We start from the raw sequence: 64,219 nt of genomic DNA, 5'->3' as shown, positions 1-64,219 counted from the left end.
ATAGAGAGTTGAATAAAAATACTATCAGAAATAAGTATCCTCTACCTCGGATCGATGATTTGTTTGATCAGCTGCAAGGTGCATAAGTCTTTTCTAAAATTGATCTTCGTTCAGAATATCATCAGTTAAAAAATCAAAATAGAGGACATACCAAAGACTGCATTTAGAACTCATTATGGATATTATGAATTTTTAGTGATGCCATTTGGGTTAACCAATGCTCCAGCAGCCTTTATGGATTTAATGAATAGAATATTCAGATCCTATCTTGATAAGTTTGTTATCATATTTATTGACGATATCTTGATATATTCAAGAAGCAAATTAGAGCATGAAGAACATTTATGGTGTGTACTACAAATATTGAGGAAAGAAAAGCTTTATGCCAAATTTAAGAAGTATAAATTTTGGTTGGACAAAATAGTCTTTTTAGGACACATCGTATCTAAAGATGAAATTTCTGTGGATCCAGCAAAAGTGGAAGCTGTGATGTAGTGGAACAGACCTACAAATATTTTTGAGATTCGAAATTTTCTAGGAATGGCAGGATATTACAGACGATTTGTAGAAGAATTCTCCCGCATAGCTGCACCATTGACTCATCTTACTCAAAAAAGGATTAAATTTGAGTGGACTGAAGATTGTGAACAGAGTTTTCAAGAGTTAAAACAACGATTAGTTTCAGTCCCTATTCTTACTATACCAACAGGAGATGAAGGATTCACAATATATAGTGATGCATCTAAAAAGAGACTCGGCTGTGTATTGATGCAACATGGTAAGATAGTGGCCTACGCCTCAAGATAATTGAAACCATATGAACAGAATTATCCGACACATGATTTAGAATTAGCTGTAGTGATTTTTGCCCTAAAAATTTAGAGACATCACTTATACGGTGCGCAGTGTGAAGTGTTTACTGATCATAAGAGTTTGAAGTATATTTTTATGCAAAAAAAATTAAATATGAGGTAGAGAAGGTGGTTAGAACTGTTGAAAGATTATGATTTAACAATCCATTATCATCCCGAAAAAGCTAATGTTGTTGCTGATGCCCTTAGTAGAAAATCTGTGAAAAATTTGACGATTTTAATCACACATCAAAGTCAATTATTGAAGGATATAAGAAAACTAAAATTAGACATCCGAATATATGACTCAACAGTACGATTAGCCAACATGAGGGTTCAGCCAACACTCATTGAAAGAATTACAGTTGCCCAGAATGATGATCCACAACTAATGAAAATAAGAAATTCAGTGGAAGCTGGTGTTCAATCTGAATTCAAGATACATGAAAATGGTTCGTTGAGGTTTGAAAATAGGATTTGCGTACCCAATGATTCAGTACTCAAGCATAAAATACTTCAGGAGGCACATTAGATCGGTTATACAGTTCATCCGAGAGGTACTAAGATGTATAGAGACTTAAAAGAAATGTACTGGTGGAATAATATGAAGAGAGAGATTGCTCAATTCATGGCTCAATGTTTGATGTGTCAACAAGTTAAAGCTGAACATCAGAGACCTGCGGGACTACTTCAACCTCTTAATATTCCAGTATGGAAGTGGGAATATATCACTATGGATTTTGTAACTGGACTATCGAAGACTCTCAGTAAAAATGATGCAGCCTGGGTGATTGTGGATCGATTAACAAAGTCTGCACACTTTCTACCAATTAGAGTTGGATTTACTTTGGAAAGACTAGCAAAGTTGTATATGAAAGAAATTGTAAGGCTACATAGAATTTCAGTGACCATCGTATCGGATCGAGACACCAGATTTGTATCACAGTTTTGGAAGAGCTTACACAAGGCATTAGGAACAAAATTAAACTTCAGTACAGCTTTTCATCCACAGACTGATGGTCAGTCAGAGAGAACTATTCAGATCTTAGAAGATATGTTGAGAACCTATATTTTAGATATGAAAAGTTCATGGGATGAGCATCTACCTTTGATTGAGTTCGCTTATAATAATAGTTAACAGGCTAGCATTGGTATGGCACCTTATGAAGCTTTATATGGTAGAAGATGTCGATCACCGATTCACTGGGATGATGTTGGTGAGCGGAGAATATTGGGTCCCGAACTTGTTCAACAAGCAGTCGAGAATATTCAATTAATTAAAGAATGACTTCGGGCAGCACAAAGCAGATAGAAAAGTTATGCAGATAACAGGAGACGAAAATTAGAATTTCAAGTCGGCGACCATGTATTTCTCAAAGTATCTCCTTCAAAAGGAATCTCAAGATTTGGCATTCGTGGAAAATTGAATCCTAGATATGTGGGTCCGTTTGAAATTTTGAAAAGAATTGGTGAGGTAGCTTATAGACTTGCCTTACCACCTTCACTTGCAGGAGTACATAATATTTTTCATGTTTCTATGTTAAAGAAATATTTACTAGACCCAAGTCACATCATGGAACTTGAACCAGTGCAAGCCAGAAAAGATCTATCATATGAAGAATATCCGATATGGATCATGGACCGTAAAGAACAGGTGCTGAGACGTCGCAATATTCCTTATGTCAAGGTACAGTGGAGTCGACATTTGAAAAGAGAAGCTACTTGGGAACTAGAGGAAGAAATGAAGCAAACATATCCCCAGCTCTTCGAGACTACAGGTATGAAAAATTTTGAGGACGAAATTTCTTTTAGGGGTGAAGAATGTTATAGCCCAAGCCCATCTAGCAAGACCCAAGCCCAGGAAAAAAAAATGAAAACAGGAAAAAAATCAGGAAGAAGACTCCCGATGGGAGTCTTCTTCTCCGACGAGACCGGGGTGAATCGGGAGTCCTAGGATCTCTCGGAGACCTAGGGCTCTCTATAAAAAGACCCTCCCCCTCCTTAGAAACCGATCACCGGACCGCTACCCCTCTCTTTTTCCCTGATTTCCCGATTGGAGTTGCGGACACTCATCTTGTTCTCGCCGTGATTGCTCGCCGGTAGGGTCACCGGAGGCCGAAGTGAGTTCCCCTTCTCTTTCTCTCTTCTTTCCCTTTCTTCTCATGCCTTTGTGCATGACTGCCGGCGACAGGTGTCGTCGATTCTTGGTCGGAAAAGAGACCCCTATTTTGGCCTCTTTTCTTTGGATTTTTCGATGCCGGCGATCGCAATCGACCACCGGCCATGCCTCTCCGTAATCGGGGGAGTGGCCCCTCTCTGCCGCCGACCTCCGCCGTGGCGGCCACGGCCTGAATGGCCCGGCAAAGGAGGGGACCCGCTGGTCCCCTGTTCCAGCCTGGAAGGAGCTCAAGAAGAAAAAAAATAGAAGAAAAAAGAAGAAAAAGAAGAAAAAGAAGAAAAAAAGAAAAGAAAAGAAAAGAAAAAGAAGGAAAAAAAAGAGAGAGAGAAAAAGAAAAGGGAGAGAGAAACTTTCTCTCTCTTAAATTTTTTAGGATTTATGGAATTAAAAAAAATAAAAAAAATAAAAAAAAATAATAATAATATAATAATAATAATTAAAAGAAATATAAGGAGGGTTTCCATGGATTAGTCTGAAAATTCTGGATGCTGTCGTCAAGTTGATCCATGTTGGGACATTAGATTTTAATAAATTTTAATTATTTTTAATTTGATGAAATTTTGATTAAGAATATGATATTTGATGTATCAGGTTCAGAGAAAGATTTTCGAGATTTTTAGAATTCCTAGTTTGGATTTTTTTTTGAGGTAAGTAGTGTTTACTTTTATTGAATTTATCTGATAAATTATAAATTCTGAATTAAATAAATTTATGCATGCTTGTGATTGAAATTATTTATTGAAATAATTATTGAAATTATTTATGATTAAAGTTAATTGTAAAAATTATTTATGATTGAAGTTATTTGTTGAACAATTATTATGATGATGTATGATCACAAAGAATGATATGATTGATTTGACTCGAATATCATTTATTTATATTATTTTTGAAAATAATATATGAATTGGAAGACAATATGAAATTGATAACCTGACTGTGTTAAGGACCCCGCCAATGGGGGCATATACGTTGGCAATTGACTGTCCTAAGGGTTTATGTCGCCAGCGAGACCAGCGACATGTCGCCAGAGAGACCAGCGACAAACCGCCAGCGAGACTAGCAGTTCCAAAAGACTTGGCTGCCAGATGATTCGCAGCCCACCGCAAGCAGATACGCGGTATTATGATCCTACCACAGGGATAATGTGGTCATAGTCATGGTTGGTAAGAAGAACTTAAGAAATTGATGAATTTAAGATGATAAGCATAATTTAAAATTATGATGAATTAAATTTTATATATGATTGATAGTATGATTATGATTTTATGAAATTACATATTGATTTTGTTATTATCAATAAATCGATATGTATAGTATTATTTGCCTGATTTATTCAGTTAAAGGTATACACTGCTTACTGGGCTATTTAGCTTATGATGAGTTTTATATTTTTCTTACAGATCCAGAAAATTAGCATGATGCGGGATTTCAGTTGGGAGAGCGATTAGAGATGGAGTTAGCTCATTTGATTTAGGATTTTTCTTAGAATTGATTCAAGACTTTTATTTTTTTTAGTGTTGACTTTGTCAGACAATTATTTTTCTTTTGGACACTGAGTTTTGATTTGTTATTTTGAACTAAGGTTTGATTGTTAAAAATTAAAAAATTATTTAACTTTATGTGTAAGATATCATGATGAGATGCCTTGCATGCTTATGGAAAAAATATTCTATGAGTATGCGGCGGTTGCCATGACCCTCGATTCAAATCTCGGGTCGGGGACGTGACATTAATGAAGTAAAAAGAAAAGTCTTTTAGATGAAATTCCTAGAAAATATTCTCTGATACAGCAATAGAACAGAAAAGTAGTAACAGAACATAAGCTACTTACATCCATAATGGGAGACTGTCCCTTTAGCCCAACATTTTCTTTTGACCTTTCTGAGAAGATAAACAAGAAGGTGTTTTGTTTTTCGCTCTACTAGGACAGGCTGTGTGGTTTACTTGGGTTAAAATATGGGTTGAGCCATTGCAGGAAAGCCCTCGACATTCTTTCAATTACATAAATGTCTTTTTTTAATGGATTTGATGTGTTTATGCTGAAGATTGGATTTTATCTTTTTCTTGAAATGAGCAAATAGACATGGAATGTAACCGGATAAGTTTATAAATTCAAAATATAAATATCAAGAGAATATAATAAAATTTCAAATTGAATGTTAAATGTATTTTGTGCGAGTTGTGGCAGTGTGAGTTGGTCCCTTGAGGTTTTAAGAGCATAATCTAATCTATCCTTTCCGAGCCCTTATGGACGCCCACCTCCTCCCTGCTCTCCTAGCTGCCACCTCCAGCCATCTCCACTGTCACCTTTCTCCCCATCATCACTAGCATCGAACTTTTCCCTCCAATCTACCTCAGGTTAGATCTTCACAAGATAAATAAAATCAAATATAGTTTTAAAAAAATTTCATCCCATGCATCATATGGGGTTATAAACTAGCATAGAATAATAAGCTAGAAAATTCAGTAAGCAATGTATAATTTAACTAGATTAATTAAGTAATAATAATATACTATAAATAAGCATACAAAGTGCATTTATTCAAAATATACAATACTAATCAAAATAAGTTCCATACAAATTCATTTTCATTCATAAAATGATTTCTTTCAAAACATTACATTTATCTCGATAGTTATGAACTCAATTAAAATGTCACTGTATAACTCCCAATGGTAGGATATCAAAATACTAATGCATAACCCCCACTGTCGGGATATTAAAATACCAGCGGACAATGCTCAGTAACAAGGTATCAAAATACTAGCATACAATCCCCACTAGTAGAGATTTAATATACCAACATAAAATCCCCAATGGTAGGGTATTAAAATACTAATGTTTAACTTCCACTGGTAAGTATTGAAATACTAGTATTTAACTCTCATCGATAGGATTCGATACATAGTCAGACTATGAGTCAAAATCTATTTCAAATCAAAATACTTTTTAATATTTCAATTTGAAAAGTTCATAAACCATGTAATATCAAAATCAATTAGACAATCCATATCAAATTCAATACATTTGATAAAAAATCATTTAGCATTTTGGAAAAAGGCATACTCGGCAATTCAACCTGCCATATATCAAATTTATAAATTATGAATAATTTAATATATAAAATATTTTATAATTTATTGATAAATTTAAAAAAAATGAAGCATCACTCTCACACATACTCCAATCAATCCAAATAATATCAGAAATTTCATTTCAAATCTTCAATCAATAAATCATTCACAATATCCCACTTTGGACATCTTCTTATCAGGATGACTACACCTAATATAAAAAAGATTAGTGGGTAGTCATATTAATGAGCTAGATCGATCCAAATATGATAACTTTATTTGATCAAGAGCAAATTAATATAAAATTAACTTCATAGAGATCAAAGACAATCAAATCTAATGGTATTTGACATGGGTCAAGTAATAGAGATTGATGTCCTGATCAGTTTGATCAAGGTAAATTCATCAAATCATGATTTAAATTAGTATATAGATGGTTCAATAAAAATCATGGATGATTGAATCTAGCAGTACATGGTCTAGCAAGGGTGCGTGCCGGCATGTTGCTTGGTGACCACGAATTAGGACTCCTTTACTAGGGTTATTCTAACTCATTGACAATCTTCTCAAAGATCCAAATAATCCTAGAAGAGAGACACAACCTAGAGAAAGCCACTTTTAGAGAGAGAAACTTATAGGGAGAGAAAGTAAATTTTTTTAGAGAGAGTAGAAAGAGAAATTAGAGAGAGAAAGTGGAAAAGAGAGGAAGGTGAGAGAAAGAGGAAAAAGAGAGAAACTCTCTCTCTCTCTTTTTTTATTTTTTTTTATTTTTATTTTTCATTTTTTTCCTTCTTTCTTCTTCCTTCTTCCCTTGGCAAAACAAGGGATGCTTGCTCTCCTTCTACTCCCAGAACAAAGGGGCTCAAAGCTAGCAGTAGTTATCATTGAGGATGTAGGCTGTGGTGATGCAGTCAGGAGATCATAGACTAACGATCTTGCTGCGGTCGATGGAAAAATCAAGAAAGATGAGCAAAAAATAAAAAAAAATAGGAGAATTAATTAAGCCTTCTTTTTCACAAAATTTGGTGATTCACTTGTCAGAAACTATGGTTTAAGGTTTAAGGGCTAAGGAAGAGAGAGAGTAGGATCAATCAAGGTTTTCTGACCTCTTACGTGGCTTTTCTGGCAATATTTAGGCTAAAATTTGGTAGTCATAGTGATGGCTTTCGAGAAGAAAAACTCCAATGATTTCTCCTTTGATTAGGCTTTGATCTTTGGTGGAAATGATGGGAAGACTTCTTCACTTTAAATAGAGCTGGGGGAAGGGATTTTACTTCCTTCAGGTGTTGATCTTTAACTCTGATCGGATATCCAACAGGATAGAAGACTTCGATTAGGAGTCTCCTTTATCTCTTTTTTTCTTTACCACTCTAAGATTCGTGTGGTCTATTTGGGCTGGCTTGACGAGCTGGGTATTACATTTTCTCTCCTTAAAAGAAAATTTCATCCTCAAATTTTTCTTACTTAAGTCCCTAAAGATTTAGAGTTATTTTTTCCTCAAGTCATTCTCTAATCCTAAAAACAAGGCTTTCTTCATAACAACGTTTAAATTAAATTATTATCTTGATCAACTAAAAATAATTTAGACCACCATACTTCGACTCTGCAGTCTAATTCAAATCTACTAATATACTTGTGTCAAATCTAGATTTCTAAGTTATGTTATAATCAATATGAATTATAATCCCAAATGTCTCTAGTGTCTACTCCCAATTATATACATCTTAGGTCTAATTCTATCTATTATAATTTATCCACTTATACTTTGATACCATATAAATTGTCATGCCTATGACCCAAGATTGTAAGTCGAGTGTTATGGCAACCACTGCATATTATAAAGCAATAGCAAAAAAATAATTCATAAATTAACATCAAACTAAATTTAAATAACTAAATCAAATATCTTAAAAAAAATATTCCATAATTTTATGTCAACTTCAATAAATTTTAATTTAAAATAAAAATATTAAATTTTACTTCTAATTCACTCTCCTATATTAAATTTACAAGTCAAATTAGTTCTCTAAATCTATAAAAGCAGTAAAATATAGAGTAATAATTTAGATAGTCTAATAAGCAATGTACACTTTAGTTAGATAAAACAAACAATAATAATATACTAAAAATAAGCATGCAAATTGTATCAATTCAACATATATAATACTAATGAAAGTAAGCTCCTTGCGAATTCATTATTGTTCATAAGTCGATTTCTTTCAAAACATCACATTCATCTTAACAATTATAAACTCAATCGAAGTGCCATTGCATAACCTCCAATGGCAGGATATCAAAATATCAGCATAAAACCTGACTAGCAGGATATCATAAGGCTAGCACACAATCTCACTGGCAGGATATCGAAGTACCAACACACAACTTTTGCTAGTAGGTTATCAAAATACTAAGGTACAAACTCTACTGACATGATACTGAAATATTAGTACACAATCTCCACTAGTAGAGTATTAAAATACTAGCGCCAATCTTTATTGACAGGATTCGAAACATAGTCAGACTGTGAGTCAAAATTCATTCCGAATCAAAATATTTTTTCATATTCCAATTCCAAAAGTTTATAAACCATGGGATATTAAAATCAATCAAATAATCCATATCAAGTTTAATACGTTTAATAATAATTCATTTAACATTTCAAAGAAAGATATATTCATCAATTCAAAATACCATGCATCAAATTCATAAATCATGAATAATTCATGCTCAGGAGAGGAGGCCACCTATTCACCCAAACTCGGCTCCAAATCGAATATTCTCCAGTGGGGGTTAGGGCCCTATGGTCACACCTAGGGGAGGTAGATGCACCAGGTCGCCCCCCTCCAATTCTCTTTTTTTTTAGCAAAAAAATTATAAATCATGAATAATTTAATATAAAAAATATTTTATAATTTATTGATAAATTTAAAAAAAGTGAAATATTACTTATCTCACACGTACTCCAATCTATCTAAATAATTTTAGAAATTTCATTTCAAATCTTCAATTAATAGATCATTCGCAATATTCTACTTTGGACATCTTCTTGTTGAGATGACTACACCCCTATATAGAATTAAATACAATAATCAGAAAGGATACAAATTATTATTGAAAGGATTAGTGGGTAGTTACATCTAATGATCTAGATTGATTTGATCATAATAATTTTATTTGATCAAGATCAAGTTAGGATACAACCGACTTCATAGAGATCAAAGATGATCAAATCCAGTGGTATCTGACAAGGGCCAAGTAGTAGCAACTGATATCCTAGTTAGTCTGATCAAGGTTAAGTTCATCAAAGCATGATTTAAACTAGTAAAGAGATGGTTTAATAAAAATCACAAGTAATCGAATCTAGTGGTCATGGTCTAAATAGGGTGGGTGTCGACATGTAGCCTAGCGATCATGGATTTAGATCTCTTCACTATGGTCATTCTAGCTCATTGACAGTCTTCTCAAAGAAAACGTTGGGAGAAAGACATAACCCGGAGAGAGCTACTTTTAGAGAAAGAAGATAAAATTTTTTAGAGAGAAAATAGAGAAAAAAATTAGAAAGAAAGTGGAGTGAGAAAATGGAAAGAGAGGAGAAGGTGAGAGGAAGAGGGAAGGCTCACTCTTTTTTTTTTTTTCTTTCTCTTTCTTTTCCTTTCTTTTCTTTTCTCCTTGTTCTTTTTCTTTTCCATTTTTTTTTCCATCTTTCTTCTTGCTTCTTTCCTTGGCAAAACAGTGGATGCTTTCTCCCATTCTATTCCCAGAATGGAGGGGCTCAAAGATGGTGATAGCTATCATTAGGCATGTGGAATGCAGTGATGCAGTTGAGGGATCATATACGAGCGGTCGGTGGTGATGACCGCCATTGAAAAAATCAAGAAAGACGGATGGAAAAACAAAGAAAAATAGGGGAATCAATCGAGCCCTCTTTTTGACAAAATCTGGTGACTCGCCGGTCGGAAACTATGGTATAAGGGCTAAGGAAGAGGGAGGGGAGGATCAATCGAGGTTTGCCGGCCTCTTACCTAGCTTTCCCAGTGATGTTTAGACTGAAATCTGGCAGGCACAGTGATAGCTTTCGAGAAGAAAGACTCCGACAATTTCTCCTCTGATTGGGCTCTGACCTTTGGTGGAAAGGATGGGAAGACTTCTTCCCTTTAAAATAGAGTTTGTGAGAAACGATTTGACTTCTTCCTAGCATCGATCTTCAACTCCGATCGGGAGTCCAATAGGAAAGAAGACTCCGATCGGGAGTCTTTCTTCTCTCTTTTTTTCCTGCCACTTTAAGATTTGGCAGCCTATGTAGGCTGGGTTGACGAGCAGGGTATTACAATAATTATTGGAGAAGATAAAGGAAAATGTGATGATACTTGATTGGGTATTCAATGATTGTTTTATTTTGTCCTTTGTTCAAGTACATGGAGATTTCTCAAAGAAGGGATCGTTGCATCTACCTATTTCTTTTGGTCAGTAACATTTTTCTTGTTCAGTGAATGGAGTCAACGAGATGATTGACTATGGCTTAGGACAGAACACAAGAAGAATGAACAGATGATTGAGAATTTTCCAAGTTCCACATGGTGTAATTTTAGTTCACTATGTCCTCTGGATTATCTAAAAAGCACTATCAAACAAATCTTATCCACAGAAAAGTGGTTTAACTTTGATGCAAGGGGTGTATTATGTCTCTCTTTCATCTCTTTCTTCTAGTATCTTACCCTGGAAACGTCAAGTTTTGCTGAACCCTTTTCTTGTTTTTTTTTTTCTGTTTTTCTTTGGAAAGGCAAAAAAAAGAGGGAGAAGCTGACAATAATTCTTATGACTATGAAAAGAAATATAAATGCGGGAGAAGTATAAGAAACAAAAATCTTAGTCCTGCTAGAATTTACTTAATGTTAATGAAGTAAACATCGATCTTTCTATATATTTCGGTTAACTTTATCTTGCTATTCTCTTGTCTTCCAACCTAAAGAAATGTCACTTAATGTTTTATTATGAATAAATTGTATGACCAGATACAATTTGATGAGTGTAGATGATGAGACTACATTAGAACAGTACTCTGCAGCAGGACATGTCTTATTAGCAGCCTCACTTAGTCCTTTGCAGGCTTAATTTTCACAAGGGAAAATGAGAATTTCCCAAAAAATAGAAAGATGGGGAGTTTTACAACAAAAATGATGTATTACAGTAGCATTGTTCTTACCGTACAGTCGTTAACCTCATGATGGTTTTGAGTTAAATGATGGCTCTCATTTTAAACATGCACAGTTTCCTCCAATCTTCAGGGAGACAAGTTTATTTAATTGTAAAATTTTTCCCTGACAATAAAGCCAGGCTGCTAGTTCATTTGTACTGGTTACTGGGGAAAAATCAGTAACCAGAATAATAACCACCGAGTTTAACATTGCTAATGTAGACTTGCTAAGGCAATGGTTCAGTTTTATCCCATCCCATTTTTGTGGCAGCAATCACTCTCCCAGTCCACATGCTTGCCACGATTCTAGACAAATGACTGGAGAGGGCCCTGCTTTTGTGTCCCATTCTAGGCCTCACATACTTGATTGGCAGGACAATTCCCCATCTAAACAGCAGGTCTCAAGTTACTGCTATTTGATCAATGTCCCAAGCCAATCTTGCCTTCTTGTGTATGGCTACAATTCCTTCTGAAATCAAGAACTCCTGTTTTACCGACCATTCCAGACAAACATCTTCATGGTCTGTGAAATATATTAGCCAGACCCCGCCCACTCCACTGTTCCAGTTCTGCGTGCAACCTACCTAACTTGCAGTCTCCATCAGGGCATTCATAGTCATAGTGTTAGAGGAGAAGAGATCATGGAGCTCTTATCTATGCCAACTGCTCGGTTGCCTACTGGGAGGCGGCATGTTGGTGGTGGCAATTGTTCGATTATTTGTGCAGGGATAGCAGAGCCATCAGGAGTTCCAGCACCAAAGGGACGAAAGACAGAATACAGGGACGGACTGTTTGAGAAGGCCTTCATGTCGTTGTTTGCTCGTAAGATGGAGAAGTTTGCAGAGGGTGGCGGCGAGGGGGAGAGCAAGAGGAGCATGTGGGGGTGGGACTATGAGAGCTTTGTGGATGTTTCTAAGAGGGTGATGATAGGGAGGTCGAGGAAGCAGCAGCAGCAGGTGGTTAGGGAGGTGCTCCTCTCCATGCTTCCCCCTGGTGCTCCAGCTCAGGTCTGAACTCAATCATATATTCATTGCAGAACAAAGTTAAATTCTTGGAACCACTGAACATTGGTTGAAATTATTTACTGTATGCATGGCTAAGTAAACAGAAAAGAATAAAGTGCGAGGCACTTGGATAAAACATAGACATTCCTATAAACTCTGCAATCATTATTTGTTCTTTTGTTTGTGCTGATGCAGTTTCGGAAATTGTTTCCACCAACCAAATGGGCAGCTGAGTTTAATGCTGCGTTAACAGTACCTTTCTTCCACTGGTTAGTTGGACCATCTGAGGTACTTGCTGATTTACTTGTCTAATGTTTCCCGGGCAATTACTTATTTGTTTCTTAAGAGATTTAACTTGAGTATTTTATTAGAGGCTCTGGCACCCTTATATGAAATAAGCTTGCAGATAAATATTGTTTCAGAACTATACCATTTCCAGGCCAGAACTATTAGTTCCCAATTTTGGATACTGTAGTCTAATAAATGTTTAATGTGTTCGCCCATACTTTAAGCCCTGTAACAAATAGTAGGATTGCTGCCTATCAGTGAATGCTGCTACTAGGAATCTATGCTTTACCCTTTGTGGATGGTATTGATATTAGGAACTTATGCTCCATTCTAAGGGATTTTGGCTGCTTGAGATTTCTTAAGATATTCTCCTTTTCATAAAACTAACATTTTCTCATCTTATGCTTATAATTTGGTTCAAATTTATAAAGATTTATGTAAATTGATTTCTTGTGCATGATTCCTCCTTGGAAAGGTTTGCGCCTGTATCTTATAATTTCCATTTTTTTTTCAGAAAATTCATCTTAAATAACAATGATTAACTACAAGCATGGTGGTGATCTGATCCTTGCTAAATTCTTGAAGAAAGTTAAGTGATTGTTAACAGACTATTTTTTTTGCTTAAGTCAACTTTTACTCTGTCACTCCCCGAATCCAACATCTGGGTTGGGCACGTGATAGCCGCATACTTCTTAAAAGAATATATAAGACCTATAAAATTCATTACAATTCTCAAGATCTGGTAAACACTATTAATCTCAATTAATAATAAATATTTCATATTAACAAATATCAAACTTGTATAATTTATAAATCTCGATCATCCAATTATTATTGATGGTGCGCTATCTAATTAATTCTTTTAAATTATGATCTGAACCTTATCCAAGTATGACTTATAACTTTAGAAAAAAAAGAAATAGAGAAGGATGAGCTTTACAGTCCAGTAAAAATTTTCACACATCAACATTAATATAATAATAATAAATAAAAAAATAATAATGATTGTTACTTATATCAATCACATGCCAAAAGATACCGCATTTTATAAAACATGCATAGCAAATCTATTTTCTTGTGCAATGAGTCATGTTGGGTATAAAATAACCTCAGCCGAAGTTCGTAAAAGGCCGACCCTTCCAGGGCTCTTTTGGCTTCCGACCTTGTGTGGCATCTTTCTGAACTCCCTCGACCATCCGAGCTTCCATAATACCGTCTGGACTTCTCCGATAATGAGCTCCTCCATTCATCTACCAGGCTGCTCCAAATACTTTCTGAGCTTCACTATCAGCCGATTTTCTACAGTGATCGACTATTCTCCAAACCTCTTCCAGACTTCTTCCTGCCACGAGCGACTTTACTCCAAACTTCTTTCGGACTTCGTCAATGTCCGAGCTTCTCTAGCGGCAGGATTTCTATAGTGATCAGACTCCATCCAAATTTCTACGACGGTCGACCGCCTTCCAGATTTCACCCGAGCTCCTACAAGAGCCGGATCCCAGCCGAACTTCTACAGTGGATGGATCGCAGACGAACTTCTACATCGGACAGGCTCCACCAGCCAGGTCTCTACTCCGAGCTTCTATAATAAGAAATCTCCATCCGAGCTTCCACGGCAATCGATCTTCGTCCGAGCTTCTGCAATAAGCGACCTCCTTTCAGACTCCTACAAGAGTCGGACTCTGTCCGAACTTCTACAACATAATTGAATCCCAGACTCCTCCAACGTTTGACCTTCCCCAGTGTCCTCGAGACTCCTCCAGCGGATGAACCTTCATAGCACCATCCAAACTCCACTGTCGGTTGACCCTCTGCCGGATTCCTCATGAAATCGGACCTCTCAGACGGACAATAATCGGACGAGCTTCTACATCAGGCAAATTCCAGACGGACTCCTCTAGCAATCAGACTCTTACCGGACTTCTCCAACAAAAAGTCTCCGTCCGAGCTTCTACAGCAGATGACTTCAGTCTGCAGCATCAGCGCCCAAGGCTCTCGACAACAGTGGACTCGTCAGCAATCTCAGAAACATTCGAGCTTCTCTTAGATTGCAGAGACAGAGCCATTCCGCTTCATCAGACATCCCAGCCGAGCTTCAACCATTAAGCCTGAACTCTCTGGCAAGTTACGACAATGGCCACTACCCCACTCCACTCTTTGTAACAGATTCTACGTGACCCCACCACTCTCTGGCAAGTCACGATAACGGACACCACTCCACTCTCCGTAACAAACTCCACGTGGCTCTGAACGACCCACTGATGCCACTACTCTCTGTAACAAACTTCGTGTGGCCTCGTACGGCCCACACCAGGCAGTTACAGACGTCGCTGTCAATCAGTTACGCTCTCCATCTATAAAAAGGGACCTCCAGATACGTTCTTTTCTAAGCTCTAAACTTTATCTCGAAACTCTGCTAAAATCTCATTCGAGTGCTCCATTTTTGTTGAGGTAGAGTACTGACTTGAGCGTTGGAGGATCTTTCCAGAGCACCCCCAACTCTGATTTAGACTTTCCTTGCAGGTCCCAACGGCGGATGCGATCTCCTCGACTCCAGCTTCTGCGACGTCGGTGGAATTCTGCACCAATAGAATTGGCACTAGAGGAAGGGTCTATGTCTTCGCAGTACCCTTGTTCTTAAAGGAGTACTCAACGGGATTGTCTTTGGTCATCTTCTTCGACATTTTCTCCTTCTTCTCCTGTCAGATCTCCACCTGATGCCTCCCCGAAAGGCATCCACCAGGCGATCCGCGGCCTCCGTGGCCAGATCTCAACGAGACCCGCAAGCTCCAGCCTCATTTCCAGTTTTCCAAGCTCCTTCTCTTCCGACAACGACAGTCGACATGGAGTAGTTTGACTTGCTGGTTCAGTAGGTCAGGGACCTCACTGAAGTAGTGCAGGCCATGCAGCAGCAGCCGCAGTAGTCGCAGGCATCTGTGCGGCTGAAAAGAGCATCGTCGGAGTTTCAGAATCTGACGACCAGGTGGGCCACTTGGGCTAGTCGCCCTGTCTTCCCCGGAAAAGGGAAGCAAAAGGCGAAGAGCCCTCCATCCGATCACGATTCCACCCCCGGAGGGTCCCTACCTCCATTCTACTAGAAGATCCTCGAGACTCGCAATCGAGAGGACCTCCTAGATCAAAGATTCCAGAAGATGAACCGGTGGATCGAAGAGCTCCGTCATGCTCCTACTGCTTACGGTAAGGACATCTGTACTGATCCTCCTTTCTCTCAAATGATTATGCAGGAACCAATCCCACCAAACTTCAAGCTCCCTCAATTCGAAAGCTACGACGGGACCTCAAATCCGGTTGACCATCTGGAGGCCTTTCGGACAATGATGCTGCTCCATGGCATGCCAGACGCCATCCTGTGCCGAGCTTTCCCATCCACCTTGAAGGGAGCAGCAAGAAATTGGTACTCGATGCCGAAGTCGGGTACTATCTTCTCCTTTGATAAGATGAGCCATCAGTTTGTTGCTCATTTCGTCAGCAGCCGATGTCCTTGGAGAGGTTCGGAGTCCCTCATCAACATCAAGCAAAAGGAGGGAGAATCTATCCGAACTTACATCGCCGTTTTAACGCCGCCGCGTTGGAGGTCCGAAATCTAGACCAATCAGTTGCAATGGCCACCCTGAAGAACAGTCTTTAAAAGAACGATCTTCTGTTCTCCCTGAAAAAGAAGTATTCCAGGGACTTCACTGATTTACTGGCTCGGGTTGAAGGATATGCCCGAGCAGAGGAAGCCTTCAAGATGAAAGACGAGGAGGCCGCAAAGGAGCGGCAGGCGGGTGACTCCAGCAAGTCCACAATTGAAAAAGGACCGAGTGAAGCTCGGCCATGTTCTCGAACTCTCTCCGGACACAAGCGTGTCCGAACTCCCCTCTGAGCTCGTAGGCAGAGGAGCCCAGACCGCAGGGTTCGATGGAGCTCTCCCCCAGGAAGATTCCACAGCTATGCCCCCCTCAATGCTCTAAAAGCTCAAGTGCTGATGGAGGTCAGGGAGCAGCTGCCAAGGTCGGAAAGGATGCGCACACACCCCGAAAAGCATAACCCTAACAAGTTCTGCCTCTATCATCGTAACCACGGCCACGACACGAAGGAGTGTATTTAGCTCCGAGATGAGATCGAGAAGCTCATCAGACAAAGTCGGCTCGACAGATTCATTCGATGCTGGCCTGAAGGTAGGGAAGATCGGTCGAGGGCCCTGCCACAATCGGAGCCGTCAAGGAGGGAGGAACAGCCTGAAGATCGGCCTCCAATCGGGATCATCAACACCATTTCTGGAGGATCCCGACGGGGAGCAGACCTTCCGCGACTATGGGATTCAAAAAATCTATGAATGTATTACCAATAACTTTGTCTTAAATAAAAGTTTCTTTCATATTCGCATATCTTTTCTTTTGGTATGAGCTTATAACGACAGGGGATAGCTCCTTCAGACCATCAAAATTAAGCGTGTCAAAAACAAGAGAAAAATCTCATCCTGACATGAACGAAGGTCCGATTATTTAGAGACCGGATGGGGGGAGAGGCCCTTGCAACGGCCCTTATGCTTCCCCACAGTCATGTTAGGAACAGGAGGAGAACCTCGTCCTAACATGAGCAAAGTCGAAGGTCCGATTATTTAGAGACCAGATGGGAGGAGAGGCCCTTGTAACGGTCCTTATGCACCCCCACAGCCATGTTAGGAACAGGAGGAGAATCTCGTCCTAACATGAGCAAAGTCGAAGATCCGATTATTTAGAGATCGGATGGAGGGAGAGGCCCTTGCAACGGCCCTTATGCACCCTCACAGCCATGTTAGGAACAGAAGGAGAATCTTGTCCTAACATGAGCAAAGTCAAAGGCCCAATTATTTAGAGACCGGATGGGAGGAGAGGCCCTTGCAATGGTCCTTATGCGCCTCCACAGCCATGTTAGAAATAGGAGGAGAACCTCATCCTAATATGAGCAAAGTCAAAGGCCCAGTTATTTAGAGACCGGATGGGGGGAGAGGCCCTTGCAACGGCCCTTATGCACCCCCACAGCCATGTTAGGAATGGAAGGAGAACCTCGTCCTAACATGAGTAAAATTGAAGGCTCGATTATTTAGAGACCGGATGGGGGGAGAGACCCTTGCAACGGCCCTTACGTGCCCCCACAGTCCTGTTAGGAATAGGAGAAAAACCTCATCCTAACATGAGCTAAAATTGACTGTGTCAGGAATAGGAGGAGAACCTCGTCCTGACACAAACGAAGACCTGGTCGTTCAAGATCAGATGAGGGGGAAAGTCTCCTCAATGGCTCCTCTACACCCCTACAACTCCGTTAAGAGTAGAGAGAAAATCCTCATTCGAACATAAAAAAAAAGAGAGAAGAGAAAAAGGGGAAGCGACGAGCTACGCCAGTGATAAAGGAAAAACAAACTACATCAAAGACACAAGGAACCTCGTCTCAATGAGGAAGGAGACTCTTGTCAAAAACCCTCAGTCTCTAAGAGGGAACCCAACACTGGCAGGAGAAAATCGACTTCTTCAAGGTAACGAGAAGTTCGGACCCTCAAGCTCGAGCATCGGGAGGAAGCATCAAACTCGAGTGGCCTCGAAAATACCTTCGGTCATGAACAAAAAGGACAAATCAACACGGTGACGATCAGAAACCTTCAAACAACATCGACATCGAACAAGATAAAAGATGAAAGAAGCTCGGTAAACAACAACTCAAAGCAAGAATAGACAAGATAATGAGAAGATTCTTTTTCATTTCATTAGTAAAGTATGCATTACAAAATCTTTGAAGGCCAAAAAAGAAAAACGATAAGAAAAGAAAAGAATACATGGAAGAATAAAAGATAAAAGAAGCTCTAAGAAAGCTCGACTTCTTCCGACTTCGAACTCTCGGTTCCAGTCATTGTCAGGGATTGCTTTAAGTTTTTGACTTCTTCTTCCAGTTCCTTCTTTCTTAAAAGCATCTCCCAGTATATTTGGTGGAACCACAGGCTTTCGCCCTCCGACTCCCGAAGCCTCTTCCTCAGAACCTCAAACTCTGCCTCGACATCCTTGACCGCCTGCTGCTCGTAGGCCAGCTGAATCTTCAGCCACTGCAGTTCAGCCTTCTCCTGTTCAAGGGCCACGGACAGTTCTTCCATGGTCCCCTCAAGGAGCGGAGCTCATCAGAGCCTTGTGTAGAGATGGCCTAGACTCTCTCAAACAACTACCTCTGAAGGTGGGCAACCTCGTCGGTCACCGTCTTGAGCTTCCTTCGGTAGTCGTCTACTTGCCCGCACCAGCCGACTCGGTAGGCGTTGTAGTTCACCTCGGCATCCTGCAGCTGCTTCTGAAGGTCGAAGAATTTCTTCGATCAGTCTCGGTCATGGTCAGTCTGAGTTGCGAGCCAGGATGAGCTCCCTTCCAACTGACCGATCTTCTCTCGTGCAGCCGTCAGCTCGACTTCAAGGGAGCTGATCTTGGAAGCCTGAGTCCAAGATCGATCGCTGGCACGTTTTCGAAGTTCCTCAAGCTCCATCATGAAGTCATCCTTCCTCCGGGTGTAGTCCATGAAACCTTTTTTGTGGAGGTCCCGAAAGCGAGTAGCCTCCGCAGTGACTTTCGAATGGCTCTTCCTCAATCGGTGAAGTTCGTCATCCAGCTTCTTTGATTTCTTCTTCAAGTGATGAACTTTCCTTCTGAGATTCCGGATCATCAACTTCAGGGGAATCCCCTGTGGTAGGGAAAGAGCTTCGACAGGGCACTGTCGTTGGAAGACAAGAGTGCCACAACACAAATCAGTGCCAGAAAATAAAAGAGAAGAAAAAGAATGCAGAGTAAAAAAGAGGAGCTCTCTGTAAAGAAGAATCTGATTTCATTGATTAAATAGTTCTTATGTATAAGAGAACAAGAAAAAATTATAGCAAAAAAATATAAAATTAGAGGTTTTGGATCTCTGGGACAGAAGTGGGGGAGCTCGGCACCCCCGAAAGGTCGGCCGCGGCAGCCGCGACGTCGAGGAAGTCTCAGTTGGAGGAAGATTGGCAGCAGCTTCAGATGGCTCGGCTTCGTCATCAGATGCCTCATCCAGGAAGTTGAGGTCTAGCTCGAAAAACTTTCTGACCACCTTCTCTTGGCAGAGCTCAAAGCCCTTGATGAAGGCGGCCTGATCGAACTCGACCTTCAGATCCCTCATCTCGGAGGAGGTTTTGAACTCCTCTACTGCCCAGACCATTGCCTCCGAGACTAGGGTCGGGATCTGTGCCTTCAACTCAGAGACCTCGGCCTTTGCTTTCTTTCTCTCCTCCTCCAAGGTGGGCCTCAAGTCTGCCGAGGTCTGCCCCTTCTTCTGCAGCACCTCTTGGAGACTCATGATTTCGGCGATCTTCTCCTTGAGGCGGACAACCTCGGCCAGGCGACCTTCCTCTGCCTGGGCGGCCTTCTTCCTAGCATTGTTCATTGCCTCGATATTGGCGATGAGCTGGTGTCCAATCTGCAAGAGTGGCTAGGGAGTCAATATAAAAGCTGAGGAATAAGCAAAGTAAAGAGACGAGAAGAAGAAAGGAGTAAATTGACCTACCTCGAGAAAGGACCTCAGAGAGTCCCAGACCCGCTGCTCAGGATCGATGTGAACGATCCTGTGGACGACCTCGGGCAGGATGCACCCGTCGACCAATCTCTTTATTAGATCCCTATTGTTGAAGGGATTTTCCCTCGGATCTTCTTCGGAGCCATCGGCCCCCTCGATGGCAGCCCTGCTGCTGCGGCTCTTGCGGGCCAATATCTTCTTTCTCCTTCTCTGTTCGGCCTCCGATGCCTCCTCGGGCCGGGCCTCTGGAGTGGGAACCTCAGCCGGAGGGCTCCTTGAAGAGGCTCGGGAGACTGCGAGCTCAACATCGGAGAGAGAGTCGACGGCAATGGCCACCTGGGCAGGCACGGTCGAGCTGGTCTCTTCTGTCCTTGCCCTCTTCGCTGCCCCTGAGGATGCTGCGTCTTTGCTTTTGTGGGTCTTGAGACCCTGAGCTAGCATTCGAGCTGCGTCGGCATCCATATCTGCAGTGAATGAGGATCGACACAGCTTAACAAAAGAACAAGAAGAAAGGAAAAGCAGCGAATGACAATATATATATATATATATATATATATATATATATATATATATATATATATATATATATATATAACAATATCGACAGGGTTGAGAGGGCTTAGGCCGATGTTAAACAAGAGTTGTTCCTTCAGGAGGTTGGAGAGAAGAGGAGATGGATAAGCCTCGAGTTTATTGGAGGCTTCAAGGTCATCCTGTCCCAGGCTAAAAGCCCGACAGACGGAATCTCTCAGGAAGCCCCAGGGGGGCAACCCCAGCTCCGAGGTCGGACATCGGACGTAGAAGTACCTCTCCTTTCAATTGTGGATAGAAGAGGGGGCACCTTTCAGCAACCCCTTTCTACCGAACTGTGGGGAGAAGTACCACCAGTCCTTTGCCGAGGGATGACGCTTGAAGGTATAGAAATTCTTAAATAAAGAAAGAATTGGCCAAACTTCAGCTAAACTACAGAGAGAAAAAAATCCTATCAGAAATCTAAAGGAGTTCGGTGCTACAGAAACTAAAGAAATATTTAAGAAGCGAAAAAGAGCAATAACAAAAGGTGGAAGCGAAAGTCGAAATCCGATGCGGAAAGCTTCTTGGTATAAACAGAAGCAGCCGGAGGGAGGAGCGCTAGTCCGGTCAGTCAGCCCGGGAAGCTCCAGCTCGTACTCTGGAGGAACCCCGTATGAATCCTAATCAGTGAGAGATCCTCCAGAGTCAGAGAGCTAGAGATGGTGTCTAGTACAAAGATTGGATGAGGTTCATCTACAGAATTGAGATTTTGGGAGGCTGGAATGGACGAACTCCTAGAACTGCTAGAGGAGGAAGTGTTGGAGGATATTTTAAATCAAGTGAAAACCTTAAAAATCTTGAAAAAATTGAGAAAAATAAGAAACGGGATGCTCATGAAAAACTGAACAGATGGAATGTAAAGGAGGAAAAACAGAAGAAGAACAGCAAGAAAAAAAAAAAAGGGAGTTCTGGAACTAACCTAGGTTGGTCCGAAGGATGCAGAGATGCAGAGATGGGGATGACTCGAAGAACGCCTAAGGCCGAGAAGGATGCTGGGGAAGAACGGAACTCTCAGGAAGAAGGAGGGACCAACGAAACTTTCAGGCAAAGTGAGACCCCTGAAGGAGGGAGGCGGGTTTAAATAGGCAACGAGATTCGGCGAAATAATGATCGCAGATCTCCTCTGGCCGATCTACAACCGCCACGTGTCCCACTCATCATGGCAGGCGGCTGAAAGTGGCCGACAACTGACAGAACTATTATTGCACCATACCTAGAGCAACACTCCAGCGAGAATCTTGAAAAAATCTTTTCAGATCACCTCGATTTGAAAAGGCTCCAGCGCCAGCGTGCCAAACGCCAAAATATCTAGAAATAATCGAGTATGAAAATTGAGGGAGGCAACTTTGACTGTGAAAATTTTTCTGTACTTCCTTCATTCGGAACCCGAATTCGAAAGTAGGGAGACTGGTGTTGGGTATAAAATAACCCCAACCGAAGTTCGTAAAAGGCCGACCCTTCCAGGGCTCTTCGGCTTCCAACCTTGTGTGGCGTCTTTCTGAACTCCCCCGACCATCCGAGCTTCCATAATGCCGTCTGGACTTCTTTGATAATGAGCTCCTCCATTCATCTACCAGGCTGCTCCAAACACTTTTTGAGCTTCACTATCAGCCGATTTTCTACAGTGATCGACTATTCTCCGAACCTCTTCCAGACTTCTTCCTGCCACGAGTGACTTTACTCCGAATTTCTTTCGAACTTCATCAATGTTCGAGCTTCTCCAACAATAGGACTTCTACAGTGATCAGACTCCATTCAAGTTTCTACGACGGTCAACTGCCTTCTGAATTTTATTCGAGCTCCTACAAGAGCCGGATCCCAGCCGAACTTCTACAGTGGATGGATCGCAGACGAACTTCTACATCGGACAGGCTCCACCAGTCGGGTCTCTACTCCGAGCTTCTATAATAAGAAATCTCCATCCAAGCTTCCACGGCAACCGATCTTTGTCCGAGCTTCTGCAATAAGCGGCCTCTTTTCAGACTCCTACAAGAGTCGGACTCCGTTCGAACTTCTACAACAGAATTGAATCTCGGACTCCTCCAACGTTTGACCTTCCCCAGTGTCCTCGAGATTCCTCCAACGGATGAACCTCCACAGCGCCATCCGAACTCCACTATCGATTGACCCTCTGTCGGATTCCTCATGAAACCGGACCTCTCCGACGGACAGTCCTCAGACGAGCTTCTACATCAGGCAAATTCTAGATGGACTCCTCTAGCAATCAGACTCTTACCAAACTTCTCCAACAGAAAGTCTTCATCCGAGCTTCTATAGCAGATGACTTTCGCCTGCAGCATCAGCGCCCAAGGCTCCCGACAACAGTGGACTGGTCAGCAACCTCGAAAACATCCGAGCTTCTCTTAGATTGCAGAGACAGAGAGCCATTCTGCTCCATCAGACGTCCCAGTCGAGCTTCAGCCGTCAGGCCCGAACTCTCTGGCAAGTCACGATAATGGCCACTACCCCACTCCACTCTCTGTAATAGATTCTACATGGCCCCACCACTCTCTAGCAAGTCGCGACAACAGACACCACTCTACTCTCCGTAACAAACTCCACATGGCTCTGAATGGCCCACTGACGCCACTACCCTCTGTAACAAACTCCGTGTGGCTCCGAATGGCCCACTACCAGGCAGTTACAGACATCGCTGTCAATCAGTTACGCTCTTCATCTATAAAAAGGGACCTCCAGATACATTCTTCTCTAAGCTCTAAACTCTATCTCGAAACTCTACTAAAATCCCATTCGAGTGCTCCATTTCTGTTGAGGTAGAGTACTGACTTGAGCGTCAGAGGATCTTGCCGGAGCACCCCCAACTCCGGTTTAGACTTCTCTTGCAGGTCCTGATGGCAGACGCGATCTCCTCGACTCCAGCTTCTCCGGCGTCGATAGAATTCTACACCAACAAGTCATATTATATAATCTTTTTTTTTTTCAAACCAATATACATCAAATATGATCATATTAAGGTCCTCCGCTCTGGACTACTATGATTATATTTCAAGCCCGTGATAAGGCCATAAAATAGCTAGTCCTGCGGACTACCATAACTATCCATGCAAAGGATAAAAAGGTGGCTAGTCTTGTGGACTACCACGACCATATTTTAAGTCCATGATAAGGCATCCATAAAGTAGCTAGCCCAAAGGACCATAGGTGCTCAACTCTGAACTACCACACCATATTTAGTCTGTGGTGGGGTCTCATAAAGTGGCTAGTCCAAAGGAACATAAGTGCTCAATCTTGAACTACGATGATCATATTTCAGTCCATAGTAAGGCACCGATAAAGTGGCTAGCCCAGAGGACCACAAGTGCTCAACTTTGAACTACCACGATCATGTTTCAAGCTCATAATATAGCATCAATAAAGTGGCTAGTCCAGAGTATCACAACCTCACATTTAGTCACAAAACTCAATTACAAGCTCGTTAGGTATTGTAATTTAAGATTACATTCTTTTACAAAACTCAATGCACATGATTTTTAAAATCTATCTAATTCAAAATCAATGATATGTCATACATAACTTCATACAAAATCATATATATACTTAATAAAAAAGTATATAGCATGTAACTATCAAAATCATATAAATCAAACACCGATACACAAAATAAATTTTATATAAATAGGCAAATAATATCCAAAAACTCTTACCTCTATCGGTTTTACACTCAGGTAAAGTTAATTAATAAATCCTTCGATCTATGAACTCGAGATCAAGATGTTCTGGTCCATATCTTGTGCAAACAGTCACATGTCTACATGAACAAGATCAAACATAAAATTATATGCAATTACGGATGAGAAAATTATAGAAAAATATCTTAACATCACGCGTCTAAGACCCCTCCTAGGACAACCAATTGATCTAGATTATCTAGGTATATGGACCTCCACTAGTTTAAAAAGATATCTAGAGAGAAATCTATGAAGAGAGAGAAATAATCTAGAGAAAAACTTATAGAGAGAGAAAGTGGAGAGAGAAGCAGAGAGAAGAGAGAAACATAGAGAGAGAACAAACAAAGAGAGAGAGAAAAGAGAGACAACTCTCTCTCTCTCTCTCTCTCTCGTTCTTCTTCAAAACAGTGAAACCCCCTCCCCTTCTTTTTTTCCCCTTCAAACTTTGCAGCAAAGGGGCCAAGGCCGGCGACCTACGGTGGCAGCCGAAAGCAATGATGGTGATGCCTCCCGAACAATCCTCTGGTGAAGATCTCAGTGGCAACAAATGCGATGGATGGTGGCAGTCAGAAGCAGAGGAAAAGAAGAAAACTCTATTGCTAGATCGGCTCAAACAAGAAAAATTAGGGCATGCGGCTCAAGAATCTTGATATAGCATTGCTAGAAGCCCTTCGATCAAGAACCTTGGCAGAATCTTAGGGAATCAAGTGGAGAAAATTAAAATAGAGAGATAGAAAATAGAGCATCCCATATCAACTAAATCTAACAACTTGTCGGCAACAATCTGATCGTTGGTGATGGCTAAGGAATGTGGAGAGAATAAAGATGAACTCAGGCCCTTCTTACCTCAACTTTGATGGTGAATCAATGGTAAATCAAATGACATCTTCTCGAGCCCTACTAAAAAAATCAGGAAAACTTTGCTGGTTGCGCTGGCGGAAGACCTGAGATAGGATGTGATTCATAAAGGGAGGATTTGGGGCCTTTTTATAGGCCAATTCCTAGGGCTTTTGCCAGACTTTGGTGAGCCCTAGAGGTTCCTTTTCCAATCAAAAATGGAGAAGAGGAAGACTCCCAATGGCCGTCTTCCTTCCTCTACTCACGTGCAGAGCACATCATCTAATTTTTTTGAATACTTCAAGATTCATGCAAGTAAAAAAATTTGGATTCTTACATTCTTCCTTTTTTAAAATAATTTCATCCTTAAAATTAGTATATTTAAGGTTTCTAATGATAAAAATATATAACCCTCATATCACTATAGCAAAATTGGCCATTAGCGATATTTTTAAGTACCGCTATAGGTCAGAAAGAATGCCACAAATATCTTTATCGATATTTTTATGATATTTTCTCATGTACCATCTTAAGATGGTGTTGACAATTAATTATTAGTATTTTTAAAAAAATATAGATAAAAGTTTTTATTTTAGCTGCATATATAAGTACCTTTAAAGTTTCAATTTTGTTATATGTAAGTACCTTTAAAAATTTAATACCAGTATTTTTGTATACCGATAAAAATTATCAAAAAATAAATTATATATCCTACAACAAAAGAAGGATTTGAACCAATGATCTCTTATTTAAATAACAAGCTCTTAACCATCAACTTATAACTTATATTATTAATATATAAATATAGTTTATTTAACTTATTAACATACATTTATGTCATTAAATAAGTAATGCTAAGAATATATATGTATAACAACATATTTTATAAGATTGATATGATTAAATCAAGATCTATATAAAAATTAATAATTTAAGATTTAGCAGTAATTTTTCAAATTCTCATAAATTGTGATATTATTTACCAACATATTAGTTAAATGCCATAATAGTAGTTATGATTTCCCACACTTCAAGTAATATGCCATAAAATATAAATTATCAATAAAATACTTATTAAAATGATGCTAATAAAAAATACTTATTGAAGGATAGTGGTATTTTTACCAAAATACAGCAAAAAAAAAAAATTTAGTAGTATATAATAAAAAATGCTATAAGTAATTTACTGTCAAAAATTATTTTTGTTGTACTGTATTGTCTTTGAGCTTTCAAATTGTTTGCATCTCAGAGTGCTTGCTCCATAAGTCCTCAACATAAATAATTTATGATATTTTAAAACTAGATCCTTTCTACCCATAAGACAACAAATTCTCTTGATCTCTTAATCTTGACTTGAAATACTATGATTCTTTGTCCATGAAATCATTTGCTCTTGCTTAATTTCACATGAAAATCATAATCAACCCAATCTATTCTTAATCAAAATAAAAGAATCTGGAGCATTAGATGACCATGGTCTATAGCCTTTTTTATCCTTTTAACTTTCTATATGATGTAATAATTAAACTTTTATCATAAAAAACCTCAAATCCATTTGAAACAAATGGAGTAATAATGTCAAAGCTAGAAAAATGATATTTATACTCAAACATTCTACATCTGAGCTCAACCAAGGATTATCAATCTATTAACCCAAAACTTAAGATGCTCAAAATTCTTTTGACCATAATCAGAACCAATCACTGAAGATGGTGCTACAACATCTAGAAGAGCCCAAGGATCAACAACCCTATCCTTTCATTTATCAATGGTAGTCTCTTTTACTGAAGTCAAATCTTCATTCATAATACATTGAGTAAGAATTTGTATTCTTAAATAGTTTTAATATAAGTCAACCACCACACTTCTACTGTGCACTCTAATCTAAACCTACTGAATCCTCTAGGGTTATCAGATGAATCTTGATAAGAATACTATTTTGCATCAAAATCTAAAAGATCCAATCTTTCAAAATTTTGATAGATTTAGAGCAAACCTTTAGATTTTCTTATCCCTTGAGAATATCACATCAAGATTAAACATTGATCTACTTTCCATATTTGAAATCATTGCATAAGCTTTGACCACTCTTCTAGAATCTAATACATGTAGAATTAATTTGAAGCAAGTTAACCCTAGATTTAGCTGACAATCAATGGAATGGTTCTAAACCAACCTTTTTTTGTAAAAGAATTAACTTAAATCTCCAACAAATTAGAAAATCTCAAGTCAAAACCCCTATGAGTAGAATCATCTTGATTATTTCTCCTAGAGTTTCCTTCATTATGATCAATCTTGAACTACTATGATCATATTTTAAGCGCATGATAAGGCACCAATAAAATGGCTAGTCCAGAGGACCATAAGTACTAACTCTGAACTATCATGATCATGTTTTAAGCCTGTGATATAGCATCACAACCCCACATACAGTCACAAAAAATTACAACCTTGTCAGATATTATAATCGAAGATTACATTCTTTTACAAAACTCAATACAAATGATTTCCAAAATCCATCCAATTCAGGATCACTGATATATCATACATAACTCCATACAAAATCATATATATACTTAACAAAAAAGTATATAGGATATAACTATCAAAACCATATAAATCAAATCATCGACGTATAAAATAATTTTTTTATAAATAGGTAAACAATGTTCAAAATTCTTATCTTTACTGATTTCATACTCAATTATAGCTATTGATCAACCTTTCGATCTATGAACTTGAGATTAAGATATTCTGCATGTCTACATATCTGGGTCAAACATAAAAATTATATGCAATTATAGTGAAAAAATTGTGAAAAAATATCTAAACATCATATATCCAAGACCCCTCTTTGGGTCAACCAATTGACTGGGTTATCTTGGTATCTGGACCATCACTAGTCCATAAAGATATTTAGAGAGAGAAATTCATGAAGAGAGAGAAATAATCTAGAGAGAGAAACTTATGGAGAGAGAAGGCAGAGAGAGAAGAAAGAGAAATAGAGTGAGAGAGAACAAACAGAGAGAGAGAGAGGAGAGAGGAGAGAGAAGAGAGAGACAACTCACTGTCTCTCTTGTTCTTCTTCAAAACAGGAGAACGGCCTCCCCTTCTTTTTTTTCCCCTTCAAACTCGACAGCAAAGGGGTCGAGGTCGGCGGTCGGTAGCTTGCGGTGGTAGCCAATAGTGATGATGGTGGATGTCTCCTGGACATGTCCTCTGGTGAAGATCTCAGTGGCAATAGCTGCAGCGGATGGTGGCAGCCAGAAGTAGAGGAAAAAAAGGAAAACCTATTGCTAAAGTGGCTTAAACAAGGAAACTTGGGGCATTGTGGTTCATCGATTGATGGCCGAGGTTTGGCTACGATGATAGAGCATGGCTAGAAGCCCTTCGATCAAGAACGTCGCCTTGAATCTTGGGGAATCGAGTGGAGAAAATCAAAATAGGGAGATAGAAAATAGAGCATCCCATATGAACTGAATCCGATAACTTTTTGGCAACAATCCGATCATTGGCGATGACTAAGGAATGAGGAGAGGGTAAAGATGAACTCAGGCCCTTCTTACCTTGACTTTGATGGTGAATCAATGGTAAATCAGACGACATCTTTTCGAGCCCTACAAAAAAAAAATAAAGAAAACTTTGCTGGTTTCGCAGGCGGAAGACCTGAGACAGGATGCGATTCATAAGGGGAGGATTGGGGCCTTTTTATCGGCCAATTCCTAAGATTTTTGCTGGACTTTGACAAGCCCTAGGAGTCCATTTCCTAATCAAAAATAGAGAAGAGGAAGACTCCCATATCGAAAATAGAGAAGAAGAAGACTCCTGATGGGAGTCTTCCTTCCTCTGTTCACATGCAAAGCACGTGCAGCCAATTTTTTTTTTGTATGCTTCAAGAGTCATGCAAGTAAAAAAAATGTAGATTCTTATATACTAGATATCCAACTTATTATATATATATATATATATATATATATATATATATATATATATATATATATTAAAATGGAGGCATAAGCCTCCATCCGCCACGTCCTATTTTTTCCTAAGCTAACATCTGCCATGTGTCCAAGAGAGGTTTTGTTCTTTTTTTTTTGCTTCCGCTTCCTACTTCCCATTCTTCTCATAGCTTCCTCATCCCCCTCCTCTCTCCCTATCTCTCCTTATCTCCCCATTCACCATCATCGTGAAGATGGCCATGGTAAAGATGTTAGCTTGGGGGCCATCGATAAAGATGACATCCCAGGTGAGGTAGTAAAGATGATTAGAGAGGTCGGAGAGTGTGTGGGGGCAATTGGAGAATAGGAGGTCCTGGATGGGGTGGCAGCGTCCATGGGGGCTCACCTCCTCGAGGTGGATGGTGGCAAGAATGGGGCGAAGGTCGAAGATACAGGTGAGGAAGGCAGTGGTATAGACTGTTGGAAATTATGTCCCAAAGTCAATCATCATTTGTTGATGATTTTGCTAATTGATATAATTATATATAAATTAATTATTAATAAAATATTTATTTGATATTTTTTTTATCATATGCTTGTACATCTTCTACATCGAACTTCTGTGTTATGATGAAAATTTTTAGGACTATTTTAAATCGATAAAAGAAGATTTATTATTTAGTTCTTAAATGAGTTCACGATCAAATGATATGCTACAATTTGGACAATGGCTATATCAAGTATAGATCGTTGTATGCCATATGGGTTGGTTGTCCTTTTAACCAAAGAGTGTGGAGACACTGGTATGACATGCAGATGAAAAGTAAGAGTACACCTTACTGAATATGACTAACTTTGGAGCACTTTGTTGTCAAGAGTTACTTCGAAGGGATATGGATATAAATGTCTCTTCGATCTGAGATCACTATAGTGACTTGCAAGCAACTCACTGTGCTTTGGTACCGGACTATCTGAATTTTTAATTCAGGATCAAAAAATTTTTGAATACAATTAAGTACTTGAGAAGTCGATGCGTAAGTCAAGATAGGATTGACCACTCCCAAAAATTGAAGAGAATGCTTTGTATTTCAATTTAGTAAGATATTGGCCCAGGCAATCCTTGTGATGAGTCACAAAATTTATTAGGTTGAGACATATAATGGATGTACTATTAAGAGTTGATAGTTTAAACTATAAGTCATCTTGAGCATCAATGGTCAAAGGGATGAATCATACGATAACCATATGCCAGTAAGTTCTGAGTATTATTTTGCATACATTCGACCTATCCAGATGTCGGGTATCATTGCTAGATGGTTACTTCGATTGGTATAAAAATCTATTCCTATACTACCGACTTAAGTTCAAACCTATGGAGTCACACATATTTGAAATTTCTCTCCGATCAATTGGCAGATTGACGATTGAGAATCATCAGAGGGTAAAATCGTCAATACGATTGATGATTAATCCTGTGCAATAGTTGTAATAACATTATTCGCTAAGTGTTAGTAAAATTCAGAAGGATTAGTCAGTGATTAGATCACTAATTAAATCAATTTGATTGCACACTAAAGTATGGATCAAGTCTAATTGAATTGGATTCAATTAGATCAAACCCGATTAGGTCATGAGATGACCTAATCGCTAAGAGAGTTTTGTTCCTGATTTGATTAGGACTTAGATTTAATTTATTCCTAATTAGATTAAAAATTAATTAAGGAGTTTGGGTATATAATTGAATTAGGTTAAGTTAGCTCTATTTGGGTCTAACCAAATTGGGTTTGAATGAAACCTAATTAAGAACCAAATTAAATTTAAAACTGAATCCTAACTACCCTTGCCACACATCCTTTTATCCACACCATATTTCTTCACATGAATTCTGATTTACCAAGCAAAATACATCATGCCTAACCCATGTTGTCGCCCTCAATGGACAAGGATTTGGTTTGTTTGGTATAAATTCAAAGAGAGTTTGAATTTGAACTTGAAACAAGATCTTTACTAAGCCTTATCATGTCACCCACTAGTTTTCTTAAGAAGGACTTTGGTTTTGTGCGACAAAAGCAGATGAAAAATCACGACATATCATGATGCCCCTCTTTCCTCTTGTCACCCCTTTTTGGATAGGGATTGGATAAGATTAATTGGTTTTCATCTTGAATTCAAATGGGATTTGACTTCAAGTGAGAAACCTATCTTTATCTAATCCATCTAACCACTTTGATTGACAACCATATATTCCATAATTTTTTTTGTGCGACATTAGCTGCTGATTTTTCATGGTGAGAAATCAAATTGAGAGAGGGGCCGAATATCCTTGTGGGGTATGAGATTTGGGGGGATTTCTATCTCCTTGGTGTGAGCATTGGAGGAGATCCATCTCCTCTTGGATGAGAGATCTAGAATTGTTCTAAGATTTCTGGATGAGAAAAAAATTAAAGAGAAGAGAGTGTTTATCTAATTTTCCTCCACCATCCAGCAACCTTCGCTGATCCATCTTTGATATCGGAAGGATTCGAGTGGATCGAAGAAGGAGATCAAATCAGATCTGCTATTAGAAACTGTCTACGTGAGTTAGCACTCCCGTAGAAGGCTGATCGGACAATCCATAGAGCCCAAGCACCTTGTGCGGCTATGAGCAATCAGTAGTGCCTCTGATCCACTAGTTACAGTTATGGTGTTCATCTACATGTGCTAAGGTATAGGGTTCGGAATCCTAGTAGCTATAGACATGATCTACAGCATATGCAGATTTTTAAATATGCATATAGATTTTATGTTCAGATTTTATTCATGCAATATGTATTATATTATAGATCCTAGAGTAGGTGATTTAGATTTGATCTAAAGTATGTATTTAGATTAAATTATTTAATCTTTTATGATCTGCTGCAAAAATTTTTGAAATGCATGCTTGATTCGCTTGCTGTAATCCTTCAGTGGTATCAGAGCAAGGTTCGTTATAACATGATACGTATACATTATAAAATCTGATTTTAAATTGAAGCATGTGATGTTTATTTTTGGTGTTTAGTATCTGATTTTGATGTGGTCAAAATATAATAATCAGATCTGAAATAATTTAGATTAGATCTAAATTAATTAGATTAGATAATCTAAGTAATCAAATCAGATCTGCTATTAGAAACTGTCTACGTGAGTTATCACTCCCGTAGAAGGCTGATCGGACAATCCATAGAGCCCAAGCACCTTGTGCGGCTATGAGCGATCAGTAGTGCCTCTGATCCACTAGTTACAGTTATGGTGTTCATCTACCTGTGCTAAGGTATAGGGTTCGGAATCCTAGTAGCTATAGACATGATCTACAGCATGTGCAGATTTTTAAATATGCATATAGATTTTATGTTCAGATTTTATTCATGCAATATGTATTATATTATAGATCCTAGAGTAGGTGATTTAGATTTGATCTAAAGTATGTATTTAGATTAAATTATTTAATCTTTTATGATCTGCTGCAAAAATTTTTGAAATGCATGCTTGATTCGCTTGCTGTAATCCTTCAGTGGTATCAGAGCAAGGTTCGTTATAACATGATACATATACATTATAAAATCTGATTTTAAATTGAAGCATGTGATGTTTATTTTTGGTGTTTAGTATCTGATTTTGATGTGGTCAAAATATAATAATCAGATCTGAAATAATTTAGATTAGATCTAAATTAATTAGATTAGATAATCTAAGTAATGTAGTAATTGGATTGGGTATATTGTATGGCCATTCGGTCATAAAAGAAAGTAGGGTTTCATGGCCCTCTCCTCCCATTTGATGGAGATCTCCTATGGTGTGTAGGGGTGCACTTTTATCCATGAAGATGAACGTAAAAAGATGTGACATCTAATCTTATGATTAAAATTATTTTAATCATTGATATGCAAAATAATTTTGAATTTTTAAGCAATCTGTTGCTGTTCTACCAAACTGAGCCGACTCAGTCTTGTTTGAGTTGACTTAATTCGAGAGTGTGTCAATCTAGTGCCCTGGTGAGTCAACTTAGTGTCTTGCTAAGTCGACCTAGTTTCTATGTCTGAAAATCTAATCACCATAGTGAGCCGACTAAGTTTCAAAACTTGGTCAACCCACTTTGGTGGGTCAGCTCAATCTAAAGATGAGCCGACTTAGTCTTTCAGAGCAATTATTTTGTGCATAAAATTATTTATAAAAATATTTTATAAAATTTAAAATCATTTTCAAATACCGAACTCTAACCTATATCAGCCTCAAACTTAATTAAGAATTAAGTTGAACCTATTAGATCTAGAATTATGAATTAAAGATCTAATGTCATTCGCATAAAGTGTTGGGGTGGGTTTATGGGTTAGATGGATCAGATCCTCCTAATTAGGTTAGACCCTAGGGTTAGAATCAAAGAACTAAATAGACTAAATAGAAAAATTGATTGAGTCTAACCAAAAGTTAAATTAGATTAAATTAGAAACTCTTTAGAGCCAATACAATAGTTGTAGTTGGTTGAGTCCATATCTTTGATTAGACCCAAATAGATTTTGATCTCTAGCTCAGCGGTCGAACTTAAGTCTATAAGTTGATTGAGTTGAAACTGATTAGCCAGTTGGTGTCTAAAATAAGTTTGAAAGTCTTGATCGATGGTCATTAATTGGGAGCTACTCCTATAGATTGAGTCTATGATGAGTTAATAGCATATCCCTCCCACCAATCTCACTTATCTGGCCAACATGATGAATTATATTTTGATCAGGTACTTAATGATTAGGGTTGATCTATGCTAACTAGAAAATCGGTTCGACTGATGTAGGTGCCCCTAGTTTGACTTGTCTTTGTCTTCTTCATGACTTGTTGAAGTCAATAGGAGGATTTGTGACTTGTCAGTTGGATTGACTAATTTCTAGTTCATCATGATCTGACTTGGTGAAGTTAGTGGAAGAATTATGATTAGCTGGTCTGTGTCTTTAATTTTATTAAATTATATTAGTCAAATCTTCTAAATTATTAGGTCCACAAAATGAGCTGCTTATGGGGATAACTAGATCATAGCCTCCCATTAAGGTGAATGGTAATGGATCCATTATTTTAGATTGATATTTTAGGTATCTTACGTCTGGTGTTTTTCTGAATAAAGAAATTATCATTCATTATATGATGACTCTGCTGTATTATCTGATGAATGGTTGGGTTAGCTAAGTCATACTCGAATCTGATCATTCATTAGTTAGATCACTGAGTAGGTTCATATTAATGGTTGGACCTAACTAGAACTTTTAGTGGAGGCCCTTAGCCTACTGAAATAAAACTTGGGGTGAAACTAATTACTAAAAATTATTTAAAAAAATAATTGATTGAGAACCTACTTGTAGATGCACATTGGTTGGCCAAGCCATACTTGAGCCTATATACAGTCTGTATGGAATTTAGTATCCGCTAATAAATTAAGATAATTTTTTGAATTATAGGTAGAGACTATAATTTGTAAAAATTAATGGGAGATCCTTTAAACTAAAGTCCATGTCTTTAGGCTTAATTAATTTATATACTTATTAGGTTTGTGTTTTTCTTTTCTTCTCAAAAATGGTCAGTACCAAGTCACTCCACTCACTGTTTGATAGTGATGAGCTTATTAGATTCAACTTCAATAGCCAATATCAGAAGTTGAACACTGATTTTGAGCCCAATCTAGCTGAAAAGTCTCAGGCTAAATTGAGTTAGGCAGACTATGACCCAAATAGGCTACAGAGAAATGAGTAATTAGTTGTAAGTCAAGGTGCTTATATGATAACACCTTATAATTTCTCTATATGTGACACTACTACCTAGGTATTGGATATCAAAAGTTCTGTTCACATTTGTAATTTATTGCAAGGACTTCAAGTTGGTAGAAAATTTGAGAATGGCAAGAGATTCCTGAATATGAAAAATAGAAGCCAAGTTCCAATCCTGACTTTAGGAGTCGTCGAGCTTGTTTTCAAATCCTATAGTGTCATTTTGAGTGATTGTCACTATTATCCATCCTTCTTGATGAATATAATCTCTGTTGGTCTTTTGGCCAAAGATGATTATAGTTTATCAATAAAGAATGATTATTGTGATATCATTATAAATGATGTTACAATAATGTGAGGATAATTAAGAAATGACATCTATATTTTGTCACAGCCTGTCAGTATAATGTACACTCCAAATAAATGTCTAAAATTAGATAATATCATGGATGCCTACCTTTGGCATTATAGGCTCAGTCACATTAATAAGAGTAGGATAAACAGTTTAGCACAAGAGAGTATCCTCAATATCAATGATTGTGAATAATTGCCGACTTGTGAGTCTTGTCTTCTTAGGAAGATGACTAAGTTATCTTTTATTAGAAAAGATGAACAAGCTAGTGAAGTTTTAGGTCTAATACATAATGATGTATATGAACCTATGAATATTAGTGCTAGAGGAGGATATAGCTATTTTATTACGTTCATAGATGATCTATCTAAGTATGGGTATGTCTACTTGATGAAACACAAGTCTGAATTATTTAAAATATTCAAACGATTCTGTAATGAAGTAGAAAAATAAACCAAAAAAAGTATTAAAACTCTTTGGTCTGACCGAGGGAGTGAATACCTTTTCAGTGAATTTCTGACATATCTAGGAGAGAATGAGATTCTCTCACAATGGACCCCTCTAGGGACACCACAGTATAATGATGTCTCGAAAAGGAGGAATCAAATCCTGTTGGACATGATTCAGTCTATGATGGGATTTACAAGTATGTCGATCTTTTTTTGGGGATATGCACTTGAGACAGTTTGTTTTGCACTCAATAATATTTCAAGCAAGTTAGTTAGTAACATATCATATGAGATATGGTCAGAGCGTAGGTCGAACCTCTCTTACCTTAAGATTTAAGGATGTCCGACTTATGTCAAACGATTATAGACTGACAAGATCAGATTTAGGTCAGATAAATATAATTTTATAAAATATCTCAAGAAAATGAGAGGATATTACTTTTACCTCTCTACTGAACAAAAGATATTTGTCAGCAATAAGGCACACTTTTTGAAAAAAGAGTTTCTTAGTAAAGAAACAAGTAGTGCTTTTAAAGTCAAGCTTGACGAAGTTCTACAAGTAGAAGAACCAACACTAGTGACTGAACTTGAATCAAATTTGATTAGATCAAACCCAGAGCCTAATGTAGAACCACCCTTAAGGTGATCTGATAGAATACCGCATCAGTCGGATAGATACTATGGTTTCTTGATTCAAGATGGTGATTCTGTTGAACTTGATAAGAACAACGAGGATCCGATCATCTATATGGATGCAATGTAGAGGTCTGACTTTAAAAAATAGCTTGAAACCATGAAGTCTAAAATAGAGTCCATGAAGGTCAATGATGTGTGGATATTAGTTGATCCACCTGAAAGGATAAAACCTATAGAGTGTAAGTGGGTCTTCAAAAAGAAAAGAGGCACAGACAGAAAGGTGGAGACCTATAAAGTCCATCTAGTTGCTAAGGGGTATCGTCAGTATTATGGTATTGACCATGACGAGATATTTTTTCCTATAGCAATGCTCAAATTTATTCAGATCATGCTTGCAATAGTAGCATACCTAGACTATGAAGTCTAATAAATGGATGTAAAGACAGCTTTCCTAAATGGAGAGCTGAATGAAGAGATATATATGATACAACCTGAAGGATTCACATCCACAGATGAGTTCAAAGTATGCAGGCTTTAGAGATCCATTTATGGATTGAAGCAGGTATCTCAGAGTTAGAACATATATTTTGATAAGGTGATCAGAATGTATGGCTTCAATAAGAACAGAGAGGAACCCTACATATACAAGTGGGCTAGTTGCTCAGTAGTTGTATTTTTTATTTTGTATATGGACGATATTTTCTTAATTGAGAATGATCTCCCTACATTACAGAGAATAAAATTATGGCTATCGTCACAATTCTTCATGAAGGATTTGAGAGAAGCAGCTTACATCCTAAGGATGAAGATCTATAGGGACAGATCAAGAGGCCGCTCGGGCTCTGTCGGTCTACGTACATAGATACCATGCTGAAATGGTTCAGCGTGGAGAAATCCAAGAAAGGGCATCTTCCGATAGGCCATAGAATTTTTTTTTCGAAGAAGAATTATCCGACAATCCCTCAAGAGAGAGAGTGTATGAGTAAAATTTCATATGCCTCGATAGTGGATTCTATAATGTACGTCATGATATGTACAAGATCAGATGTGGCATACTCACTAAGGATAGTGAGCAGATACCAGTAAGATCCAGATAAGAATCATTGGAAGGTTGCGAAAATTATCCTCAAGTATTTGAGAAATACTAAGGATCAGTGGTTCGTTTATGGAGAATCTGACTTGAAACTCATGGGATACACTGATTTCAGTTTTCAGTCAGATCGTGATGGTAGCAAGAGTATGTCGGGATATATATTTATCTTGAATGGTGGAGTAGTCTACTAAAAAAATTTCAAGTAGCACACTGTGCTCAACTCAATATACAAGATGGAGTACATCACGACATCTGATGCTGCAAAGAAAGTTATGTGGCTAAAAAAGTTCATCATTGAGCTTGGGCTGGCACCCTCCATTGATGGATCAGTTTTGCTTTACTGTGATAGTACTAGAGCCATAGCTCAAGCAAAGAGGACAAAGGCATATTAGTGGATGAAGCATATTCTGCATCACTATCACCTTATCTAGGAGATCGTGGCTCGAGGTGACATCGAGCTTCAGAAGATTGATGGAAAGAACAACCTGACTGACCCATTCATTAAAGCCCTTGTCGTCAAGGAGTTCGAAGATCATAAATCGAAGATGGATATACGATACTGTATCGATTGATTTTAGTCCAAGTGGGAGTTGTTAAAAATTGTGTCTCAAAGTCAATCATCAGTCTATTGATGGTTTTGCTAATTGATATAATTGTATATGAATTAATTATTAATAAAATATTTATTTGATATTTTTTTTCATCATAAGCTTGTAAATCTTCTACATCAAACTTCTGTGTTATGATAAAAGTCCTTAAGACTATTTTAAATCGATAAAGGAGGATTTATCGTTTAGTCTTTAAATGAGTTCACGACCAAATGATATGTTCTAACTTGGACAATGGCTATATCAAGTATAGATCGTTGTATACCATATGGGTTGGTTGTCCTTTTAATCAAAGAGTGTGGAAACACTGGTATGGCATGTAGGTGAAAAGTAGGAGTACACCTCATTGAACGTGACCAACTTTAGAACACTGCTGTCAAGAGTTACTCTGAAGGGATATGGGTATAAGTATCCCTTCGACCTGAGATCATCACGGTGACTTGTAAGCAACTCACTGTGCTTTGATATCGGACTACTTGAATTTTTAATTCAGGATAAAAAAGTTTCTGCATACAGTTAAATACTTGAGAAGTCGGGCGCGAGTCAAGATAGGATTGATCACTCCAAAAATTTGGAGAGAATGCTTTGTGTTTCAATTTATTAAGATCTTGATCAGGGTAATCTTTGTGAGAAGTCACAGGATTTATTAGGTTGAGACACATAATGAATATACTATTAAGAGTTGACAGTTTAAACTATAAGTTATCCTGAGCATCAAGGGTCAAAGAGATGAATTATATGGTAACCATATGCCAGTAGGTACTGAGTGTTGCTTTGCATACATTCGATCTATCCGGATATTGGATATCATTGCTAGATGGTTACTTTGATTGGTATAAAAATCTATTCCTATGCTACCGACTTAGGTTCGAACCTATAGAGTCACACACATTAGAAATTTCTCTTCGATCAATTGGCAGATCGATGATTGAGAGTCATTCAAGGGTAAAATCATCAATATGATTGATGATTAACCTTATGCAATAGTTGCAATAACATTATTCGCTAAGTGTTAGTGAAATTCAGAAGGATTAGTCAGTGATTAGATCACTGCTTAAACTTAATTTGATTGAGAATTAAATTATGGATCAAGTCTAATTGAATTGGATTCAATTAGATCAAACCCGATGTCATGAGATGACCTAATCACTAAGGGAGTATTTTCTGATTTGATCAGGACTTGGGTTCAATTTATTTCTAATTAGATTAGGAATTAATTAAGGAGTTTGGGTACCTAATTAGATTAGATTAACTCAGCTCTATTTGGGTCTAACCAAATTGGGTTTGAATGAAACCTAATTAAGAATCAAATTGAATTTAAAACTAAATCCTAACTACCCTTGCCGCACATCCTTTTATCCATGCCATATTTCTTCACGTGAATTCTGATTTATCGAGAGATACATCATGCCTAACTCATGTTGTCACCCACAATGGATGAGGATTTGGTTTATTTGGTTTAAATTCAAAAAGAGTTTGAATTTGAACTTGAAACAAGATCCTTACTAAACCTTATCATGTCACCCGCCGGTTTCCTTAAGAAGGACTTTGGTTTTGTACGACAAAACTTGATGAAAATTCATGACATATCATCATGCCCCTCTTTCCTCTTGTCACCCCTTTTTGGTTAGGGATTGGATAAGATTAATTGGTTTTTATCTTGAATTCAAATGGGATTTAAATTCAAGTGAGAAACCTATCTTTATCTAATCCATCTAACCACTTTGATCGACAACCATATATTCCATAGTTTTTTTATGTGACATTAGCTGCTGACTTTTCACGATGAGAAAATAGATTGAGAGAGGGGCCGAATATCGTTGTGGGGCATGAGATTTGGGGTGGGTTTCTATCTCCTTGGCGTGAGCATTGGAGGAGATCTATCTCCTTTTGGGTGAGAGATCTAGAATCATTCTAGGATTTTTGGATGAAGAAAAAAATAAAGAGAAGAGAGTCTTCATCTGATTTTTCTCCACCATCTAGCAACCTCCACTAATCCATCTTCGATATCGGAAGGGTTCGAGTTGATCGAAGAAGGAGATCAAATCGGATCTGCCATCAGAAATCATCTACGCAAGCTAGCACTCCCGCAGAAGGTTGATCGGTTTGAGGGCTTCATGTGGATGTTCTGTAGAGCCCAAACACCTTGTGCAGTTGTGAGCAATCTGCAGAGCCTCTGATCCATAAGTTACAGTTGCGGTGTTCATCTATCCGTGCTTAGGTATACAGTTCGGAACCTTTGTAGCTGTGGATATGATCTACAGTATGTGCAGATTTTTAAATATGCATGCAGATTTTATGTTCAGATTCAGCATGTGCAGACTTTTAAATATGCATGCAGATTTTATGTTCAGATTTTATTCATGCAATATGTATCATACTATAGATCCTAGAGTAGGTGATTTAGATTTGATCTAAAGTATGTAATTAGATTAAATTTTTAATCTTTTATGATCCGCTGCGAAAATTTTCGAAATGCATGCTTGATTTGCTTGCTGTAATCCTTCATAGACCTCAAGACCCAAGAGGCTGAGGTGCTGGTCCTCGAAGCGAGAGACGTGGAGGTCACTGTGGTCGAGGAAGACAGTAAGGCCACCGTGGTTGAGGGCGAGCTAGAGGGGGGACTCATGGCCAAGGCCGAAGACAAGAAGGTTGCAGAGGGCACATCGACGGAGGACAGCGGTAGTGGCATGGAGGTTGAGGTCAGCCATGCGGCCGGGGTGGGAGGAGGAGGTGGCGTAGAAGAGTAGCACATCGAAGATGGGGCTTGGAAGGGAAGGATGATGGGAGGTGGCGGTGACGGCGTAGCAGCCGATGTTGAGGAGGAGAGGTTTGGAGGTGAGGTGGTGGTGGTGGTGGTGGTGGAGGAGAAGGGGTGGAGAGAGAGGAGGGAGGCGAAGGTGAAGAAAGAAAGAAGAGTGGATGCGACGTAGAGGTGGTGATGGGCTCCTGATACAGAGGGTGCCAGCTTGTGGGGTGAGGATTAAAGAAAGAAAAGCTTGATATTGTTGGTACTCTTATTTATATCTCTGTGTCAACATAGGATAGAGAAAGAGGACGAGAAGATATGATGGTGGTTTTCGTTGTGCTTTTATAAGGAGGAAGAACAAGTGATATGAATACAGTGTGAACACATGGATATGATGCGATCCTGGTATATGTCCTGTATTTTGTTCGCAAATCATGTTTAGCAATGTAACAAAAAAAAAGAGTAGAGCATGAGTAATGCTTCATGCATCCATTTTGAGTGCACTCCAAGATACAACCTCTCAACGAGGCTGCGTAAAAAATTACATCCCATGCATAGCATGGGGTTATAAGCTAGTTGTTTCTTTATGCAGCTGCTCTGATCATAATTACTTGCTGATTGCTTATTTCCATGCATGTTAATGTGCTTATCAAATTATCTAATTTTTCTAAGAATAGTGGTACCGCTGAGGAAAGGAAGCACAACAATATACTCAAGCACGTTCATGTACTTGATTGGAGATACCATAGATTGCATTGATGAATATTATTATTTCCAGATCTACAACTTATGTGCATTATGCAATTTTTGTGCTGCCGTTAGAGTCTGTGCCCTGTGACTTAGATGTGCATATGTCATCCATCATGGTCTGGATGCCACCTGATTTCTTACCACATGTATTCTTAACAAACATTTAGGATAGGATGCCCATGACATTTATCTACTTTACCATCTGTTATTGTGATGCAACTAAAGATATAAAATATGGTTTACGTGGATGAACAAGAAAACTTTTTGTAACACTGATACATGTTTTGTTGAGATCTGGGCATTTATTAGGTTGTAGAAGTGGAAGTTAATGGGGTGAAACAGAGAAGTGGTGTGCATATAAAGAAATGCAGGTGTGTCCTTCCCCTTCAGTTATTGCAAAGATTATTTATGCAAGAATTAGCCTATATGTAGAATTGCTTTTTTTACGGGGAATATCCGATAAATTGAATAAATATTTGATGTTCAGATATTTTATCTAATTGAATTTGATGAGAGTCAAGCAGATATTCTGTTTTTCTACTTATTGCATCTATATAGGTACTTGGAGAACAGTGGATGCGTTGGAATGTGTGTGAATATGTGCAAGATTCCAACCCAAGATTTTTTTACCAATGAATTCGGACTTCCCTTAACCATGAATCCAAGTATGCAAGCCATCTCCTTGACTTTTTCTATGAACATGAAATACATGTTTTCTTCTGCAAAAGTATATTCTTAAGGAAAATTTGGATAATCGGTTTATCATTTAAGTGAAATCTATGTTGATATATGAAAAGGAATTCTCTTTTATGTTTTAAATTCAGATCTTGTTAACAAATAACCTGATATATTTGAATGAGATGGCATGCTTGTGATATGACAATTTTAATCAAATTTAATCTCTAGGAAGCCGTCAAAGGAGATAAGGGTCAGTCTCCCATATTTGAGGTAATCCTCTGCAACAATATCATTTGTCCAATTAACGTAACCCGGCGAGAGAGAGGGAGGGAGGTAGAGGATTATGATAGCAATCAGTCATCCCAAAGTTTAGTTTTACGACCCATCTGCTCTGATATCATCAGCTCCAGTAAAAAGATTTTTATGTGATAGGTTGACAGACTGACTAATCCACAAGTGAAGGTCAAGCACCTGAAGTCAAGTATAGGCAAGAAGAGAGAAGATCATGTTTGTCCGTGGCATATAATTGTCCTAATTCACCTTTCCAGTATACTTGTGTCTCTCCTATTCCTAATTCACCTCCCCTCGTAGTGGCCCTTCTGAAACAGCATTCTAGCAACTACGTTTCACCGGGTTCGCTTTGAAGTCTTGTTCCAGCAGCTCGGAGCTGCGGGGAGCTGGGAAGGCATGCTTAAAATTACGACTAGCGAGATAAGAAAGGCAAGGAGATCTCTGTAACAGAGACGCCATGGTTTGAGGAAATTACTGCAAATGGAGAGTATGTGGCTAATCCAATTCACTCACCTTCAGATTTTCATCTACAATATGCATCTTATCTGCTCCTATGAAAATTTTATGTTTGAGGAAAACCTTAACATCATTTTTGGTCCACAAATTACTTGCCAGACCTCACCACATTAATAATATAAAACCTTTATCATCTCGCAGTAACTTCTATTTCTATAATGATTCGTTAGTTTGAATTCTTATGCAGTCATACGCTGTAAATTCAAAGATTCTGCATCTCAATTTTGGCGATCCTTTACTTAATAAGTATTTGATTTTTTCATCAGATTTTGAGGATATGAGCTGCGACATGGTGTATGGTCAAGTACCTCCTCCTTTTGAAGAGGATCCTGTTTGTGTGCAGGCTTGCTATGCTGACATGTGTATGTTGAAGATATTGTGATAAGTTAAGCAATTAATATGTTCCTTGTGTACTTCCTAACCATGAGATTTCCACAGGTTCTATGGCCAATCCCAGCTCCAATGTTTGTCCGAAACTTCAAAACTGAAAAACATCAGGTCCCCCCTCAAACTTCTGAGGCAACTGAAAGCATCACACCATGATTTCTTCTTTTTTTTCTCCGGGGTTGTTGACGGTGACTTTTGTTTTCTGTCATAGCTCGTAGTCGGTCCGACATCATTCAGTTGCTCCGAAAAGCTCCCATCTGGTGGGAATTGTTAGCTCCTGAGTATATTGCAGCATAAGTATATTGCAGCATAAAGTATACATGTCCATATGTACTTTATTCAAAAGCTTAGCTTTACTCATTGCTTATCTATTGAGTATCGCATTCCCGTGATGCGAATAGCTAGAACTGGATCAAGTGGAAAAGCATCTATTATCTGGGGCACGAAGGCTATATTGTCCGTAGAAAAAAAACTACCCAATGCTAACCTATGAGAATTTTATCATCTCATTCTATGAGTCAGAAGTCACCAACCATCGCTCATAACTCACACATAATGTATTGAACATCTCACTTCAACAAGCGATGGGCATAACAAACCATCACGTCACATTGACACGTCACATTGACAACATTAAGGTAATACAAGTGAGAAACTATGCTTCCACTTTCCATGGATAACATATCTCTGAGACTCAAATAGTATGCCGTGCTTTCGCTCCAGATGGACTTTGCGCCGAGACATAACAAAAAAAGATCCCTATAGAGTCTTTTTTTTACGTAGTCGATTAAAATCGAGATTGGAGAGAAGATTGGAGTGGCATCAGCACAAAATGACTCCACAAGTCAGAAAGATTCCATTGTTGATGCTTCTAATTATGATATGCATTGAGTACACAAAGTTTTGGGAGATGAACAGTATCAACGGAATACTCAGTGGATGATACTAATGACAGGTCTACGAACAAGTTAATTCACAACCTGGAGATTGTCCTAAAGTGAATCTTATGGAGATAGCCTGCTAATAAGTATTGTTACTGTATATTTCTTACACTGGTAATCTAAATGCATGACCTTACCATCCGTGGATCCAGTCTTAAGAACAAAATACATTGGTTTGTGGCGTACCAACAAGCCCGGGGAGGAAGAGGTAGAAATCTTTGTTAAATAAGAAAATAAAGGCTAGTCATGCAGAAATCAAAGTCAGAGACTAGCATCAGCGTTCTGATGAATTATTCTTATTTGAAGGAAGTTATGGAGACTTCTAACTCGAAGACGAGTTTTTTTTAACCTTGGGAGGATAATATAGATGTCTTAGTTGGTGAATATCTTGATTTGATGGACTAGGCCTGAAAGGACAAGAAATTAAGCTGATTGTGCCTAACCCTACCGATTTTGACCCCATGGTTCTAAAACAGGCATAACTCTCTTGTCTGAAGTTAGAATCGTTTATAAGATCTCAATTCGGAAAGCTTTTTTTGTGCTCTACGAGTCTGACCTCTTCACCGTCACAACCTAATTTTGGAGCCAAATTCAATCATTTGATAGGTCAACAAGAGCCCAGAGGATCCTGGATGAATTGGAAGTCTTAATCCTTTCTTATTTTGTATTCAGAATAAACTTGGAATATTCCAGTTGCTTAGGCATTAAGTTAGAATTTTTTTCTCTTATAAATATGGTCCTTTTGACCAATGTTGTAGTCAATCTATTTTCTTCGATATTGAATCAAAACTCTAAAAGAGAATTTCTTCTTACTTTATTGTTCTCTTTGTTTTATAAGTCTTACTTCTCTCTTTTCCATCAAAACATGGTCTTAGTTATGTCAAAGACTCAAAAAATAGGTGGTTGGAGATTTAATTTCTCTTCTTGAAGGCTCACTAAATGCTCAAAATGATTTTCACTAATTTTTGGCCTTTCTTTTTGCTTTCTCTTATATTCAATGCACTTTTCTCTTATTCAATCTCTTTGGCACCCATATATCCTTGTTAATCTCCAAAAATGAGTTTCTAGCCATTGGAGGATTTTTGTGTAAAATTGCAACTTTTGAAAAATTAGTTGTTGGAGCTATCAGACACAGTGGAGTCGATTTGAACTAGGTCAGGAGTCGATTTGAGTTGTCTTTGAGTTGACTCAAAGTTTTCAGGGGTTGACTCAAGGATTGTTTTAGAAAACATGTTCTCTATCTTCTTAAGAAAGTTGACTCGTATAATTCTGGCACTCAACTCAAGGCCTATGCCATCTAATGTTCGTATGCTAGAGTTGACTTTTCAAGACTTGGAGTCAGATTTTGACCTTCTTCACCTGATTTTTCATGGTGTAGCCTCCTTCATCTTTGCTTCTTTAGATTTTTAAGATGGAAATCCAGAGATTCTTTGAAATATTGTTTTAGTTTCCTAAAATCTCTTTTCAAAAGCTTAAACAACTCATTAGTATCCAAGTATATGTGTTGATCCTAGGTTTGATTTTGATGAATAACAAAATCTTTGAGTATATATTTGGTACTAATAAATTATTTGAGTATTTAAAGAAAAGTTTTAGAAAGTTAGGACTCTATCTTAATGAAGCTCAATAATTTTGAATGGAAGATTCAAAGAAGGAAGACTTAAGAGGTCAAGCTAAGCATTTTCAAAGAAAATAGGGCCTTGAGCCGATTGAGGAGGATCTCGAGCTGACTCTAGCATGTATTCAATATTTGACATAGGCCTTGAGTCGACTCATGCACAGAATGAGTCGACTTTGGAATGCAAACTAGCATCGGCATAGACGATGATCCGACTCAAGCACAGCGAGTTGACTCCTTGAAAAAAATAGAGAAGCTATTTTTGGACCCTATTACTCGAGCTGGCTCAAGAAAATCGTGAGCCGACTTATGAGAACCTTGAGCTGACTCAAGAATTGGATGAGTTGACTCAACAGGTTCTGACAGCTCTAACAGCTAGTTTCCAAAAAGCTACAGAATTGATCCAAAAAGTTTCAAACGGCTATTTCTCATGCTTCAATGGCTACAAATCCATTTTTAATTATGTTAGATTAGAGGGCATTTAAGCCATTATTAAAGCAAAGAAACTGAAGAAAATAAAGGAATAGAAAAGAAAGAATTGAGATTCATTTGAAAAATTTGTTCAATCTTCAAGTAAGCTTTAAAGAAGAATTATTCCGCTTCAACCACCCTACTTGCTGTGCATTCAAGTCTTCCTCAAGAGATAGAGGAAAGTTTCAATTGCAAAAATCTTTCAACTTCTCATCTTGTGTATCAAAGTCTCACACCAGCTCATTAAAGGAGTTTGTGTTTGTTTTTAAATTTTTGTACTTATATATTTATATTTCGGCTCGTTTGATTTGTGGAAAGAATTTTTCTTCTCAGGAAGTTACTTTCAGAGAAGTTATTTTTTCAGAATAGAATTTTAGTATATTTGATTGACCATAGAAAAGTGACTTATTATAGAGTAACTTATGTTTGGTTGAGCATTCATTTTTTTAAGAAAATTATGTAAAATATTTATTATACCCCTAGTAGATATAAAATCATACAATTTTGCTCTTAAACTTTATATAAACATTAATATTATATTTATATTAATATAAATATAATATTATATATAATATTATATTAATAAAAATATTATATTAAAATTAATAAAAATATTATATTAAAATTAATAAAAATATTATATTAGTATAAATTTTAAAATAATATTAAAATATAATAAATATTATAATATTGATATTGATATTAATATTATATTTATATAAATATTAAGATAATACTAACATAATATTATATCATTATTCAATATTTCATCCTAACCATCTATTGATATTTTAAAAAATCTTGACTGTTAATCTCAAAAAGATATTTTGGAAAAGAAAAAAGGACCATCATTTTTTATCTCATGAAAAGTGCTAAAATCTACCTCCCCCATGGGTTTTTATTTTTCATGAAATATGAAAAGTGACTTTCCATAGAAAATTTTTTTTTCACTCTCTTTTCTCTTAAAATTTCAACCAAACAAAAGGCCCCCTCTCTACTTTCTAGGAACTGCCTCTCCCCTCTCCACTTCCCATCAACCAAATGAGTCCTTCAAGTTTCAATAGGGTTTGAAACTTAGGGGATTGGCCCATCCAAGATTTTAATTGAATTTGTATCAGCCTAGGAGTGGCTTGGGGATAAGTTTTGATTGGTGAGTTTGTAAAATAAACTAGATTCAGATTGTGATCCCAAAAAATAATCTTACTGTAAATTGTTGATTATAGTAGATTCCTAAAAACGTTGCTCGGAGAGTGGACATAGGTGTTAGAGATTGACACTGAACCACTATAAACCTCTTTATTCTTATGTGCGTGATCTTGTTCTCAAGTTATTTACCTTCTGCATTTACATTTCTACTCACTAATTCATTGCATTCACTACATATACTTTTTAGTTCAGCAAATACTTGTCTAAATTCTTAAAAGTTTTGAAAAATCCAATTCACCCCCCCTCTTGGATTGTATCTTTGAGCAATGAGTGGTATCGAAGTAGAAATACTCTTTCACTTGTGTATCTTGTGATCTAGAAGAAAAGATCAAGATGATAATTCAATTGAATGTTTCTCTAGCGAAAGAGTAATCCACTAACTGACCTCCTTTTTTCAATGGTTCAAATTATATATATTGAAAAGCATGCATGTGTATATTCATTCAAGATCTTGATTATGACATATGGAGTATTATAGTCAATGGACTACACACACCCACAATCACCATTGATGGCAATGTTGTCTCAAAACTCGAAAAATATTGAGATGACAATGATAAGAAAATGGCTCAATTGAACGCTAAGAAAATAAATGTGCTTTATTGTTTACTTGATGTAAATAAATTTAATTAAATTTTTACTTATATTTTATCCAAAAAAATATGGGATAGATTTGAGATCACCCATGAGGGTATCAATCAAGTAAAGGAATCTAAAATCAACATGTTAGTGCATAAGTATAAGCTTTTTAAAATGGAACCAATTGAAAGTATAACTAAAATGTTTAGATGTTTCACTAATATTATAAATGGGCTTAAGAGCTTGGGCAAGTCTGATACTGACAGTGAACTTGTAGGAAAAATTCTTAGGTCTCTTTTTCGAGCTTGGGAGACAAAGGTGACGACGATTTAAGAAGTAAACGATCTCAACATCTTACCTCTTGAAGAACTTCTTGGTTCTCTCATGACACATGAGTTAATCATGAAGAAAAATATGGAAGAGAAGGCTAAGAAGAAAAAGATTGTGGTACTCAAGTCTATAGCCAAAGAAGAAGAAGAAGATAGTGAAGACTCTGAAGGTGATGAAAATGAAGAGTTGGCTCTTATAATCAGAAAATTCAAATACTTTATGAAGAAGAAGAAGCCAAACTTCAAGAGGAGACCTTTCTCCAAGGATGCGGTTAATAAAAATTGAGAGAAAGATAAAGATAAGGAGCCACCCACATGTTTTGAATGTAAAAAATTAGGTCATTTCAAGATTGACTATCCTCTATTGAAGAAATCTTCCAACAAAGTGAAGAAGAAGGCGATGATGGTCACTTAGAGTGATAGTGAAGATTCAAATTTAGATAAGGAGGCACAAGAGATGGTTAATCTCCGCCTCATGGCTTAAGAGGATGAGGTAATATTTGATACTCAAATAGAATTTATATTTAAAGAATTACAAGAAGTTTTTTATGATTTGATTGATGAACTTAAAAAGCTTACTTTGAAAAATAAAAGTCTCAAGTCATCAAATCAAGTTTTGATCAAGAAAAATGAGAAGATTTTGAAAGAAAAAGAATCTATTTCTATAAAAAATTAGAACTTAAAGAAAAAAAGTAAAAAATATAAATCTATGATTGATATATTCACCTTAAGTTCTGAAAAACTGTAAATGATACTTAACAATCAAAAAGCTATTTTTGACAAAGTAGGAATTGGATTCAAACCTCAAAAGAAACAAAAATTTTTCAAAATTTTTTTCATAAAAGAATCATCATCAATTTCTCAAAACATAATCAATTTTTGCTGTGGTAAAACTAGACATAAATCATATATATGTAAATTTTAAAAATAAAAAAATAGATAAAATATTAAGAAATTATGTGCCCCTAAAAGAACCATGGCTACTAATCCTAAAGGACCCAAGATGACTTAGGTACCTAAAATCATTATTTGATTTTTATTGCAGATGTGTCTTACAGTTAATGAAAAGAAAGAAAAATGATACCTTTGTAGTGGTTACTCAAGGCACATAACGGGTGATAGGAAGCACTTTATCACCTTGAATCTAAGAAATTAAGAGTGGTGACCTTTGGTGACAATGGTAAAGGACACATAATTGAAATTGGTAAAATATGTATTACTCCTTCTACTTATACAGAAAATATACTTTTAGTAGATGGTTTAAAGCATAATCTTTTGAGTATAAGTCAACTTTGTGATAAGAGTTTTAAGTAGTTTTTGAATCACTCATGTGCATAGTAACTAGTCCCATTGATAATAGCTTAGTTCTCATTAGATATAGGCATGGAAATATCTATATGATTGATTTGGATGATCATTCCATTAAGAATGGCCAATGTCTAGTTGTAATGAATGCTAAAATCAATGAGAATAGTTGGTTATGTCATCGTAGATTAGGGCATGCTAGCATGGATTTAATTTTTAAACTAATTAAAAGAGATCTTGTGAAAGGTTTATCAATACTTGACTTTGAGAAAAATAAAATTTATGATGCATGTCAATTTGGAAAACAGCTAGAAGTTCCTTCAAATCTAAAAATATGATTTCAACTTCTAGAACTCTTAAACTACTTCACATGGATTTATTTGGACCAATTAGGACAATAAGCCTAGGTAGTAAAAAGTATGGACTTATGATTGTAGATGATTTTTTTAAATTCACTTGGATTTTATTTTTGATACAAAAGAATAAAGCTTTTTTTGCATTCACTAAATTTTATAAGAAAATATCAAATGAAAAGAATCAAACATTTATTTGCATAAAAAGTGATCACAAAACCGAATTTGAAAATCAATACTTGAAAACTTTTATAATGAAAAAAGAGTTAATCATAATTTTTCTGCTCCTACAATACCTCAATAAAATAGAATTGTTCAAAGAAAAAATAAAACCTAAAAAGAAATGGTCTGTATCATGTTGTGTGAAAACAAAGTTTCAAGATATTTTTGGGTCGAAGCTATTTATACAATATGCTATGTTTTAAATATAGCCTTAATTAGACCTATTTTAAAGAAAACTCCTTATGAACTTTGAAAAAATAAAAAATCATATATTAGTTACTTTTATATTTTTAGTTATAAATGTTTCATTCTAAACAATGGCAAGGATAATTTAGGTAAATTTGATGCAAAATCAGATGAAGATATTTTCTTAGGATATTTCACATTTAGTAAAGCATATAGAGTCTTCAACAAATGCATATTAATTGTTGAAGAGTCTATATATGTGGTATTTGATGAAACTAATGATTTATCTTCTAGAAAAGAAGATATTATTGATGATGATGCAAGTTTAATTGATAATGGCATGGAAAAGCTTATCTTTAAAGAGTCGATAGCTCAAAAAGATAAAGAAGAAAGGGAGGCTGAAAGAAAGGATGAAAACTATGAAAGTACTCAAATTAAAAGTCTATCCAAAGAATGGAGATATGCATATAGTCATTATAAAGATCAAATTATTGATGATCCATCATAAGGAGTAAGAACTCGTACATCCTTAAGAAATGTTAATAACTACCTAGCTTTTGTGTCTTATATAGAAACTAAAATTGAAAAAGATCATAATTGGATGATTACTATGTAAGAAGAATTAAATCAATTTGAAAGAAATAAAATATAGATATTTATTGATAGACCTAATGATCATCCAATAATAAGAACTACATGGATATTCAAAAATAAATTAGATAAAAATAGTGTAGTTGTAAGAAACAAAATAAGACTAGTAGCTAAAGATTATAATCAGGAAGAAGATATTAATTTTGATGAAACCTATGCTTCTGTTGCTAGATTAGAAGCTATTAGATTGTTACTTACTTTTGCATATTTTATGAATTTTATATTATATCAAATGGATATTAAAAGTGTATTTTTGAATAGATTTATTTCAGAAGAAGTTTATATTAAACAACCACCTAACTTTGAAGATTATAATTTTCTAGATTATATTTTTAAATTACACAAAACCTTATAGGGTTTGAAGCAAGCACCCTATGCTTGGTATGAAAGATTAAATAAATTTCTAATTGAAAATGACTTTACAAAAAGTAGTGTAGACACAACTCTATTTTAAAAAAAAAGAAACGATGATTTGCTAGTTATGCAAATTTATGTAGGTGATATAATATTCGGTGCTACTGATGAATCTCTTTATCAGAAATTCTCTAAGCTAATGCAGGAGGGGTTTGAGATGAGTATGATGAAAAAACTAAACTTCTTCCTTAGACTCCAAATCAAGTAAACTAAAGAAAAAATCTTCATCAATCAAAGTAAGTACATCAAAGAAATAATCAACAAATATGGGATAGAGACCACTAAATCTCTTAGTATACTAATGAACTTTTTATGCAAACTTGACAAAGATGAGAATGATAAGAGTATCGATCACAAACTTTACAAAAATATTGTTAGATCCTTACTCTATCTTTGCTAATAGAGCAGATAGAATGTTTAGTATATATATGTGTGCTAGGTATCAAGCAAATCTTAAAGAATCACGTTTATTAGCTATCAAAAGAATTATTAGATATTTAGTGAAAACTTATACTGTTGGTTTATGGTACTCAAAGAACTCTTCAATTAATTTAATTTCTATTTTGATGCTAATTTTACTGGATGCAAACTTGGTAGAAAAAATATTAGTGAAACATGTCAATTTTTAGGTGTTAACTTAATCTCTTAGTTTAGTAAGAAATAAAATTCGGTAGTATTATCCATGGTAGAAGTTGAGTATATCATCGTCGAAAGTTATTGTGCTCAAATTTTATAGATTAAGCAATAACTAGAAGATTATGGAATCAAATTAAATAAGATATCCATAAAATGTGATAACATAAGTGCAATTAATCTAAGTAAAAATCCTATTCAACATTCAATAACTAAACACATTGAGATAAGACACAAGTTCATAAGAGATCATATTCAAAATAATATTGTGTTGCTAGAATTTATTTGTATTGATAAACAATTGACAGACATTTTCACCAAACCACTTAGTGAAGATAGGTTCAACATGATTAGATAGGAACTAGATGTTTGTAACCCTTTTGCTTAAATTTCTTAAAACCATATATTCCTTAAATCCATCGATTCCTCTCATTCAATTTTTATCCATTCAAATACCCTTGAATTCATATATCTGACCTTTTCTTGAAAAATCAAAATTTCTAGTTGCTTGAGCTTGAGTCAACTCCAGGATAAGTCTGAGTCAACTTTTGCTCGAGTTGACTCGAGGGATTATTAAGTTGACTCATGATCGAAAATGCTATTTTTAACCAAGCCTCTCCTTCCCCCGTTCATTTTGCTCTTTCACTATTTGACCAAAAAATATTCCCTAAGGCCATGAGGACCCCAATTGAGCCCCCACTTGTCATTTTCCTTCCATTTATTCTTGAATTTCTCTCTGTGGTGTGAGATGGGGCCACGAAGAAAGAGCATTGCCATCCATCACAAAAGATCAAGGGTTGTGCACGAATCTGGGGGCATATCAGATAGTGATTTAGACTACCAAGAAGGTACTACCACACCTCATCATTCTTCCACTCCTTCTTGTCCCTCCATCGCATGTCTTCTCGATCGACAAGTTCCAACTAGATGCAATGTCGATTTCCATTTCTTTAATAGAGAGGGGTTTCAGATTGAAACTTGGATCCACCGACAAGATTGGGAATGATTCTTCTCCATGAATCAACCAATCTATCTGTGACTTATGCATGAGTTTTATCGATATATGGCTCGAGGAGAGAATGATATTGGCTGCACAATCAAAGGAGTTACCTTTCTCCTTACTGTTGAGAGATTAGGGCAGATCTAGGGGCTGCCATTTGAGGAAGTTGCTCCACATCATCCGTTCAATAAGGATGAAGCTCTACGATTGATTATGGGAAGGCAAGATGTGGAGGGCATTTTTGAACTTCAAGCCAATTGATTGTTTGTGGAGATGAGAGTTCTCGTCAAATAGTGGCTAGGATCATTTTTCCTAAGACTATACGATTTGATCTTGTCTCCGAATGAGTTATAGGGATCATGGATTGCATTGTTTGGAGACAACCTCTGAACCTCCCATCATTGATTTTCACCTAGATGTGAGATAGAGTAGGGATAGCCAGGGCATGCCTACTCTACGGCATGGCCCTGACTTCAATCTTTCAGGAGGTAGGTATTGATCTTAAGGGGAAGTTATCTATTGATCTGTACCATGCTGACACCTATGATGAGCAAACCCTCATTCACATGGGGTGCCTTAGGATTGATTAGAGATGGGTTAGGTGTGTATCTAGGCAAGAGCAGCTGTGACCCATGGATGAGGGAGGACCAAGCCACTAGCTAGGGATTGATTCTCCTCCAGCATACCCCACCATTCCTTTCATGACTCCTCCTAGTCACTTAGTGAGACCTCAACCAATCTGCATGCAGTTGGATGATGATGAGATGGTGAGGCTGGGATAGATTTTGTTGGATGGATTTTGTGTTAGATGTATGTCCCAGAAGTCAATATGGTTGACACATTGCAATAAATTTAGGACACAATTTTATACATAAAATATTGATTTGATCAATAAAAGGATAAATTTTATTTTTATTTAAGTGTGATGTATCTTTGAATCATTCATAAAATTAATACTTCGATACATATTCTCAAAGAGTTGAGAATTAGAGGTATATATAATTAATTTTTAAATACCTCCAATCATAGTATCATCATGAGGACGATGATTGATCCAAAAAAATTGATGCACAGATCATTTTCTTTGGGGTAGATAAGTCTTTGGTCTACAGTGTAAAGATACTGAGTGATGAGTGCAGGTAGTTGTTAGAGAATAACTAGTACTGAGTATGATCATATGAGAGATCACTTAGATTTCTACTCGATTGTCAGTAATCATCTCGATGCTGTAGTTGTATAAATGGTCTTTTGATATGTGATGGTATGATTACTTGTAGTAAGACTATTGAAGTTTGACTGATACATAAACATGATCTCGATGAGATCTTATAGTGGATGTTGGCAACGATTGATCTATTATAGGAATAAGATGCACATCTAGATAGAATCTATCAATCTTGATAGAAAAAAATAGTCCTATAAGATTTGAAAGGCTAAGTTTGAGAGTCTGTGGCCACAACAGTGTAATTGATGAAAAATTTTTTTTATGAAGATCACAATTGAACTTGAGCTAATCAAATATATCATATGACTGATGATGAGATTTCATAATTTATCCATAATCTGCCATCTATTGAAAATTATATCCTAAAGCTATTGGGCTTATTGTAAATAATTGAATTTTGTATATGAATTATTGATCAATGAATAAAAGTTATTTTGACTTTTTCATCATAAAATGTATATTTTCATTATTAGAATTCTTGCATTGTAATGAAGTCCTTAGAACTATATTATGATCAATAAAGGAGGATTTATTGAATAGTTATTAAATATGTTCATAACCAAATGATATGTCATTAATAGGATGATGATGTTTATCAAGTGTAAGTCATTGTGTGTTATATAGGTTGGTTGTCCTCATAACCAAAGAGTATGGAGACACTGATATGATATACAGATGAGATATAGGAGTACATCATTACTAAATAAATACTCACTTGCTGAGTGCTCTGCTATCAAAAATAGCTCATAAAATGTATGGGCATAAGTGTCTCTCAGACCTGAGATCACCATAGTAACTTGTAAGCAACTCATTATGCTTAGATATCGGACTATCTGTATTTCTAATACAGTGGCAGAAAGCTGTTGGGTACAGTTAAGTAGTTATAAAATCTATGTGTGGATCAAGATGAAATTGATTTCTTCGAATTATAGAAGTTAATGCATCACTGTATTTCAATTTAGTATAATCTTAATCAGGATAATCCATGTGTGACAGTTAAACCCTAGATCACCTAGAGCATTAAGATCAAAGGGATGAATTATGCGGTAACCATATATCGAGGTTCTTGAATATTACTTTATAAATATTTAACTTATTCAGACATCGGGTATCATTGCTAGATGATCACTTCGATTAGTATAGGAAGGTGTTTTTATGCTACGGGCTTAGTGTTTGAATTTATGGAGTTGCGTACAAAAGTCAAACAATGTAGAAAAAAACTGACTGAATATTTATATGTTCAATTTGAAAGTATGAGACTTAATTGAATATGTAGATTAACTTAATTGAGAATTATATTATAGGTCATATAGAATTAAACACAGACTATGTTCAGCTAGCACTACGTATGAGGTGTGGGTTTGATTCTCGAAATGAATTAAATCAAATCAATGATCCAAATGATTATGGGAGAATGGATTGAGTTATAATTATTTTAGATCAGATCTAATCTAATTGGACTTAATTTTATTAAGATTTGATTGAGTTAATTTATCAAGTTGGACTTGGATAAGAATCCTAATTGGATTAGAATCAATAGTCTTTTTGAAATTGATTCGAATCGGATTCGAATTGGATTCGAATTGATCCAAATTTGAACCAAGTCTGATTTGGTATGCTTAACCACTTTTCTCAAATATTCTCTCTCTTTATAAGCCAGCCAAGATGGTTAGGAAGGGGCTGAAAATAGCCCCCTCCTCTTGGGCATGCACCATAATGAAGGGAGACACCTCTCCTACTTGCATTAGGAATCCTTGTACTTTATGGAGTTTGGATTTGATCCAAACATGGAGAGTCCTAATCTTTGTACCTAAAGGAGTTTGATTTGATCTAAGATCCTTTGCCTATATAAGGAGGGGTGTGGAGGAGAGAAAAGAGGGAATCAATTAAAGGTTTGGTGTGGAGATCCCTTGGTGTGGGCATCCCCTCTTTCTTGGGCATCACGTAGCACTGGGCGTCTCTCTCCTCTTGGCATCCTCCCCCCTTTATGGTGGCATTTGGGCTATTCCAAGGACTTGAGATCAGATCTCAAGTGTTCCTCTCCTTCCTCTTCAAAAATGGAGTTCATCCCTCTCTCCTACAGCATTTGGCGTGCATGTGAAGTAGAGGATCCGTGTATTCAAATCTCGCGAAGCGTATTGATCGTGGAGCTTTTTCAACCTTGATTATTTTTTACTATGAATCAAGGTGAAAATTTATAAGTGCTATAAAAATTTTAATTGCTAATCTATTCGCCTTCTTGGCATCCGATATGATAGGATCAATTTTTTCTCAACTGGTATCAGAGCCACTTTTGTATGTCATGATCGTATCGTCAAATTTTGTAATTTTTTTGATTTTTTTTATCTGATTTCAAACTAAAATTTTTGATGTAATTAAATCTTGTCTCTTCTGATATCTCTTGTATATTTTTTTATTTAGTTTTGAGTAGAGTATCGAATCAAAATCAGCTCCTGAATCTGAACTGTTGAAAATCTATTTTAGCAAAAATTTTTTATGCAAATTTTTATGCTGATTTAATACCTGATTATGCATGGATTTAAATCTATTTTGATAGATTTTTTATGATATAATTCAATTAGAGAATTGAAGTTTGAATCAGGCTTAGATCTAAATTTGTTTGACAAAGTTTCAAATCTGATTTCAGCGTAATATCGATACATGTTTGATCACATCTCTAATCAAAATTTTTTTAGACAATCATCCCTATGTTTGAAACAGATTTTTAGATTATTTTAGATCTAAATTAATAATTTTATATATTATATAAAAATAAGTTCAGATCTGAAATAAACTTATATGTTGATCTAATATGATTAGATGCACATCATATTTGTATGATCATATGCATGCATAGATTGTATGACAATTTACATGTTCATACAATTAGTTTTGAAATTAAATTTCAGATCTTAGTAGCCCAGTACTTGAATTGAGAAGATCACCAAGCTGTCCGATCATTAAAGCAAGTAGAGTTTAAAGATTCTCTCTTTCTATTTGATGGGGTGCTCTTATGACATGTAGGGATGCTATTCTGATTAAGTCTTATGATGAAAAATAATAAAAAAAATTTTAAAATTATGTTGATTATGAATATGTTTAGATTAAATCTAAAGTCATTTATAATTAATTACTATTTTAGTAAAATAAATTCAGATATGAAAATTAGATTTTATGATTTAAATTGTATGATTGCATATGATGTAAAAATCTGAATTTCTGTGATACATATAATGTATACATGAAATTGATATATATTTAATTATTAAACATAGTATTTAAAAATTAGTTATTGATTTGAAACATATATTATGCTTCACATGAAATCTTAGTAGAGTGGTTCTACATTATGAAACAATACACCTAATTTGGAATCAAGTTTTTAAAAGAATCTAGATTTGAGAATTGAAGATCTTAAGACACCTCATAAATCAATAGGCAATGGGTTAGCATGAATCAGATCATCTAACAGGGGTAGACCTAGGGTTAGAAATAAAAATGGACTAATTAGAGAAATTGATTATATCTAATCAAATATTAAATTAGAATAGGTTAGAATTTTTTTAGATCAATCTTAATAGTTGTAGCTTGATCAAGTCTATATTTTTGACCATACCAATTGGACCATGATCATGGCTCAATGGTTTAGCCCGAGTCTTTTGACTGACTGAATTGGTGTCTAAGATAAGTTTGATAATATTGTAAGGTAATTTAATCGATGATTTTTAATTGGGAGTCCACTTATCCGATCATTTTAAAAGTGTTTAAGGCAAGTTGAGGCAGACTATCCCATCGATCTCACTTACCTAGCCAATTTGATAGATCATATTTTGATTATATCATTAATTGATTCGAGCTGATCCATACCATTAAGATAAATTAGTATGATTGATTTAGGTATCTTTAGACCAGCTTGTATGAAATCCTCTTCATGACTTGGTGAAGTCAATGGGAAGATTTATGACTCACAGATCAATCTCTTCTCTTATTCTCAAATCACTAAATCAAATTCTCTAAATTATTAGGTCCTTAAAATGATACGATTATAGGGATAACTAGTTCATAGCCTCCCATTAAGGTGCGTGATAATGCGTCCAATATTTCAAATAGGCATTAGAGGTGCCACATGCCTGGTGTCTATTAGGTATTGAAATTATCATTCATTATATGACCACCTTATTGTGCCCTTCAGATCAATGGTCAGATTGGTCGAGCCATACTTGGGTCTGGATATTCTTTTGTTGGATGCACTTGGTATTGTCATGTCAATGGTTGGACCTAATCAGAATTTTTAGTGAAGGCGCCATACGCCTGCTGAAGAATGCCTGGGGCAAAACCTAATTGTTAAAAATTATTTGATAAAATAATTAGTTAAGAATCTACCCATAGATGCACTAAGATTGGTCGAGCCACACTCAGGCTCGAATGTAGTTTGTGTGGATTCTAGTACTCGTTAAGGGATTAATGTAATTCTTTGAATTGAAGATTGAGGCTACCAATTCATATAAAATAGTGGAAGGACCTTTAGACTAAAGTTCATATCTTTAGGATTTAAATAATTCATATACTAATAGGTTTTTGATTTTCTTTTCAGCTATGGCCAATACATTATTGCTCTGATTGCTGTTGGACAATAACAAGCTTATCGGATCAAATTTCGATAGCTGGTATCAAAAGCTTAAGATCATCCTAGAGTATAAAAAGATCCGGTATGTGCTTATGGATCTTGCACCCGAAGAACCTGCTGCCAATGCACCCCGTGCTGCAAAAGACACTTATATGAAGTGGTTCAATGATCGCACTACAATGCATTGCGTTATGAAGGCAGTCATGAATGATGAACTTAGCCATAAGTTCAAAGATGTGCAATCCTAGAAGATAATTCAATTATTGAATGAGTCCTTTGGCAACCCTGAGGATGCTGAGAAACATAAGACCTCTTTGCTGTGTTCAATGCTCGTATGCGAGAAGGAGCGTCAGTCACAAATCGTGTATTATACATGATCAAGCAAATTGAACGCTTGAGCAAACTTGGCTTTCCATTGTATAAATAGTTGGATAAGGATACTATTAATTTTAAACTCACTATTGAAGTCCTACCTACCCTTTTTGAGTCATTATAGAATGACCAAGCCTGCAGTGAACTACTATAGTTTGCTAAGGTTATTGCAGATATTCGAGAAGGACTATCAACTCCAGAAGAAGTCGATGCATGTTGTGGGAGGATCATCTGCAGGTCATCATTCCTCCAAGAGAGAAAAAAAGAAAAAGGTGCAGAAGAGTCGTGCCATCGATCCAAAGCCAAAGTAGGACAAAAAGTCAAAAGTCGATAAGAGCCAGACAGAATGCTTCTTCTGCAAGAAGTTGGATCATTGAAAGAGAAACTGTCCTGCATATATTGCTTCTCTTGACCTAAACAGGTCAAAGAATAAGAGAAACAAGTAATTAGTTGCTTCACAAGATACTTCTATGATAACTCTTTGTAATTTTTCTATATGTAATACTACTACTTGGGTATTGGATATCAAAAGTTTGATTAATACTTATAATTTATTGTAAAAACTGCAAGTCAGTAGAAAATTTAGAGAAGACAAGTGATTTCTGAATGTTGGAGATAGAAGCCTTATTCCAGTTCTAGCTTTAGGAACTATGCAGCTTGTTTTCGAGTCTAGTAGTATTATATTAGATGAGTGTCATTATTATCCTTCTTTTCTAATGAATGTGATCTCTATAGGCCTTTTGGCTACACTTGACTTTAAGTTTTTAATAAAGGATAATTTTTGTGATATTATTATCAATGATACTAAAATCATTTGAAGACAATTGAAACATAGTATATACTTACCATCACAACCTGTTGGTGTAATATACACATCGAACAAATATTCTAGGATAGATAATATCAGTAATACTTACTTTTGACATTGTAGGCTGGGTCATATGAATAAAAATAGGATAGACAGGTTAATCAAGAAGAGTGTCTTTGAAATTAATGATTGTGAATCATTATCGACTTATGAATCCTATCTACTTAGTAAGATGATCAAATCACCTTTTAAGAAAAAAGGTGAGTGAGCCAGTGATGTTTTAGGCCTAGTACATAGTGATATATGTAGACCTATGAACATAGGTGCTTGAGGAGGATATTATTATTTTATTATATTTACTGATGACCTATCAAGATATGGGTATGTCTATCTTATGAAGCACTAATCCAAATCATTTGAAATGTTCAAACGATTACGTAATGAAATAGAAAAATAGACTGAAAAAAATATTAAGACTCTTCGATTAGACTGAGTAGGTGAATACCTCATTAGTGATTTTCTGACATATCTAGAAGAGAATAGGATTCTTTCATAATGGACCCCTCTTGGAACACCAAAACATAATGAGGTGTCAGAAAGGAGAAATCAAATATTGTTAGACATGATTTGATCCATGATGGGCTTTGCAACTTTGTCAATCTCTTTTTGAGTATATGCTTTTAAAACTGCCAGCTACATACTTAATAAGATTCGAGCAAGTCTATAAATAAAACATCATATGAGATATGGTCAGGACGTAAGTCAGTGCTCTCACACCTTAGAGTTTGGAGATATCTGACTTATGTAAAGCATTTAAAGATAGATAAGCTTGGATCTAAATTCAATAAATGCTGGATCGTAGGATATCCTAAGAAAACTAAAGGATACTACTTTTACCTCGCTGAAAAATAAAAGATGTTCATCTGCAACAGGATAGTCTTTTTAGAAAAGAAGTTCCTTAGGAAAGGAATTAATGCTACTTGTTGGTGCAGAATTCCATCGACGTCGGAGAAGTTGGAGTCGAGGGGATCGCGGCCGCCATCGGGACCTGCAAGGAAAGTCTAAATCAGAGTTGGGGGTGCTCTGGCAAGATCCTTCGACGCTCAAGTCAGTACTCTGCTTTAACAGAAATGGAGCACTTGAATGAGATTTTAGCAGAGTTTCAAGATAGAGTTTAGAGCTTAGAGGAAAACGTATCTGGGGGGTCTCTTTTATAGACAGGAGAGCGTAACCGATTGACAACGATATTCGTAACTACCTGATAGTGGGCCGTTCAGGGCCACGTAGAGTTTGTTACGGAGAGTAGAGTGGTGTCCGTTGTCGTGACTTGTCGGAGAGTTCAGGACAGACGACTGAAGCTCGATTGGGACGCATGGTGGAGTGGAATAGCTTTCTGTCTCAGCAATCTAAGAGAAGCTCGAATATTTTTGAGGTTGCTGACGGGTTAACTGTTGTCGGGTGGCTTAGGTGTCGATGCTGTAGACGGAAGTCATCCACTGGAGGAGTCTGGAAGATACTGTGGAAGGTCGGCTGGCGCTGTTGAAGGTTGATGGTTGGAGAGGACGGAAGATACCGAAGACAGTCGGTCACTATAGAAATCCGACTGCTGGAGCCTGTCCGTTGTAGAAGTTCGTCCGAAATCCAACCACTGTAGAAGTTCGGATGGAGTCCAGTTCTTGTAGGAGTCCGAAAGAAGACCGCTTATTGTAGAAGCTCGGATGGAGACCGTTTGCCATAGAAGTCCGGATGGAGACCGCTTAGCGTAGAAGCTTGGATGGAGACCAGTTGCCGTAGAAGTCTGGATGGAGACTGCTTAGCGTAGAAGCTCGGATGGAGATCGATTGCCGTTGAAGTCCGGATGGAGACCACTTAGCGTAGAAGCTCGGATGGAGTCTGCTTGCAATAGGAGTTTGGAGTAGAAATTCAGCTGCTGGAGCCCATCCGTTGTAGAAGTTCAGACGGAGTCTGGTTCTTGCAGGAGCTCGGATGAAATTCGAAAGGCGATCGACCACCGCAGAAACTTGGACGGAGTCTGACTACTGTAGAAGTCCTGCTGCTGGAGAAGCTCTGACATTGACGAAGTCCGGAAGAAGCTCGGAGCATAGTCGATAGTGACAGAAGGAAGTCTGGAAGAGATTCGAAGAGTAGTCGATCACTATAGAAAATCGACTGATAGTGAAGTCCAGAGAGCATTTGGAGCAGTCCGGTAGATGAATGGAGGAGCTCATTTGTCACGCTCCCGACCCGAGATTGTGAATCGAGGGTCGCGGCAACCGCCGCACACTCATGAAGAACTCTCTCCATAAGCATGCAAGGCATCTCATCACGATATCAATGCATCGCAGCGGAATAAATTCAAATAATTATTATTCAACTTTAATTCAAGTAATTAAATCAAATGTCTTACATCCAATAAAATTTTTGCTAAAAAAAAAAAATAATAGATCTAAGTTCAATGAAGTTGACAATGCTAAATCTCGCCTCTAAAAGCTCTGTCCCAATATTTCTTCCCACGTTCGAAATTAATTATCTGAATCTGAAAAATAGAAAGAAAGGTAATGAGCTAGACAGCTCAGTAAGTAACAAGTATCTCTACCAGATATTCAGATATTATTTAATTTTCAAGAACAATGCTGCAAATAACATAAAAATATATTTCATGCTGATTTAATGCAAATCCAATATTTTCAAAAATTCACACATAATATAATCATAAATCCGATTCGATTCAAAACACTCGTAACTCAACAGCCTCGACTATGACCAACGTTTAACCCCCATTGGCGGGGTCCACAGAATACCAGCGCACAACCCCCACTGGCAGGGTCCAGAAATACCAGCGCACAACCCCCACTGGCAGGGTCCACAAATACCAGCACACAACCCCCACTGGCAGGGTCCACAAAGTACCAACGTATAATCCCCATTGGCGGGGCCCACTGAAACATAGTTAGGCTGAGAGCATAAATCCGATCTATATCAAAATACTTAGTACCACAATATATATCATAATCTTTCACTAAACATGTGCATAAATCTATATATCATAACATTTCAAAAGCACTTTTCTTTCAAAACATAATTTCATAAATCATGCATAATTTCAGAGAATAATTATTTATTTTCAGAATAAATATGGAATATCTCGAGAAGATGATTCATTACTTACCTTTCACGGAGCACTGAATGGACAGATCGACTAACTTCTAGGAGATTCTTCCGTACCTATTATCCAAAATTATATTTTTACATTAATTTTAATTCAAAATTAAATCTAACAAATCCCAAAATCAAAATCTCGCTTAAAATCAGACTCGTCTCTAAACTCGATCAGAATCATCAGATGAAGCCTTCCACTACGCTAATCTTAGAAGGATAACTTTAGAGAGAGAGAAATCCATCAAGAGAGAGAAACAGACTAGAGAGAGAAAATTCTAGAGAGAGAAAGTAGAGAGAGAAAGTCCAATTTCAGAGAGAGAAAATCAGGGTTCAGTCTGAAAGAAGAGAGAGAAGAGAGAGAAACTCTCTCTCTCATCAATTTCAATTATTTATTTATTTATTTATTTATTTACTTATATATATATACATATATATATATTTATTTATTTATTTATTTTTATTATTATTATTTTTTTTTCTTCTTTTCTTCTTTTCTTTTTCTTCTTCTTTTTTTTTTCTTTCCTTTTCTTTTTTTTTTCTTTTTCTTTTTCTTCTTTTTCTTCTTTTCTTTTTCTTTTTCTTTTCTTTTTCTTCTTCTTCTTCTTCTTTTTCCTTGGTTCCTTCCAGGCCGAACAGGGGACGGTGGGGGTTCTCCAGCCTT

At 36.8% G+C, this 64,219-nt stretch overlaps 1 protein-coding gene, 1 long non-coding RNA gene and 1 pseudogene across 2 annotated transcripts; 1 reads left to right on the top strand and 2 right to left on the bottom strand.

The window, feature by feature from the left end:
* Nucleotides 1–5,153: 5,153 nt before the first annotated feature.
* On the bottom strand, nucleotides 5,154–10,535 carry LOC140852944 (uncharacterized). Its single transcript, XR_012135977.1, has 2 exons — nucleotides 10,131–10,535; nucleotides 5,154–5,398 (listed from the first exon to the last, which is right to left on the bottom strand). It is a non-coding gene; the product is annotated as an uncharacterized lncRNA (long non-coding RNA).
* A 1,211-nt stretch (nucleotides 10,536–11,746) lies between these two features.
* On the top strand, nucleotides 11,747–43,866 carry LOC105035604 (beta-carotene isomerase D27, chloroplastic). The gene is made up of 7 exons (XM_010911205.4): nucleotides 11,747–12,309; nucleotides 12,502–12,594; nucleotides 41,897–41,958; nucleotides 42,146–42,252; nucleotides 43,339–43,434; nucleotides 43,511–43,570; nucleotides 43,671–43,866. Exons 1-6 carry the CDS (start codon nucleotides 11,944–11,946, stop codon nucleotides 43,558–43,560), a joined length of 774 nt encoding a protein of 257 aa, XP_010909507.1. The 5' UTR covers nucleotides 11,747–11,943; the 3' UTR covers nucleotides 43,561–43,570; nucleotides 43,671–43,866.
* On the bottom strand, nucleotides 29,382–41,473 carry LOC140852904 (protein IRX15-LIKE-like; annotated as a pseudogene).
* Nucleotides 43,867–64,219: the final 20,353 nt, after the last annotated feature.

Source organism: Elaeis guineensis, chromosome 12 (assembly GCF_000442705.2).
Source record: "Elaeis guineensis isolate ETL-2024a chromosome 12, EG11, whole genome shotgun sequence".
NCBI lineage: Eukaryota > Viridiplantae > Streptophyta > Magnoliopsida > Arecales > Arecaceae > Elaeis > Elaeis guineensis.
This window is presented reverse-complemented; position numbering and strand designations above follow the sequence as displayed.

Excerpts from the sequence above, each read along its gene's own strand:
- LOC105035604 (XM_010911205.4), top strand. The coding sequence starts at position 11,944 with ATGGAGCTCTTATCTATGCCAACTGCTCGGTTGCCTACTGGGAGGCGG. Across the intron at positions 12,310-12,501 it reads CCCCTGGTGCTCCAGCTCAG|TTTCGGAAATTGTTTCCACC; the intron begins GTCTGAACTCAA and ends GTGCTGATGCAG. Across the intron at positions 42,253-43,338 it reads TCCCTTAACCATGAATCCAA|ATTTTGAGGATATGAGCTGC; the intron begins GTATGCAAGCCA and ends TTTTTTCATCAG.